Genomic DNA, 62129 nt, shown 5'->3' with positions numbered 1-62129 from the left:
ACACTAACACCTGTGTCTACTAGACGGATGACGGTGACAATGCAAGTGTAAGTTCTATCGGCCCTTATGATTTAGCTCAAGTAGGATAGCCATCGTAGAGCACAGCCTAAAAATCGCATTTCGACAGGGTCTGGCACAGAAGTCTTCTCTCCAAGCTGCCGGCATATGGTCTGCCTGCTCAGCTATGCACCTGGATTGCCAGCTTCCTACACAAGCGTAGCCTTCGTGTTTTAGTTGATGGTTGCGCTTCACAATTCTATGTAGTGAATGGTAGCATTCACTTGCTGGGGTAGCCCAGCATTCACTACATAGATCTGTGCTATCTCCCCAGGGATCTGTGCTATCTCCCACACTCTTTCTTTTGCATATCAATGATATGCTCTCCCTTGGGAACATACATTGCTATGCAGACGATAGTACAGTGCATGGTGGATACCACGGACGCGCAGTGGCTGGGCGAGCGGAAATTGAGGAGAGGCGGAGGGATCTTGTCATTGAACTCGATAGGACGTTAGAGCTCATCGCCAAATGGGGCTCTGATAATCTTGTTGAGTTTAATGCCAAGAAAACACAGGTATGCGCTCTCACGGCGAAAAAGTCAACATTTTCCCCTCTTCCCTCCCTCTGTGGTACTCCGCTGGTGATGCAAAGCAAATTCGCCATGCTGGGGATTGACGTTCGCTGCGACCTTAGTCCAAGGGATTACATCGAGGCTGTTATAAAAACAGCTTCACGGGAACTCGGAGTTCTGAACAAGGTGCGGCGCTTTTTCACGCCACAACAACTGTGCCTGCTGTACAAAACACAGGTATGGTCTTGCGTGGAATATTGCTCGCACCTTTGGGATGGCTCCGCTAAGTACCTACTTGAGGCCTTGGACCGGTTGCAGCGACGTGCCGTACGCATTATTGGCGACGTAAAGGTCACAAACACCCTTGAACCTTTACAATTGCGTCGTGAGATAGCAGTACTGAGCGCTTTCTATCGACTGTATCACGGCGAGTGCTCTGAGGAATTATTCTCTCTAATTCCTGCTTCCCCCTTCCTTCTTAAGTCCACGCGAGCTGGTTCTCGATGTCACCGCCTAACTGTGACATCAATTCCATCGCGAACAAAGAAATTTGGCAACTCCTTTCTTTGTCGCACTTCCAAAAAATGGAATTCCTTACCAGCTCACGTGTTCCCCTCCTCTTACAACCCGGGTTCCTTCAAACGAGGCATCTTGCGGGCCGGCAAGGCGAAGGCGGCTAGTGCAGAACGTTTTTCCCGTCTGTACTGGCCGTCGTCGCGTTTGGACTCTACTACCACTTACCATCAGGTGGAGTAGAGTCATTTGCCCTCCCGGCGAATATAAAAAAAAAAAAATTAAGATTAAAAACAGGTAAGAGATTATAACTAAACTGTAACTAAATAAAATGTAAGATATTGTATTAAAAATGACGTATTAAGATATTGCAAAAGTATGTAGATAAGTATGTACGTTGTATTTATATATATTTTATAATAAGTATTTATTAAAAAAAAAACAATTTCAGTACGGCTCATATCCTCCAGAGGGAAGAGCTTCGGAGATGAAAGAAGATATGCTGTTCTCTTTAATGCTGTAGTAGTTAATATATCTGTAAACGTAGTCTAGTAACTAGTATTACACTCCAAGTTCGCCAATAAAATGTTGAATTAATATACATATTTCATATTCATATATATATTTCACTGGTGGTAGGGCTTTGTGCAAGCTCGTCTGGGTAGGTACCACCCACTCATCAGATATTCTACCGCAAAACAGCAATACTTGATATTGTTGTGTTCCGGTTTGAAGGGTGAGTGAGCCAGTGTAATTACAGGCACAAGGGACATAAAATCTTAGTTCCCAAGGTTGGTAGCGCATTGGCTGTAAGCGATGGTTGACATTTCTTACAATGCCAATGTCTAAGGGCGTTTGGTGACCACTTACCATCAGGTGGCCCATATGCTCGTCCACCTTCCTATTCTATATAAAAAAAAATGTTGTAAATAGTGGATGTACAATTATTAAAAAAAATGTTTTACTTAACTAAGTAATATGGTAACTCTTAACATATCAAACTGGTAATGCTTAAAGTCTATTTGAATTAAAATACTTTGATGCTGACAACCAGCAGTTTTTTATTAAAGTATATTTTTTATATCAGATTACAAAATATCGAGACAAGTGTTTGATAATTCGTTAATCCACACGAATTGATTTATATAAATTACAATTTCAATTTGTTAGTTATTTATATTATTCCATGAAAATTACATTCATATTCATTACAATAGGTGGTAATGACGACTCCACGCCACTTCTGTCCAACCGAAATTGCACTTTTAAATGATATGAAAGGAACATTCCCGCCAGTTTAATAGTAACCGTTGAAGTGTTTAACTGTGAACATAATGATAGTAGTTTCAAATTAAATTTAATTATTTATCCTGACTTCGTGCCTTTGACTTAAATAATAAAAAAAAAGAATGTCTCTTTTCAATATTCGTTCCTGGACATGTGTATTGGTGTGCATTGCTTGTACAAGTGGGCGTAGTGTACATAGTTCGAGTAAGTTTATTTTATACGGTTTACCTAAACAAATTTAAATATGGAATGTTATTCGTATTTTAAATGTATATGACACTGAAACTTGGTTTATAGGTACATATTGTATTAATTCAATGATCAAGGATTTTATTAAGAGCGAGCCTATAAACAGCAAAACTATAGATATCAGCCGCGCGTCCTTTACACGCGCCACTGGGCGCGATCTAATTTGTATGCTTTTTTATCTGCAAAGTCAGACAATGCTGTTTAACTATGTAAACAGATATTTTCTAAATAATTATGATTAATCTTTTAACTTTAATAATAAAAAGAATACATTGTTAAATTTTTTTTTGCGTAGTCTAGCCATCTCAACAACAACGCATGTTTAAAGGCCTTCTGAAAAAAATATAGTGAACGATAAAAGGTTTTTATCGATATAAAAATAAAACGAAAAGTACAACAATCCCTAGCGACAGAAGTAGATTATTTAACAATAAAATTAATTACTTCTTTTTTGTCTTAATAACCGATAGCATAGAGTGTAAATCAAAAAATTCTATAGAGGACGATTCGCGACATTTGTTCATTGAAAAAATTTTATGCTTTCATGCTATTGATCAGACACAATCTTGAATATAGTTTACATACAATATTTTATTTTTAACTTTAAACTGGATTTACGCATTAAAATAATAAAAAACGATAAGCAATTTTGCTTTATACTATATTTTTATATAAATAATAAAGGATACTTGTTATTAAGGAAAATGTATTTGACGTATTTCGCATATTTAATAGCAAAACAAAGTCTAAACTAATTAAATATCATATCTGAAATATATGTATGTATATTTTGTGGTTTACGGTCTATTTAATTAGACATTTGTAGCACCACGTGTACTAGCACTATCAGTGAATTACTGCCATAGATACGAGGAAATAACAATTTATATTTGAACACCATCGTGTTTATATAACAAATATTAAATAAAAAAAAAACCGACCATAAGTTATTACAATAGTACATATGTATGCAGTACACAGTTTGAATCCCTCGTTGGTCTAGTGTTTAGCCATAAAGCCGCAGACTAATATGTAGATCTGATGATATATTATATTATAAAATAATATTATATAACTAGCTGCACTTCCCAATTTCGTACGGGTGTAACAAGAATTTTATTTGTGTTATATTTTTTGTACAAAAACGTATTTTATATTTTTGTATAAAGTCGTGAAACCCGCAGCACACCAATTGGTTTTAATCTGCTTTAGATTCAGATCCAGATACCCAAATAACATACACAAAAAAGAACATCAAAATCGATACATTCGCTTAGTAAGAGATAAATGTATATAAAGATATTACAAAATGAGTGTTAGGTGTAAATATACATAGGATGTCAAAGTCCATTCACCTATAATGAACTTTGTGAGAAAGGTAATTTGTAAGAGGAACGTAACTGATTTTTTCACTGGTTATGAGCGATAAATAGAAGACAAAAAAAGCCTATGCCTATCTAAATTAATGTGTTGAGGTCAAACATATGATAATATTTATAAAACTAAATTCAGTTCAGAAGACGATTGTTAAATGACAAAAAGTGATTATGACGTCACCCCAGTGTGTGCGTGTGTGTGTGTGTGTGTGGGGGGGGGTTAGGTGTTAGGTAAACTTTATCTTTTCTATTACTGACTTTTTAAATACTTTAGATTAATTTATTATGTGGACGAACGGTGCAAATACTCATCCAATATAGTTTCACTCGAAACAAAATGGCCAATTTTTAAACGAATTTTGGACGAATAAACAAATGTATATTTTCCGTATTACTGCAAAAAAATTAAAACGACAAAAGTATATATTATTATAAAATTTGTATAATTAGTATGAGAAGTCTACAGTGTTGTTATTTTGTCAAACATAACTAGTATGTATATTATGTAAAATATTTGAATTGGAATAGGTGAGTTAGCAAAATTATTCAAATCCAACGCGTAACTGGTTCGGCAATAATTGCGGTAGTTTGACGCCGATGTGGCAATCGCTTTATGTAATATATACGTCGGATATAGGATAAAGTAATATCGTCAATATAATGTATCTAGTACGTACCAATAGATATATATGTAATCATTCACAACTTAAACATATATTTAAGTAAATAAATACTTTTGATTTTTACTCTAAGCTTTAAAGCAGATGTATAGAATGAGGATCGAGAACTCAAAAAGTAAAAAAAAAAACAATGAACTAGTACATACATCAATATTAGCCCTTTGCTGGGCACAGTCATGTCTCCCCTAACTTTTCGATTAATGCTGGGTAGGGATTCAAGTTTCTCACGTTGTATTCCTTAGCTGCTAAATTCAAAGTAAAAGAAGCACTAAAATCCAAGTTTCTGATACAAACCCCTAAGGTATGGTACATTTCCTAGCATTTATGCTCTCACCCACGTAAAATTTGAGTGGCATCGAGGGAAGAGTAAATTAGTATTGCATGCGTGCATCAACTTCATAGACCTCATCATGTCTTATGCAAGCCATAGCTTGGAAACAATATCGTTTATAGCTCGGGTCAGTAAGATTTTTTTTGTCAAAGCAAAAAAAATACCTTATTATTGTTATTGTATGAATACGTATTGGCATTGTGAATTGTAATATAAAGAACATTCTTAAAGTGTGAATAACACTTTAATTTCAATTACGACTAAATTTTATATAAGGAAAAAAACAATGACTTGTTTTGAGACTGTATATCCCATTGAATTTCATTCCCAGTATCGAAAATACTTTTCAAAATATCATTATTATACATAATAATGTATAAATGGCAAGGCAACAGAAAAATGAGACACGTTTGAGTGTTATTTCTGAATTATTAGAAAAAAAGAGATAGCGTACTTTTTTTCTTAAATAGACGTCAATCAAGCCTAAATAATAATAAATATACAATCAAAATAAAATTATTTTAGCCTAAATTCACGCAGCACTACGGACGCCTCATCTCCATTCAATCTATCCAATAATATATTCAGCGTTACTAATGCAGCACAAATAAACACATACATACACTCTCTATCTGTACAGGTTCAATTAAACGTGAATAATTACAATTTAAATAAAATCCTGAATAAGAGCGAAACATAATTTGATTTAACTATTTGTGACTTTTGTCAGAACAAATAATATACCTTGAGTAAACAACAAAACAGCAGTACTTGGTATTGTTGTGATCCGGTTTGAAGGGTGAGTGAGTCAGTGTAATTACAGGCACAAGGGACATAAAACGAAGTGGGCTCGAATCCAAGCACCATCACCGCAAGGTGAAAGAAACCTGCATGACGTGACGGATTAAATTATGCCATATATATAATGACCAATATGCATTGAACAGCATGTTGGAATAAGCAAACTTTCTCCTCGAGAGGAGAGAAGGCCCAGCCGTGAGCATTTACAGGCTGTTGTTTTTACCAAATTCTTTTAATGATTAGTCATTTATCGTATTTCCATATTTAATGCTAAGAAAAACATTCGTGTACAATTATTATTACCAAATACTTTCGTGTAACAATAAAATTGTTAACAAAAAGCGAATTCAATTAACCATTGACAGCCGATTCTCAAGAAGGCCAAGGTTCGGTTCCACGGTGCGGTACCTTATTAAACATAAAATGTTAGACGTTTTTATCACATTCATAATAAAATAAGCGACAACTTTAAGTTACTTTACCTCAGTATTGATCTTTATTTAGTTTTATTTTTATTCATTACTACTAATGCTCGGAATGCGTAACAGTTCTTTTTTTTAACAATTATATATTTTTTGTCGATTGTACTCGCCTGAAGTCTTCGCTGAATCACCTCTGAGCCTAAGACCCCTCATAGGTCAAAAGCACCAGTAGCCTACCAGTCAGGAAGTGCTCGGTTAATGGAAAAGATTTAGACGCCCGTACCCGGATCGGCTTAGTTTAAGAATCCCACACGTGTTTGGATAGCGAATTTCACAGTATTTTACAGTCATCTACCACCATGGGAATATTTTTGATAATGACATTTTTTCCCACACAAAAAAATCCTAATCGTCTACACCACTTCTGGTTTCATTCTACATTGCTATAACACATAATATTTAACAATATAATTGTTGCAATTCATTTATGAATCATTGAATCAATATCGGGTTAATATTAGATTTCGTGTTCTTTAGTTTTAAACGATTGAGAGTTTCTATCGGGTCAAGGTAAGTTGGACAACCTCACGTAATAGATAACTGCTTGTTTTGAAATCGTTACATATTTTCTAATTGATTGTAACCTTGCCCTGAGAACTGTGAACCGTGGTGAAATTTTTAGTAATGGTATCCATGTTTTATATACTAAATATTCGCATCGTAACTTAAATGCTTGGCAATATAACCTTTTGTTAAATGTGTGCATATTGGCAGATTGGATTAAAGGAATGGTATAATATTTTTTACAGCGCCAATGGCTATGAGCAGTGGTCGCTATTTACCATCAGTTGTAAGATTTACCAGATCGCCTAAAAAAACAACGGGAATAGGCTTAAAATTTTCGATAAAAATCGAATATCAGAAGTATACTTTTAAATACATTCCCCGTAACCCTCGTGCTAATATTAAAGGTTTTCTCCGCCAATAGTTATTGGCTATATTATCTACTACATAACCCCCGACACAAAAAATATACCTTAAAAGTAGAAAATCAAATGTTTTTGTTAGCCCTTTAACTATTTTTTAAATACCATTTCAAGTAATATTTCAAGTACCGTCGTGTCGCGTTTAAATTCAATCGGATCTAGGAAATGATGGTCTTAAAAAGAACGAACAGATTTTCCTATATTATAGCTATAAAGAAAAAAAACTCCTTTGGGTGCTACGGTCCCATAGACAATAAACTTATAATACCCTTTTTAAGTCGAGATGGCCCAGTGGTAAGAACGCGTGAATCTTAACCGATGAACGTGGGTTCAAACCCGGGCAAGTACCTCTGAATTTACATGTGCTTAATTTCTGTTTATAATTCATCTCGTGCTTTTCGGTGAAGGAAAACATCGTGAGGAAACCTGCATGTGTCTAATTTCATCGAAATTCTGCCACATGTGTATTCTACCAACCCACACTGGAGCAGCGTGGTGGAATAAGCTCCAAACCTTCTCCTCAAAAAAGGGAGAGGAGGCCTTAGCCCAGCAGTGGGACATTTACAGGCTGTTACTGTACCCTTTTTTACCTCGGAGGTTAAAAAAATAGATGTCCTGATAACTATTACATATAAATCTCAATAGATAATAGCTGGTTCAAAACAGAGCAAGCACTTCTAAATATTTATGTGCTTGAGCTGATTTTATAATTTACTTATAATTTACTATTACTGGTGGTAGGGCTTTGTGCAAGCTCGTCTGGGTAGGTACCACCCATTCATCAGATATTCTACCGAAAAACAACAATACTTGATATTGTTGTGTTCCAGTTTGAAGGGTGAGTGAGCCAGTGTAATTACAGGCACAAGGGACATAAAATCTTCGTTCTCAAGGTTTGTGGCGCATTGGCTACGTAAGCGATGGTTGACATTTCTTACAATGCCAATGTCTAAGGGCGTTTGGTGACCGCTTACCAGATCGCCATACTATATGCTTGTCCGCCTTCCTATTCTACAAAAAGAAAAAAACTTCGTTTGCAGCCACTCAGAACCCACCACATAGGTACCATCCACCACCGTAATGGAGTAATCTCCAAAATCTTTTCATCCAGAGAAGTAACATTAAAGATATTATTTTAAAAAATAAACAAGATTATTAGTTGCGTATATTTAAACTTTATTTCATATTTTATCCATCTCAGTTTTGAGAGTGCCTACTAATTTAACATGGCTATTAAATTTTCTATATTGCTATAAAATGTCAATAGTGACTATAAAATTTTGTTGTAATTCAAATTGCATAGAATATTTATTTTATAATTGTAAATTAAATATTTTATATTAACATAATTAAAACATTTTAATTATTGCATATATTTTGAAACATAAACACTAGATATTCGACCCGGTCGTAAAATGTTGCAATCCAACCCACGTTGTTACGCTATTTTGATCTGTGTATCATTTTAATATTATATTTTTTATAATCAATATTGCATGACAAGATTCTTCTGTCAATTAATAATTGAGTTCGAGCGTCGAGCTTCTTAATTTAACCAAGTTATTTAGTGAAATATTGTATTTAAAGTAAAATTCTATTTTTGTTAACTACCTTCATTGTTCAATCAAGAAATTCTTATAAAAAACAATTAAGAAAATATCAATAGAAACCAGGAAATATAAGTTGGTGGTGTAATATTCCTGTAGGATAGCACCACTCCGGTAGTTTCGTGTTGCCAACCAATCAGCTAGCTATGTGAGGTTCAGTATCGTAAACCCCGGTGGTAAAGTGGAAATTAAAGTGTTCGGGTTATTCTGTCAAAAAATTGTAAATGATGGATTATGAAATCAAAAACGTTCAACAACCCGTTTCGGAAAGTAAGTAATGCCGCTACACCTGATCTCTATCTGATCGTGTCGGAATGACGTTATATTGGCCTATGAGAGTGCATCTGTGTTTGCACACAGCGCCTGCAAGGTATAACCATCGTAACCGAAATCAGTCACGAACACAATATCATCGCCAATATCGCTTATTGCATTGTGGATAGTCATTTCATCGGACTATAAGATAAGGAAATGAGGTTGTACCTGTGTTTGAGCACACACTTAAACACAACTTCTGTGAATATTTAAGTAAGAATATCTGATGAGTGGGTGGCACCTACCCAGACGAGCTTGCACAAAGCTCTACCACCAGTACAAAAAATTAATATAATTTTTAGCTGAATTAAAGAAGGAGGTTAGCAAATCCAAACTTATTTTTTTTAGCTTCCTTGATCCGCACGACTGATTTCAATACAATTATTTGGCTTATTATCTGTCATACAGGAAATGCTTTATCGAAATATTTAAACTGCTATGAGATTGTCGGCTGACTTACCAATTGTCTAGGAACGATGTTTTTGAAGAGATTGTGACTTGTATAATATGCCTTACAGATGCAAATAAAAAAAATTTGAATGGTTTTTATTATTATACGAATAATTAATGATAATATTTTTCATAAAACTCTAATTATAGTTGCCGTGATGTCTCATAGTGAGGGAAAGAGAGTTTAACCGGGCTTGCGTGTACTTGTGCACGATATGTCATGCGCTGTCTCCCTTGACATTCTGGGTTAATCTCCTTTGAGATTGGCCGCCGTGGTCGAAATCTGTCAGGAGGACATCATCATACTTATTCATCTTTATTCATCGCTCTTATAAAAATAGATTTGTTTTATTACTTTACAGATTCGCAAACAAGATCATTGTTGGATGAAAAGAATAAAGATCATTGGAGAATACAAGCACAATGGACATTACGTTCAAAGGTAAAATGATTTTTAATACTCAATACAGAGAGTTCAATATTAAAAAAATGTGATACGAAACTTATAATATATAAACAAATAACAAAACCTTAACTATGTCACATGCATGATTATGTTATATTCAAATATGTCCTTTCACTATGGAAATAGTTACTCTTCTGATTCTAAGGGGTTGAAACTATTTAATTAAGTTAGTACATTGTGTTGGTAGATAGAATATGTCTAGAGATGATAAAAAAATTAAAAATTTGATATAAAAAGAATTATCTGATATAACATTGTGCGTAAAATTATTTAAAATAAGCATTTAAGTTGAAGCTGTAAAACAGAGCAACTCGCCACCATATTGCATCAGCAATTTGACTTGTAATATTTTGGACTATATACTTTGAATGTACTTCTTAAATAAATAAATAACAAGAATAAAAGAAATAACGACGTGTAGGTTATTTTAAAGTATTTTCTATGTAATAAAATTTGTAACTTTTATAAATTGTGGGTAATCTCTACCTTAATCTATATCGAATATCTTTCATAAATACTTTGTATTTCTGTTTCGGTTTGAAGAGTGTAAAATTGCACATAGACTATGTATATATATATCTGATTCTATAGTTGATGAAGGTTAACGGAATAGTTAAGTAGCGAATAAGACTGCAGATTCTGGATCCTCGGTTCTGGAAAGTTATTGAGGTTTTCTGTCGAAAATTCTCCGTAGCGGCCCGGAGTCTGGAAGACGGTAGTCAACACTCCCTTGCTTCATAAAGCATGTAAAACAGTTGTTGATCTTACGACTAAACTCTTTGCGGTTGTGTTGGAATATAATAGTATTATTATTCATTTTCCTAAATTTTCGTTTCCAGATAGCTTTGCCTCTCAACACCAACATAGCAAAGAATGTGATCTTTTTCATTGGGGATGGTATGAGCATCACAACGCTGGCTGCCACAAGAGTGTACCTTGGAAGAAAAAATGGGTATTTGGGAGAAGAGGTCAAGTTAAGCTTCGAAACCTTTCCATTTACAGGATTAGCCAAGGTATATTATATAATTATACTTAAATAATCTTTGTATCTCTTTCGCATATTTTCTAATCAGAAATCTGTTCAAACTTGCCTTTTTTTTTTTTTATAGAATAGGAAGGCGGACGAGCATATGGGCCACCTGATGGTAAGTGGTCACCAACGCTCTTAGACATTGGCATTGTAAGAAATGTCAACCATCGCTTACATATCCAATGCGCCACCAACCTTGGGAACTAAGATTTTATGTCCCTTGTGCCTGTAATTACACTGGCTCACTCACCCTTCAAACCGGAACACAACAATATCAAGTATTGCTGTTTTGCGGTAGAATATCTGATGAGTGGGTGGTACCTACCCAGACGAGCTTGCACAAAGCCCTACCACCAGTAAAGGAAAATAAGGATGCATGTTGCCCTATTTAAATAACATCAAGACCAGAATATTTTAATGCTTCATTTTATTTCAATTACCATAATATTATTGACAACTAAAAAGTATCAAACCATAATAATAGCGTTATTTCATCGACTTAAACTTTTTTTTATTTCAGACGTATTGCGTTGATAATAATGTAGCGGATTCAGCTTGCAGTGGAACAGCTTATCTGACAGGAGTTAAAGCCAATAGTGGTACTGTTGGTCTCAGTGGTGCTGTGAAACGTGGAGATTGCGAAGGACAAAGAGACACAACTAACTCAGTCACTGGACTCATGGATTGGGCACAACGAGCTGGCAAATCTACGGGTAATTGCGGAAAATGTGTTGTAAAGGTCACAGATTAAACTCTTGGGCAATTGTCGCACCCATCGTAGGTTTAGGTATACTTAATTGTGGAGGGGGGGGGGGGTCGTGGCCGCAGTTTCACCTACATGTGAGAGGAGTGAGGTCTTAGGTACTCTATGTTATTTTCTGTATCTCAGACAACGTATATGCGAAATTGCATGAAAATCGGTTGATTAGTAGTTAAGATGTGAAAGTATTACAAAGAAATATCAAGCAAAGTCACTTTAGTATTTATAATATTAGTAGGGATAATAATAATATGGTGACATTCCAAATTGTGAAATTAATAATTATGGACCTGTGTTCAAAAACGCTAATCTTTTTGTTAAAGTAATAAGATTAGCGAATAAAGCATCTTAATCAAAATTAATATATATTTTATCCAAATGTATAAATATACTATAAATATGTACATTATAAGTGTACATTATATTAAAAGTAAAAGGCTATTTCACCTTGTAAGTCGTACCCAAACGATAAAAGACCAAATACAGTGTACGTCATAAATTCATGGTTGCTGTGAAAAATAATTTCTTAAGTGTATTCTGCCAACTTTGATTTATACAAATCAAGTTATTATTCAATTCAAGTTATTAGTTTCTAATACCGAAAATTTTGATCACAATTAGTTTTTCCTGTATAAAATATCAAAACATCTATCGTTTCATCATTTCCAGGTATAGTCACAACCACACGAGTAACTCACGCGACTCCGGCTGCAGCCTACGCTCACTCAGCCGATAGGAAATGGGAAGCGGATGTAGACATGCCGAGACATGGCCTTCGCTGCGAGGACATAGCGAGTCAGCTCGTGAGGGGTCGAGTGGGCAGCAGCATTGACGTAAGATTTCCGTAATTTGTTACCATAAAACAACTATCGCCAAACGCATATCAGTATAAACGATGAAATATTAACTCACATAACATTAATGGCAGTTAATAAAATTTAGTATACGTAAGTTTAGAGATCAGTAAATAAAATATATTCTTATTTATCCATTTTTAATATAAAATATAATCCTATTAAGTCGAGTACGGCTTACGCTTATTTTACTATATGTCAATATGAAAAATACTGATACATTAAAAAAACATTGATAACTTCGATGTAACTTCTTCAAAGTTTTTCTGTGAGTGTGTACATAACACCTTTTAAGTACAAGTCACTATATGAAGATAATATTTACTTAATTGCAGGTCGTGTTAGGAGGAGGTAGAAAAAATTTTTACCCAACAACTGAAAAAGATGCTCAAGGTTATTTTGGAATAAGAAAAGATGGAAGAAACCTTATAAGAGAGTGGCTTCTTAAAAAAGAAAGTCAAGGAGATAGGCCAAAATATGTATATAATAAACATGATCTCCAAAACATAGACAGTAAATATAATAGCGTGCTAGGTCTTTTCTCCTCTGACCATATGCCTTATCATCTTGAAGCGGAGGAAGATGATCCAACTTTGAGCGAAATGACCAATAAAGCAATAGAAATTCTATCGAATAACCAGAACGGATATTTCTTATTTGTAGAAGGTATACCTTTTTTAAATATATAAAATTCAATCAATCAAAGATTGGTTCTAGGTATTAGATCGTTTGTAACAATTGGCTTTAGTTCTTTTATTATAAATATACATATTTTGTATAATATGTAAGTCTAGATACGCGGTAGCCACTTTTGACCCCCTCATAACTATTTCACATAAACATGTCAAATTTAGCTCATATGTTGTAACTTACGTACTTACGTAAGTTTTCTGACGTTTTATTATATTTGATTTTTGATTGAAAATCGTCATTTCTATCAATGACTGACCTATGGATCATAAATCTAACCCAGTTCCAGATGATCTATATCTATTTCATATGAACTAACGCCATTTGTTGTAGTTATAAATTATTAGTTTATATTTACTCTTGTAAGTTTTTTCAGTTAAATGTTTGATTAAAAATTCTAAATGCGGTTTTATTTGTACGTACATAATGAATAACAGGGTACGTAGTATTAAAGAACTATCCAGATTTATTACATATGAAAAATTTATATAAAAATTATTTTCATAAAATTATATTAAAAATACCGTAAAACTAATTTCAGGAGGTAGAATAGACACAGCTCATCATGAGACCAAAGCTCGTAAAGCTTTAGACGAAACAGCGGAACTGGCGAAGGCTGTTGAGGCTGCATTAAGGATAGTAAATCTTGAAAACACTCTGATAGTGGTGACGTCAGATCACAGCCATACCATGACCTATAGTGGATACAGCAAACGAGGAACTGACATCTTAGGTCTGGTAAATACAAAGGTATTTATTTTATTTTTATGAAATATATATTATCATCTCCATTATAATTTCTATCTTCTTTCTTATCTTTTTATTTCTATTAGCATAAGTACTTATTACTAGATAATATATTGTAAAAGCTTAAGTCTCTACTATTTACTATAAAATTCAATAAATAACCTAACCCAAGAGGGGAAGTCAGGAGATTCTTAGTAAAGGGCAACCTAGTTTGGGCTCCTGCCTCCTACATACATCTGTATTTATTATTAAGATTTCAAAAAAAATGTAAACATTATTGTGTGTGGGAGAGAATAAATAAATTTATTATTATCATTATTAATATTGAAACTACTTTGAGCAAACCTGTTTGGTGGGTGCAGTAATCAATTACGTAATTCACCTGTTATTCTGTCACCGTTTGACTATGGATCGTGAGTGAGAGTGTAAATAGATCAACAAGAAACAACATCTTTGATTCCATGACGGCGTTAAAACGACGTTAATGGTGGCTTATATGTCTTACAGTACCAATTTATAGGGGCATCGTTAACCACTTAACATCAGATAGATGGTCATTGATATGATAACTTTGCAAATATTTTTTATATAAGGCGTAGCTTACATGTTTTACGTATGTTGTTTTATGTATGTTACAATTACTTTATTTTTATTCTAAGATTCTGTTTTTATAGACTTCATTGTAGTTTTGCTAGAAAACATAAAAATCTTAACACAATATAAATTATATGAAAATATGACCTAAATTCAATGAACTTAAGCATCACCATCCAATTAACAGACTAATTAGCTATTAAAATTCAAACATAATCCTCAACAACGCGGCAACTCAAGCAAAAACTGACTAAAATTTCGATTGAACATTTCAGTCTAATGCGTCCGACAACTTACCGTACAGCACTTTGAGTTACGCAAACGGACCCGGCTATAAGCCTCATGCAGACTTCCAGAGACATAACCTGATGTTGGATGACATGAGTAAGTAAAAATAAATTTTAAGCAAAAAATATATAAATGTTATTATAGAAGCTTGAGATTTTAATATTTAAGTAATCAGTTTTTGTAAATCGTTGAATCCGTTACTTTCTTTGAAGATTATAATCCATTCCTTCCACTGGAAAAAATATAAGATGACTTGTTATCATCCCAAGTCAGTTATTTTTATTTAGTATCTATAGACACAGCTTCAAGAACTTTGACATAAATTGTATCCTACTTAGTTACTTACCAACATTTTTAGTGATCGTATCAATATAAGACATATATTTACTGGTGGTAGGGCTTTGTGCAAGCTCGTCTGGGTAGGTACCACCCACTCATCAGATATTCTACCGCAAAACAGCAATACTTGATATTGTTGTGTTCCGGTTTGAAGGGTGAGTGAGCCAGTGTAATTACAGGCACAAGGGACATAAAATCTTAGTTCCCAAGGTTGGTGGCGCATTGGCTATAAGCGATGGTTGACATTTCTTACAATGCCAATGTCTAAGGGCGTTTGGTGACCACTTACCATCAGGTGGCCCATATGCTCGTCCACCTTCCTATTCTATAAAAATAGAAAATATATATATAATAGAAAATATATATATATATATTTTCTATTTTTATAGAATAGGAAGGTGGACGAGCATATATATATATATATATATATAATACATTATATATATATATATAATGTGCCCATAATTTTATATATAAGATTAGTTCTAGGTACTAGATCTTATATAATAATATTAAATATGTAATATATAAACAAAAGCCATTTGATGTTAAGCGTGTCAGAAATATAGGATACAAAATACATCCTCGAATGATTTTGATCTCAAAAACAAATATAATTCGATACAATAGAAAACATTCTTATATAAAAGTAATATTAATGTATTATTTTCTATACTTAATTTGTCTTGTATAGTTAGAATTGAATTAACTTTTTGATTAAATATTTATATTTATGTGCCCATAGCACCACTGAATTTTCATGTACTTAATTTGTGTTTATAAATCATCTCGTGCTCGGCGGTGATGGAAAACATCGTGATCAAACCTACATGTGACGAATAAAAATCTGCCACGTAAGACCAACCAATATTGGAGCAGCGTCGTGAAATGAACTCCAAATATTTTCAAAAAGGATAGGATGCCTTTGCAGTGGGACCTTGAAAGTACATTAAGTAATTGTTGGTTTTCAGATAACTTAAATTACACTTACCCATCCCTGGTGCCGTTACCTCGAGAGACACATGGGGGGGAAGACGTAGCGGTATTCGCGAAAGGCCCCTGGTCTCACCTGTTCAGCGGAAACTATGAACAAAATTTTATTCCTCACGCTATTGCTTATGCGAGTTGTATAGGTTCAGGACTCACTACTTGTAAATTATGATAGTACACTTATTTTTATTTTATAAGTTAATTGATTATGAACCTTTAAATGGCTCTTATTCGTTAAGTTATCTTATAACATTATATTAATGTCAGTTGAAAAATATAAATATAAATAAGTCAAAATCTAAATATTCCTTATTCAAGTAGGCTCATACGCTTAAGAGAGAGACTTTAAGTAAGTAAACAGTTGAAGTTTTATCTATACCTATAGCATACAATCCGCATTATTAGAGCGTGGTAAATTAAGCTCCAATGATTCTCCTCAAAAGGAAAAGAACCCTGTGGGAAATTAAAGCTTAAAAGCGTTATAACAATTACCCATATATTGTGTGTCCGCAAAAGTCCGTAAAAGTTTTAATCAAGCTTAATAATTAACTTTTAACTTGTCCGTAGAAATTATTGTGTTTATTGTAAAACTTTAAAAAGCGAAACCGTCAAGGATTAATATTCAGAGTGATTAAAAAAAACAATAAAAGACTTGTTGACCAACATAATCGAATTTATTTATAATAATAATTTGAATTACAAGATTATCCGATGTTAGAAAAAGATATTTGTGTTATTTTATTTATACAGTTCAAAGAAATATATTTTCCGTAATGTTTTAAATTAAACCGGATTCGGGAAAATACAAATAATATAAACAATATTTGTAATAATTAATTTTATAATAAAATATTTTTGTGTAATTTATTTTTACAAATGAAATTGCATTTGAGTTATGATTACAATAAATTGAGAATAATTGTTATTTGACAAAATCCCAGTGATATAATTTGATAATTCTATAATTATTAATAACAATACCATTATTATAACATATTTTGCTACAATATTCTATAATGTAAGTTTAAGTTAGAGAGACTGTAAGTAAAACAAAACTCCAAGTTAGTAAAAAGTTGAAGTTTTATTTATACCTTCATGTTTTAAGTACAATGAACTATCTATCTGTAAAATATTCAATAAATACTTTATTTTTCTATCTGTTTGATGATCATAACAATATGTTTTCTAAATGTATTTGTATATCACAATAAAATATATAATATATTTTGTTACACATCTTACTGTGTAATATTGTCAGTTTTATTTTTAATTTTATAGTATAGGTAGGCGGACGAGCACTTGGGCCACCTGATGGCGAGTGTTCACCAACGCCCATATACATTGGCGTTGTAAGAAATTTTAATCATTGCTTACATCGCCAATGCGACACCAACCTTGGAATCTAAGATATTATGTCCCTTGTGCCTGTTATTACACTGGCTCACTCACCCTACAAACCGGAACACAACAATACCAAGTATTGCTGTTTTACGGTAGAATATCTTCATTTAGTAGTATTACATCATATTAATATACAGTACTGAGATGAAGTATATATAAATACGAACAATTAGTATAGTGTGATGGAACAAAAAAAATGAAAATGAAATTTTTTGGATATCTGAAAGTGGATGAACAATTTTTTTTTATTTCGTCTGTATACTTAAAGGGTTATTAGCAATGTTTCAACCTTATTTATGTGTATTTAAATGGCAATAAATATATTAAACTATATTAAGAACTATTTATTTACATGGGTCTCAAAACAATAACTAAAATATTGAAATATAAATTGATACAAAATTAAATATACCAGTATCACCTTAAGTGTCAGTCAGTCATGATAGTCATCTTAAATTTAGTCGGTTTATATATTATAAAAAGTTTGACAAATGCTACGTAGGTATGTGAAAAGATTTATCGATACGATAAACCTTACAACCCTTAGTTTCTTAACGTATATATTAAAAGTAGCTTATTCCTTTCTTGGGGTTGAAGTTAGCTTCATACGAAATTTTATCAAAATCTGATCAGTGGTTAATAATAACCTTAATAATACGACTTTTTATGAAAATAATTAATTTTACAAAATTAAAGTATAGACATATTGCAACGAGAGTTTTCGATAATATACAAAAGTGGAATTCCGATTATTGCCACTAGATGGCACTGTTTTCATTCCATACACGTCGCAGTCATCGAATAAGTAAAAAAACTCGCACTAGACACGGTATATTTTATTGTCTTGTCTAAAATATATATATTTGATAATAGTTAAATTACCATAAGCACAAATAGTTTTAACAAGTAATATTTAAGCTTCAGTTACTGTTTTGAGCATAAGCGTAATCGTTCTTCAAGTTACTCGGTTATAACTTATTAGGTCCGTATCACGAAATTGCCAATTTATAATACTGGCTAGTATGAAAATCGATATCTTATATTCGAATAAAAATTCTTAATTTAAATATATTTTTAAATTATTTAAATTCATGACTCCAGACCCCGTTCTATAGCAGAGGTATTAATTACCTATTTAACTGGCAAAAGTGCATCGAAAATATGACTAATATACTCTAATAAATGAAATGTTGAATCCACAAATGTATGATATAAAACGGCAATTTCAAAGACAGAACCTTATTTAAGCTCTGCACGACCATTTTTCATCTAATCTATCCATAATAATGATTTAATAGTCATTATTGAATACTTCAAAGGAACGACCGCACAAGGTCGCCTAGGTAGGTCAGCAACGCTCTCTTGGATGTCTAGATTCCCTGAAAAAAGAAAGCGAAAATGTTATCATATTATATACATATTTTAACAACAGTATCGAATGTATTCAATTTTTTTATTTTTGATATTAATCATTTAAATTGGTGCGTTTTGGGGGTAATAACAACTCATATGCCGTGACGACAAACAGCATATTAGCAATCTGTTATACCGTCATGCTGCCCGTTGTCACTATAATTTTTTTGTGTTTGCGTGGCTCTTAGACTATATACTTCAGTAGTATGCATTCTTATAATAATAAATATAATATACTTATTCAATTTAAAAATCTTTGTTTCTATTTATTTTACTGCACATTTATTTTTTGTTTTCTTCAATTGTGAAATATTTCAATAGTTGATCTGTTACAACTACAATACATAACTGTAATTTACATCACAGAATTAAATAAATTACAGCAATGCAATCCATTGTTTAATAATATACTAATTTGAAAGGTCATTGAACGCAAATAACAAGTCTATTGGCGCCTCCGGTAAAGATTAAAGCACGATCCCTAAAATAGTTCCTCGTTTTTTTTAAGATTAAATTAAAACAAATGAATAATTATAGCTAAATTTAATTTATAATCTGTTAAGGTTTTGGTTTATAAGCGTTATTTAGAGGATGATTAGTTAAACAAAGCTGTGTCTTCTTCTTTCGAATGTCAAATCAATAATGTCAGAAAGAGTGAAATCAGTGTTTAACTAAATATATATATAATCAAACGTTTAGAATCCAGTTGTCCTCTACGCACAAAAACAGTCACATTAAATTAATATTGCAAAAAATACAATTAACATTTTAAAACGAATCTTATGATTATACTTGAGCAAGTGATTATGTTCTATATATTATTTTAATTTTGTATGTCCGTGGTTCCTTCAGTTTAAAAGACGAATTTAGAAAAAAAAACCTGATTTTTTTAAATTTAATGTAGAACTTTTTATTTTGCTTAATACAAATCAGTTTATTATTTTTTTGTTTTAAAAAGACAATTTACTTAATAGCAATCAAAAATCTATCGCAAATTTAAAAATAGAAGCTAAAAGCGTAAGTATAACCGCAGAATAAAATCGTAAGTGAAACAGGATATATAATGGAGGTAGCCAATACGATGATTCATCTTAAAAGTCACGATAGTTTACCTCGTACAAAGACATTTCACGAGAAGTGAATAAACCTGTGGCGCCTGTATAATTTATCATAACATTATATCGTTTATTAAAAGTATTATTAAGTTAATTGCTTGTATATTTTTATGTTTTACGTTTAATTTTTTATATATTCGGGAAGTTGCTATGCATTTTTAAAAAGGCGTATGAGATCATATCGTTAAGGCATTGAAGACTATATACGTTCGACATGATTAAATATATACTTCTAATAAATAACAACGTATTTATTGACGGTTTTTATATTTTTATTTCGTTTCATACAAATTGACACGAACACATACCTGAGTTTTCTCGGAAAAATCTTGTGTATTTGTTCATACAGTTACTATGTTTGTAGTTTATTTTAAAAAATATGTACATAACATCACTGTCCAGCGACAGTATGAACATCAGCTGTCAATAAGGAGTTTGAGTTGATTTCCATTTATGTATTAAACATATAAGAGCCGAGATGGCCCAGTGGTTAGAACAGTGGTTAGAACGCGTGAATCTTAACCGATGATCGTGGGTTCGAACCCGGGCATAAGAATTTTAATACGAACTCATAATTTTGACCTCTTTATCTGGTAACTATTAAGTTTATATTATAACCTTAAAAACGTTTTGCAAACTTTTTACTAAGGAATAAGTCAATCTATTTATCTAATTTACTACGTAATGAGCTATTGTTTTGAATACGACATATGACATAATATGACATAATTTTTATGTATAAAAGTAGAAATATTAAAAGAAAACCCATATAAATCTAATTTTTGCATAACACCGTAAATGAAATGCGTTAACGAAAGTTACAATCGTTTTTCTTCTTAATATCAGTTCGTAAACATTTGATTAATGATTTTAAATTAAGATACGGTGTTGTTCGGAGATAAATTTGTTTGAACGAGATAAAATGCGCTATACATACGTCAATGAAGACGAGATAAACGATTAAGTGTGAGTGAACGAAAAAGCCGAGATGGCCTAGTGGTTAGAACGCGTGAATCTTAACCGATGATCGTGAGTTCAAACCCGGGCAAGAACCACTGAACTTTCATGTGCTAAATAGTGATTATAATTCATCTCGTGCTTGACGGTGAAGGAAAACATCGTGAGGAAGCCTACATGTGACTAATTTCGTTGAAATTCTGCCACATGTGTATTCTACCAACCCGCATTGGAGCAGCGTGGTGGAATAAGCTCCAAAGCTTCTCCTCAAAAGGGAGAGAAGGCCTTGCCCAGTAGTGGGACATTCACAGGCTGTTACTGTTACTGTTACTGAACGAAGATGTTACAAATTAATTTCGCAAGCAGCCAAAGGTCATTGGGTTCAAATTTTGACAAACATATAATCAAGTCTTAACAATATGATATCAACTTAACAATTCAATAACGGGATTTTTATTTGTTGTTATATAATCACGGTTAAATAGGTACGATAGTTACCAAAGACAAAAACAAAATATTTATTCAATATGCGTGCATTGTACTTGCTTATTATTATTATTTTAATTTTTTTTTCTTTACTTATTTATATAAAAACTCTATGTTTATATGTTTTCTCAATAAATTATTATTATTATTATTGATTGTCAAATATCTATTTGGAAAGAAATACCTCTGATTTTTTAATACAGGACAAGATAATATAAATACTAAAAAATAAAATAAAACAATAGCCGGCGGGTATGATACAATCAAAAAATGAGCAAGAAACTCAATATACGAGACATGAAGCACATATTTCCATCGAAATTGTTTTATTTGTAAACATTTTATTCTATTCTAAAACCAAATACAACATTCATCTCTTAAAATTATAAAAAAAAAATGAACATTACATTGAAATTTTTTTTTTGATGTTTCTTATGCTATGCTAGTACTCTATCTGCGTTAAATTCATCATTAATGTTAGCATAGAATGCGCCATCATTATTTTATCAAAAATATGCCTTAAGCCTGCAGTTATATAGATGGATTACTTTGTCAAAAGTTATCTCGTTTCTCTCGTCTTCATTAAATAAAAGTTTATTGGTGCACAATGATAATAGAAGCAAATGCGTTGTTAGTCTGTTTGATATCAGATCACGTTAAGAAGTTAGAACTAATCCCAAATTAACATCTTGAAAAAGACATTTTCGGTATTTGTATCGCGTAAACACGTAAGTGTGGCAGTAGCATTAAATATTCGTCGTAAATTACCTTGATATATTGTTTAATGTCACGTAAATGTGTAAATGAATTTCGCAATTAATTATTCCTATTTAGAACCTTGTTGCAATAACGCTCAAGAAAATATTTACTTAAATCTTTGTGTTAAAATTTATAGCGTTCTGATGATATGGTTCTATTAATTGGTTAAGGATTATTTTGTATTATGTATTTTTATGTCTAAGCATATCAAAGTAGCGTGACGTGAAGGTTTTACATCTTCGCCACAAGAGGAGCGGAGACGAGATTAAATATAAACGCATATTAAGTAAATGGATGGTTATCCGGACATGAATCTGCGACCTTTGGTAATGATTCACGCAGCCGAGACACCAAATTATAATCAATAGCTTAGCCGTGAAAGCGTAAAAGACTGACAGACTTACTTATACATTTTTTTTTTATAGAATAGGAAGATGTACGAGCATATGGGCCACATGATGGTAAGTGGTCACCAAACGCCCTTAGACATTGGCATTGTAAGAAATGTCAACCATCGCTTACATATCCAATGCGCCACCAACCTTGGGAACTAAGATTTTATGTCCCTTGTGCCTGTAATTACACTGGCTCACTCACCCTTCAAACCGGAACACAACAATATCAAGTATTGCTGTTTTGCGGTAGAATATCTGATGAGTGGGTGGTACCTACCCAGACGAGCTTGCACAAAGACCTACCACCAGTATGTTTGTATATTTAAAATATAACTATATATAATAACGATAATTTAATGTTCTTAGTATATTATTATTAAGCTATAAATAGAGTCGGTATTTAAAATGGTTTTTTTTAAATATATGATTAAACAAAATAAAATATTCCTCTTATTTTGAGGATGAGGTTCAGAGCTTATTCTATCGCGTATCCAATCCACGTACGTATTCATCCAATTCATGAAGATTTCCTATGATATTTACCTTAACCGATTACGAAATAAGCAAATAAAAATTCAGCACAAAAGCCTGGGCTTGGATCCAGAATCTTCAGTTAAAATACATATGTTCTAACGACTATACCATCATCGCCTTCAACAAAGTCAGTCCATTAATCATACACCAGATAAAAATATCCTCGGTTTTACGTAATATATGATTTAACAGAAGTATGGCCGTATCAAATTAAAAATTATAGTCTTACATTTTCTGTTAATATTCTTCTTTATATTTTAAAAGTGTATATTTTTATATTGGCTTTGAAAATAGTGTGAATATTAAACGCTGTTTTATCCAAGATGACACTTTTATATATTTATTTTAAGAAGGCAGTCCTACAAATGGATCTTCATATCGTAAAATATTACTGATCTTACATATTATGTATGTACTACCGTAACCTGTGTTTGCTACTGCTTTTATGTACAACAATAATAACGACACGCAAACGACTAATGTATTATAATAAAAAAGATAAATTCTTGTACATATCAATATATATATTTAGTGTATCACAGAAACTGCTCTAGTGATGTGGTTGAAATTTTGTTTTTAGTTATAGTTTACATTATTATATTGGAATAAGCTCCATACATTCTCATCAAAAGGGAGAGGAGGCCTTAGCCCAGCTGTAGGACATTAATAGGCTGTTATTATTGTTGTTACATTATTATGACATATATAATATTATTAGAGCTGAGCGAAGGTCGATCGTCAAAGTACTATGAAATGAAAGCAGCAATTATTATTTTAAATATTCTAATGATAATAAGAATGTCATTATTCATGAATGATTTTGGTCACGGTGGCCATTCTCAAAGGAAATTATCCAGCTGCCCAGGAGAGTGTAACACATGTGCACACACAGCACAGCTAACCAATACTGCATAGAACCATTTCTGATATGAAAACATCTATTGATTCTTGTGATTCTCTTCACTTCTCTGGTTGTGTGAGTGTTTGTACTGCGCGCAGAACAAAAATATGTTTATTTTATTAACGAAACTGCTCATTATTTGTTTTGCTACATGTTTATTTATTTATTTTCTTTAATAATAAATTATTTCAATGAACATCAATTTAATGTTTTATAACTGCCGGGCGTCCTGTGATTTTATTCTTGCCACATGATTAATCTTTATAATAATAATAATGTTCTCCAGACCGATTTCGGCCACGGTGGCCAATCTCAAGAGAGATTAGAACGACACAGGAGATATTATAGTGCACACACTTGTGTGCGCAAACACAAGTGCACTCTCTATTCCCTAACTCTCATAATCAGATGGGACGGCAATCAGACACGACCGGAACGAGTTCAGGCGCAGGACCAACGGCTTTACATGCTTTCCGAGTCATGGGAGTGTACACACTTCCAACTTCCAGACTCCGGGCTGCTACTGAGAATTTTCTGACAGAAAAACCCAATAACTTTTCATCGGCCTGACCTGGGAATTCCCAGGACCTCTACATACGGCCTTACATTAAGCCACTAGACCAACGAGTCAGTTTTGAATCGAGTTCTTTATAACATTATCACTCCTAATAGATAGCACCTTTATAAATAACGTCTGCATTTAATAACACTAAGTCACTTATGTTTTCAACCTTGAAACCGTAACATAAAGCATTGTTGATAGTGAAATTAATGGTTTCTTACAGCAATGGACTCTGAGACATATCTAGTTAGCTTGTTTTGTAACCATTGGCTGTCATTACTTTTATTATTATTTGCAAGTACCAGTATAATAGGTGATTACAATGTCAAAGTAAGGGCATTCGTATATTTAGATGCGAGCTTTACAAAGCGAAAATTATTATCTTTTAAAAATGTAAAATTAAATATATATCAAGATGGTAGACAGTATTGAAATTTTATATATACAAGACGTTACAAACAGAAACTTTGCACTTATTCCAGTCATCATGTTTTTTTTTCTCGTATGTAGATAGGCAGAATGTCAAGTTTTGACAACGGTGCTGTGAGAAATATTAACCATTCCTTACATCGCCAATGCGCCACCAATCGCTCACTCACCCTTCAAACCGGAACACAACAATACTAAGTCTTGCTGCTTGGTGGTATAATATAGTATAATAAGTGGGTGGTACCAACCCAGACTGTTTCGCACAATGCCCACCAAGTAATCAAGTATAAATTAAATCAAGTATCAAAAAATATAGACTTAATATGATTTTGAATCGTTAAATATAAAACGTTGCACTCACTTCCACCGTCAATTTTCACTTTCAAAAATATAGTTTGTCATCGCTTAATATAGTAAAGCGCGCGCAATAATTAACCAGGGTACATATTGAAAGTAGTTCGGAAACCCGTTAAGCGAACCTGCTTTGACTTCGCTTCTGAGAAAAGATGGCTACCTATTTACTACTCTTTGTAATTAAATGTCATGAAAAGATTCACGTATTCATTACTTTTAAATGTCATATAATGTATATAAATGCTCTTATTATTATGATTATATCGTTAATTCTTTTATCATAAAAGGTCCTACAAGATTTACTGCGGAATATTTTTCCTTGTCAACCATGACAGTAACATCCTGTAAATGTCCCACTGCTGGGCCTCCTGCTCTTTTCTTTAGGAGATGGTTTTAGCTTATTCCACCACGCTGCCGGGTCGGGAATACACGTCGCAGAATCACATCCGCCCCACATTCATAGGTTGAACTCGGAACCATCGGTAAGGTTCATGTCTTCTAATCACTGGGTCATAACGGCTCAACCGTGGTTTTATTAAATTTATTATTCAACTAAGCTAGAAATTATGAAATGAAAGAGTAATTTTTTTTTGACAGGAATTTTGAATAAATTATGGTATGTAACTATTTTGTCACAAGTACCAAAAGTTTCACTTCAATCGATTGGGTGGAACTTGTTTATGTTTAGTTACAATATTTTATTTGGTGGCAGGGTTTTGTGCAAGCTCGCTGGGTCGCTGGGTCATAAGATATTCTATCGCCAAGCTGTAACACTTAGTATTCCACCTTCCGGGTTGAAGGTGAGCCAGGGTCATCTCAGTTACCGAGGTCAATGACGCATTGGCAATGTACGAAATGTATCAGGTGACCTATATGCCAGTCCACCTACCTATTTCATAAAAAAATCTAACAGGTGAAATTGCATGAGAGATAATTTAAACACAGTGTTGTGGTAAGTGTCCAAGCACACAACAAGTTAAAAGCTTTTCACGGTCACGGTATTCTTTGTGCTTAATTTAAACTTAAATTTCGCATATCTATCTATCTATTTAAAATTTTATATATTATTTACTTGAATTCTGAAATCACACATTCATGATAAAAACTTCAACGTTATAAGATTTTATTTATTTATTCTTATTTCAAATATACACCTAATAATTATTCAAATAAAATATATCACGAACAATGCTAGTATTTTTATTATAAAACCACAGAGTAATTTTTTTTTTCCTGAATAACAATTAGTTAATAATCCCATATGACTCAGTATATTGAATCATATATAATTTGTAACGTCATGTGTAAAAAGAAATCACGTTTAAACGCCTTACTAATATTACGTTATAATTACACGTGTCTATTTGGTAGTTATAACTTTATGTCGATAAGCAAGTGAGTCTTACAGCTCTGAATAAATTGTTTGATAAATAGTGTACTATTGTGTGCGCAAACACAGATGCACTCTGGTTCAATATAGAGCAAACCGTCAAAAATGGAGGTTACTCTCCATTTTTGACGTTTTGTTTTAAGACATGGGACTATACGACGCCAACTTCTTAATTCTGTCTCTTTTGATTGGCTCGATTGAGATTTGATCCCAGGATCTCAGATTCCTTTTAAGCCAACTCGACTAGCGATGCTATAGAGAGAGTACTAGGAAAGTAGAAATGCAAAAGAGTTTTTTGAGGTCGAATCAAGGAATCTGATTACTTTGTTGAGAGCATTAGTCATTGTTTATACCACCGAAATCCGTTATGCATGAAGTTACGATGCACTTGTAATTTAACTGACTCATGGCTGACCGTCTTTACTGTAATATGTTCTGAGCTCATGAATAAACGGGTATACCGACCTACCGAAATCTTATAGCGGCATTTCAAGAGAAAATTTGACTATTGATCTGGTTACAGTTTCAATATTTTTATTTTATTTTCATACAATATTATATGATTATTTATAATTTCATCATATTCTTATATTAAAATGGATTGGACTCAACTTTTCTCTTGCTTTTCTATATACAATATCACGAAGACAGATCTACAACTGAATAAAATTAAGTGACAATTACTTGGTTTAAATGAATACAGATATTGTTTGAGTTTTTTAAACATTGCATAATTTACAGTAGTAACTTTAAAGAAAGTAGAATACAATCAATGCCGGTTTTTAAGGAATCACTAATATTCATATTTACTCCACGACGAGCCCAAGGCGTAGGGAGGGGATTGAACCTGTGACTTTGACATTCGCCTAGCGATGTAAAAGTAATCCCTTAATCGATTGCGTTGTTTACTTTCCTTTCATATTGTTAATACTATGTCATATTTTCTTGATCTAATAATGTTATGTTTAAAAAAATTTAAAAGCGCCCTGTGCACAATGCCCCAAAACAATCTTTTACGGCGATTTTTTCTATATTTGTATATCATGGTTATTTAGATTTAAACCTTTTTAAAACTTGTAAAATAAAATATGCTATAATTCTACATTTATTTTGAAACTACTTTCCAGTCGCAGCTTCGTCTGCTTGTGGGAGGAGGGAGTCACCCCTATGTCCTTTTGTGTGCAAAATTTATTTGTTCGGTTAAGTTAAGACCTAAAAGTAAGCTTCTGGTGGGCCTGAACAGGGACCCATGGGGACGCCCGTACCGTGGTGTGCGAGGAAAGTTCCGCACACACGGCGCCCCTGCGACGGAAACGTTGCCGCCGGATCTCCTCCTGCGACTGGTTGGTGAATTATTTCCCCAACCAGGCGAACACGTCCCACCAAGTATCGCTCGCTCTGTAACAGATGACAGTGCGGCTCCACCACACGTTACGGAGCGAGAGATGGAGATGGCCCTCGATCGATTGAGGGCCAAAACCACAGCGCCGGGTCCGGACGGGGTTCCAGGGCGTGTTCTGCGTGACGCTCTGGAACATCTAGGTGGGAGGCTTTGGGAACTGTTTGATGAATGTCTTTCCAGTGGGCAGTTTCCGAAGCTGTGGAAGGAGGGAAAATTGATTCTGTTGCCGAAGGAGGGGCGTCCACTCGATTCTACTTCGGCATATAGGCCAATTGTGCTGCTGAATGAGACGGGCAAGCTCTTCGAGAAGATCCTCGCTGCCCGTCTTATTCAGCACCTCAACGAGGTGGGGCCGGGTCTTTCAGAGGCTCAGTATGGGTTCAGGGAGGGTCGATCAACCATTGACGCCCTGGACGCCCTAAAGACCTGGACCACCGAGGCGGTGGCCCCAGGAGACGTAGTCCTGGCGGTATCGCTGGACGTAGCGAGCGCCTTTAACAGTCTTCCCTTCAAGACTATAAGGGAGTCACTCCGATACCACGGGGTGCCTTCCTACCTCAGAAGGCTGTTGGGGGCATACCTCCGGGACCGAGTGGTCCTCTGGGAGGGGGGCGATGGGCGACTTGTCCGGCGTTGGGTAGGCTGCGGCGTTCCACAGGGGTCGGTACTCGGCCCAATCCTGTGGAACGTCGGATTCGATTGGCTCCTTAGGGACCCATCCTTCCCGGAATGAGGGTGTTGTGCTACGCCGGATGACAACCTCATCACGGTGACGGGGCAGACCTTTCAGGAGGCGGCCCGCCTGGCCGAGGTCGGAGTATCACTCACGATGGATCGGATTAGGATGCTGGGCTTGAGGGTCTCTGTCACAAAAACAGAGGCCCTCCTATTCCACGGTCCACGTCGGGGTCCCCCTCGAGGGGCATCTATCACCATCCAGGGGACGGTGATTAAGGTGCAAGCCCAGATGAGGTATCTGGGCCTGATCCTGGACGGAAGATGGAGCTTCAGGCAGCATTTTGTCCAACTCGGCCCGAAGCTCATAAGCGCTGCTGCTGCTCTGGGCCGCCTCCTACCGAATGTAGGAGGGCCGGAAACACCATGTCGGCGTTTATACGCTGGCGTGGTACGCTCCATGGCGTTGTACGGTGCACCCATTTGGGTGGATGCTGTCACTGCTCGTAACAGAGCTCTTCTGCGGAGGCCGCAAAGAGTCATAGCGGTGAGAGCGATACGTGGGTACCGTACGGTGTCATGGACGGCAGCGACACTTCTCGCGAGCGATCCGCCCTGGGAACTCCAGGCAGAGGTGCTTGTGGAAGTGCACCGGTTCCGGGGGAAACGAGGTCAAGCGGCGTCCGTCCAGGGTCAGCGGAGGTTGAGCGAGTCAGGGCCCTAGCCCAGCGAGCCTTGATTCGTAGGTGGGAGGAGGACCTGAGGTCCCCCTCGGCAGGCCTAGTGACAGTGGAGGCGGTCCGCCCCCACTTGAGTCGCTGGGTGGAACGGAGTCACGGCACACTCACATTCAGGCTGACGCAGGTACTTACCGGACACGGTTGTTTCGGTAACCTGCACTAGATAGCGAGGTGGGAGGTGACACCCTCCTGCCATGAGTGTGGTGCGCCTTCGGACACAGCGTGCCACACTCTGATGGAGTGTGCCGCTTGGGGACCTCAGCGCCTGTCCCTGGTGGCCTTAGTCGGTGAAGACCTCTCGCTGCCGAATGTGATAAATGCCATGCTTGGTAGCGAGAGGTGCTGGTTGGAGACGGTCTCCTTCTGCGAAAATGTCATGTCGCAGAAGGAGACAGCGGAGCGGGAGCGTGAGGAGAGGGCCTCCACTGACTCGCTTCGCTGAAGGAGACCGGGGAGAAGGCGTCGGCGCTATGCGCATCTTCTCCTCCCGCCCTAAGTGTTGCCGGGGTTAGGGGGTCGTTGTACCCTGAGAACCCCCTAGGATTTGGAGGCCTGCAGAGGCGGGCCAACCGTCGGGGCGTCACGGTAGTATGCGCAAGCGATCCCGTGACACCCCTCGAAAAGGCGGTGTGGGTACCGCTGGTTTTTTAGTGGGCACATACTCGGCGCCGGCGAGTCCCACATACCCCCCCACTTCAAGTGGGGGAAACGTGTAAACGCGTTTTTCCAGCGAAAAAAAAAACAAAATAGACCTAAAAGTAACAAATAAAGTCACTTTCGCATTTATTATATTAGTATTTATAAATTAGCAGCCCGTTTTTAATATAGCAGTGACATTTTTTAACGATGACATTTTATTGAATCAGGTGAAAGTTTGTTTGTCCTACGGTTATAATCGATATATGTAGGACACGATGTCAAGCATCGTCTCCAATTGGTCAAAGTGTTTTCTCTTAAATCTTCCTGTTAAATACTTTATATAAATATAATAATAATTGAACTTAATTGTTTTGTTTGTGTTTTTAAGTGTGGCTGTATTTTGTTTGTTATAAAAAAAAAAAAAAACATTAGATGATGAAACGTTCACAGAGCATAATAAAAATAAATGATGTCACTTAAACATGATTTCATTTGTTTTAAATAATAGAAATTCCTGTTTTAAGCATTACTAATATTTTTGTTTTCTGATGGACGGCGTTAGTTCGAAGGGTGAGAATCGATTAACGTCATTGGTAACGCTTGGCAGTCACCGTTATGCTATTAAGACAAAAACAATAATTTAATAATAAGAGTCTTGAGACTTGTTTACTGGTGGGAGGGCTTTATGCAAGTTCATCTGGGCAGGTACCACCCACTGAACAGCTATTCTACCGCAAAACAGCAGTACTTGGTATTGTTGTGTTCTGGTTTGAAGTGTGAATGAGCCAGTGTAATTACAAGCACAAGGGGCATAACATCTTGGTTCCCAAGGTTGGTGGCGCATTGGTGATGTAATCGATGGTTAACATTTCTTAATGTCAATATCTACGAGCGTTGGTGACCACTTATCATCAGGTGGCCCATATACTCGACCACCAACCTATATTATAAAAAAAAGACTTAATAAAGTCAACAAATACAAACAACCACTCAATACTATTATGGAGGAATTTATAGAGATTTAAGTGATAACCATACCATTAATCATTTGAAAAAGGCCTGCAATTTTTTCCTTCTTATTATTTAACTTGTCTAAGCGTTAACTAAGATATAATATAAATACCGTTATCCTTGTAACCATTCTACCGTCTCGTCGATGACTGATCATGGAACTTTTGTCTTAAATTGAATATGAAAATTCGTTTAAAAAGTAGAAAACACTGATAAATATATATTATAATAATTAATTTCCTTGCAGAGCATTTATGGTATTTATTCAAATAAAAATTGATCAGCTTTTTTTTCATAAAAATAATCAATCATATAATTCGAAGAAAGGAGTCAAACACTTTCTTTAATTTATGATCAGTCAATCCTTTAACGTTTTAATAGAACCAACATACTCTCTAAGGTTCATGTTTTAAGCCGGACGATGAGTCAAAGGACATTTGCCTTATATATAACATGCTTATTAACATAGTTGAACAATTTTACTTCGCGCGCTTTAAGTCAAGTTTGTTGACATAGTATATTACGTCACGGCACGACGTCACAACTAATGACGAACATTGTTTTCAATGTGTAATTACTGATACAAATTGCACCTGTATAAATAACTAAGATCGATATCAAAAAGTCTACATTAAGTATAAGCCAGACAACTAATATACTACATATACTACTTTTCTTTTGTAAATACATACTTATATAGATAATTATTACACCCAGACTCAGGACAAACAGACATGTTCATGCACACAAATGTCTGTCCTGGGTGGGAATCGAACCCACAACCTTCGGCGTGAAAGGCAAGTGTTCTACCAACCACGCCAACCGGCTCGTCGTTAAAATATTATGTAAAAGCAAATGTAAGTTTTTTCAGCCTTATCTCGTTACGTTGAATTAATTTAGATACGGTTTTCGAACAAAATGCTATATAATATAGTTCAAACACGCAATACTGCAACGTATTAAGGCTTAATATAACATGTACACACTACGTTAATTTATTTTGTTATTATATTTATACAAATTATAATTAAAAATAGCTACTGCACAAATTTATCGTGTGGAATTGTAGCAAGGATCCTAGCAGCATTCCTCTTTGGATAGCACGTACGATTCTCTGAACGAAAAATGAATCAGCCCTTCAATGTAAATTAAATATATCTAATTTTTTTAATTGGTGTAAAATAACAAATCTTTATTGTGCGTTTCTAAGACATAAATTCGAGTGACTTGATGTACGCCAATCATATTGGATTATCTATTGACCAAACACCATGACTGTTGGCATAAATAATTATGAAATTTTATTGAAATTTCTTAGACCTTCCTCTTTGTAACTAGCCACTAAATAGGAATGTACATTAACTTTATACCGTTCAACTGATATTCATGAAAATTGCAATATATATATATGCAAAACAATGTGTGTTGGATTTGGTCAGTTATTATATAAAATAGATGTGTTTTTGTGTTTGTTAGCTTGAGTTTCATCGTATATTTTTTATGACATTACTCAAGATTGCATTATAACTTGATCAATAAATTTAATCCGAGTTGAATATTGATTAGAAATAAAAATATAAGTGGTTTTTTATTCTTATAATATTATCTGAATAAATATTAAAAGATGTTAAATCGAAATGATATACAAATTGACATCGAAGCTCTTAATGAACCGGTTTTTAATAAAGGTTTTTATTTGTAAATTATTATTGCAATATTTTTACGACTATGGCAAATTAAAAATAATTTAAGATTTTTTTTATATTACGAACGAATGCAAAAAAATATTACTAATAAGTTTATCAATGGCTTCTTCGAGAAGCCGTCGGCGTATGCGCACCTTCTATGTACCCTAGGAACCTCCCTATGTATTGGAATCCCGAGAAGCCCCCCCGAATAGAAAAAGTAGGTATCACTGTTTTTTTGGTATTGTATTGGTAACATAGTGCCATTAAGTAAAAACGATTTTTACGCGATTCTAAGAAGAAGTGGTCCCACACCAGTTGTTGGAAAAAAATCGTTTTTCAAGCGAGAACAAAAGCAAAAGATTGTAGACAGTCCACGATTTGAAATGTGCCCTCAGTGCTGATTTTCTATCCTTATTAAACAATTAGTAATTAGTGATCACCGTACGAAGTGGAAGTATTTGTTTACCTATTTCGTTTTTTTACCATTGTAACAAAAACGATTGTGGGTTGTTTTGGAATGAACCTATTAATCCTTCGCTCGTTACATCGTAACAGCATCTAAATTCTACTGTTTGGTAGAATAGAGCCTTGCTCTTGAGTGAGTGAATATAGATAGAAGAATTATATTATATCGTAATGTTTTCACATTTCGCTTATGCTTTATTTAGCCTAATGGTTAGAAAACGTAAATTTTAACCGATTATTACTTACAATTACTGGCTGTTACTTTTTTGTTATAGATATTAAAAAAAAAACAACGTATTAATACTATAGAGGAGAGGATACCTTACCCCAGCAGTGGGACAATCATGTAACATATCGACATGTAATGTATCGAACTTTAAGATCGATTTGATTGGCATGTCATCTTATATGAAGCTTATTAAATGTTTGTGTTAGAAAATAATCAGATTTAAATTGATATTCTTTGTATAATATTATAAGCTAAACATGAGGATCTGTTTATCTTTGTGTCTGTCTGTGGCCTCATAGTTTCCAAACGAATGGACTGATTTTGATATGGTTTTTTCTGTTCAAACATGATGTGATCGAAATGTTTCTTAGCTATTATTTATGAAGATCTTTTAAAATTATTTTTAATTAAAAGAAGCGTCTAACCAACTTTTATAGGTGCGATTGATTTAAAATTGTGGTCAATTACGCTTAGCTTATAATAAAGTTAAAGAGCCAACAAACACAGGTTTTTTATTTTTATATGTTTGTATAGTGTTGGGAGTTATTTTATTATTTAAGGTTCTATGTTTAAATATAATCATATACAATAACAACCTAATAATATATAAAAAATATTTTAATACACGAAAATATAAAACACAAACTTACTTTTTACAGGGGACACAATATAAGATCGGCAACGGTAGGGCATAATAATTTAACGGGCATTTTCCATTATTTATGATACCACGTTTTGTTCTGTGAACCACAACATTGTTCGCACTGAAAACAGATCGGTCGTCAAACTGATCGCTCGATAAATACGGGAATATCGTTCTACCGTCCACAAATGAGCGAATAACGCACACGAGACATACGAGTAAGAAGTAAACAGCCTTCATTTTGACCATTCGCTACGTAAGTCGCGGCAACACTGAGGTGTGAGTAACATAAGACTCAGTATATATAATAATAACACATTGAGTCATCAGCGCTAAACATTTTAGTCTTAAGATTTAAGAACCTTTCACGAGGCATTTAATTAAGAAAACCTTTTAATATATATTTTTTTCAAGTCCTGGCAGCCCGGATTCTAGAAGTTGGAAGTGTGTACACTCCCGTTCCTCGGAAAGCACGTAAAGCCGTAAAGGCACTGCACGAACTCTTTCTGGTCGTATCGGATTGTTGTTCCATCAGATTATGAGTGTTGGGTAAGAGTGTCCATCTGTGTTTGCGCACACGCTTGTGCACATACGTCCTGTGCAGTTCAATCAAAGGCATTTTTAAAATGATAATTACAAAACGTATCAACTAGCTATTATTACACGAATTATTATTAACAACCAATGCATAAAAAGTTCTATAAATTATTATAAAAACCTTATAATAGTGTATCGTGTACTTTAAGAAGTATGTAAACGAATGGACAAAAAACTTTGTTTTACATTATTAAAGGTAACTACTTAAGTCAGTATTAAAAAAAGATGGTGAATCTGATTAAGACGTCGGAAAGTATGAAAAAAAAGACAAAAATAATTTCTAATAACTAGCAGGTATATATAGATAAATGAAGACTAGTACTATTATACCAAACCTCTATATACAAAGACAAAATATTCAGTAGTTTTTTCTTCTTGTTAGTTTTTATCAATAAAAAAAATAATTATGAGTAAAAAAATTGTTCGAAAAATACTTTTATTCATATAATTCTATTTTCCTCAAATTTTCTATTTGTAATGATTAAATTAGTTTGCAAACATTAGTTTTTATTTATTAGGAAAAATAAAATGATCAAATCATAGGATAAGCAAGAAGTATCGATTTTCAAATCATTATAATAGTAATAATTAATGAGAATACCTCTGTGAAAATTCATTTTCCTTCATCTATCTAACTAACAACTCTGACTCAATCATATCTTTATGTCATATCGGATTTTCCTAAAACTAACTTATAGGAATTAGGTACTGTCTTTTAATATATAATCGGCTTTACAATATGTTGTTATGGGCACATAAGCGATGGATAGCACTTTATTTAGAGAAGTATTATTTTAACTTTATAATATAATATTAAAAAAATTATATCACATGTACAGACAATCAGAGAAGGGACGTGAGAAATTCAATGCAAGTGGAATGTCAGACGCGTTTAATTTTCGTTGCACGTTTGACAAACGTTGCAAGTTTTACTAAAACACCCCCAAATATTGCATATGAAAAATAATAAATAAGCAACCAGAAGTAAAACTGATTTTATAACAACATCGAATAGTTATTTATAAAAATAGAATAAATCATTAAAATTTATGTAAATGACTCACTCAATTACTCTTAAAAATTCAAATAATCCAATTGAACTCATACAACGATAATTAATTAATACCTTAAGCTTTCTGTTTTACATTAGAGATCGTCTTTGTTTTTTTAAATTAGTTTTTATATATATCTCACTCTTTCTCCTCTCTCGAGGAGAAAATAGAAAAAAAAACGAAGACGTAGCGCTTATTTATATACGCTATATGCATATGCGCTACTAACCTTTATTATTGCTGTATGGCGGTACCATCTGATGAGTGGGTGGTACCTACGAACAAATCGACATAACAAAAGAATGTATGTTTTACGAGCGTTATAAAAATATAATTATATTGGTCCAAATTCAGTTTTTGCTATCGTCTTTGATCGTGTTGAATTAGTAACCGTTAAGGTATGCACTGGGGATGACATCATTTCGATCAGAGCTACTTGAAGTATTCAATTTTCCTTAATTGACATATTTGACCTTTTTACTTTAATGAGCAAACTATAACATTTTACTATTTTTACGTTCTAAAAGACAGAAGAACCTAATATCAAATAGAATATAGAAACATTGGGAAAAAACCTTAATTTTTAAACATTATAATTTTAATCGAATTTAGTTTGTAGTTTTAAGTAAGTTTTTATACTATCTCCGGAAAATAAGAAGAGTAAATATATTATAGTTATAGATAAGGTTATACCAATAGAATCTTACTGGATATTCTGCACGGGAATAAGCCTTTAAAATATTCCTTATTTTACTTATAGTTAGTAGTTATTTGGTTAGCCATTTTCTGGGATATTTATTTCTCAACGGAGACTAGCTAACTACGCAGGACGAAGAACTCTCTACTCCGTAACTCTCATAATCCCATTGGACAGAATCTGACATGATAAGAGAGTTCTGGTGCACGGTCAACGGCTTTGCTTGCTTTCCGAAGAATGTTAATACTGCCAAGCACTAAAATACTACTGAGAACTTCTAAATAGAACTTGTACACAGGTTATATAGATATTGTGAACATAGCATAACAAATTTGTGGAATTGTCAATTTGCTTCATCGCGGAAATGTTCTCAATCTTAACTATATTTGTGAATAACTAAAGTGTAAGAATAATCGAAAAAGTTTCATTAAATTGGATTGGAAGGATATGGTTCCCATTTTCTTCATTATAGGTATACAGATATTGATAGCTTTTTTTTAAATTCATTATTGATAATTATGGTAAGTGGTCAGTTATCTGTTGGTGGTGACCCACAACACTCACAAAACATTTATTTTACAAAATGAATAATTTTTACATTTTGAAATATTCAAACAATAAAAATCAAGTATTACCAAGTAGTACTTGGTTGAATTTGGCGAAATATGAAGATAATTGATGGCAAACCGCACTCCAAAAATGGTGAATTTAGTACAATTCTTTAAAACAATTACGTCTTTATTACTAATTGACTGTTTGTAATATCATTACTTATTACATATACAAATTACAAATGCATATGCTGTTCCAATATGAAGTATTGTGCACATTTGAGGAGTAAAAACATTGGTAAATTTTACTAAATATGGTATTTAAATCGTCACAGGTCTTGTAAGACTGCTTGATATTCTAAATTCAGATCGAGCCGATTTTGACCGTATATTCGTATAGTTAGTAGTTAAAATTAGGAAGTTGGGAAGCTTTTGCACTGCTATGTTGTAGAAAGTTTAAATGCCATGTCTGATTATTTTACATCAGGTTTATGAGAACCAGCGAAGAATGTGTGCCCGATTTTATATCACACACAGGACAATTGTGTGCATCTTGGTGGGTTGTTCCCGAGATTGGCACGTATATCCAATAAAATGTACAAATAAAATTGTAGTTATTATAAAAAATTAAAAATTAATTAACGGCCATGTTATACTGACTCGTTGATAATTAGAAATAATTGCACAATAGTGTTCGTGTGATCAAATTGTAAGAGGCTATTCAGACGGGTTGACAAGGAGTTGTACATATTCCTCAGATATTAATCAAGTTAATCAAATAATGCGAGCCAATGCTTTCATTTAATCATGGCGGATGCGATATCGATGGCGCTTATATTTGTCATATTAATTCTGTTACGGTATTTGTGAATCACTGATAAATGATAAAGTAACGTTAAATATGTCTCATAAGCGACAATAATAATATCATAAAAATGAATATAGTTGTATTGTGTATTTTTTTTTTAGAATAGGAAGGCGGACGAGCATATGGGTCACCAAACGCCCTTAGACATTGGCATTGTAAGAAATGTCAACCGTCGCTTATATAGCCAATGCGCCACCAACCTTAAGAACTAAGATTTTATGTCCGGAACACAACAATAACAAGTACTGCTGTTTTGCGGTAGAATATCTGATAAGTGGGTGGTACCAACCCAGACGAGCTTGCACCAGTAAAATTGTTATTGTATAGTTACAGTGTGAAAATGGAAGCTTTTAATTAGTTTTTAACAACAAAAATACCATGTTTAAATAGTAGTATTTATAAATATAATACCTAGGCTTAATAGGATATATAAGGTTAACAGACTAGCTAGGCTACGGTGCCGCTATTTTGCATTTGGTTTGACTCAATTGGTAAAATAGAACACTTGGTACTAGTTTTGTTCCACTTTACGTGAATAATATGTATATATGAAATACCAGTTTGTAAATATATTGAAAAACAGAGAAAATAATTGATCATATACATTATAGTCATATGAATTTTGATCATAAAAATCTTAATATATTAATACACATGAAAATATGTACATATATATGTTATATACGTATAAATAGTAGTATGTCTAAATGTCTTTGTCTGATGATGAAAAACATTATTATATTTTTGATGATTAGCGATTTGATTCAGTATACAGTCAGCGCTTTTGTAAATGTGAATTTGAGTAATACCCAATTTTGAATACTAACTGAGTATTTTTTGAGTATTAATGAGACGATCAAAATATTATCTTTTAAGAAAGTTATTCTCAGTGAAATCACGAGTGATTCATCCGTCGCGTGCTATATGATATTTGTTATCACGGCGGATATGCTATCAATGGTGATTACGATATTGATTTTGTAACCGTCTGTATGAGTATGCCACTGATATCGTCTTCCAAGACTGAAAAATTTATAAAAATAGCTACTGACTCAAGTGACGCATTAAGTAACTAAGTAAATAAGTTAACACTTACCTAATTATATGTATTTATTTATTTATTTTTTTCAGCCTTTTGCCATCCACTGCTGGACGAAAGCCTCCCCCATAAAACTCCAACCATCCCGATCTTGGGCAGTCCGCATCCATCCTGCCATCTTTCGATCGAACCTGCCACCTTTTTTAAATCGTCGGCCCATTTTGTCATAGGGCGTCCTACACTACGTTTGCCTAAGCGTGGTCTCCACTCCAACACGTGTCGGCTCCATCGGCCATCAATGCGCCTGCAGACATGACCAGCCCACTTCCACTTCAGCAAGCTAATCCTAAGCGCGATGTCGGTGACTTTAGTTCTCTGGCGAATGTCCTCATTTCGGATTCTATCTGCCAGAGAAACCCCAGGCATTCCATTGCTCGCTGAGCGACCCTAAATTTGTGGACCAGTCCTACGGTAAGTGTCCACGTTTCGGCACCGTAAGTCATTACAGGTAGGACGCACTAGGATTGAAGACCCTGGTCTTAAGCGACTGTGGGATCGACGATTCAAAAATATGACGTAACCTCACGAATGCCGCCCAGCCCAAACGTATTCTTCTTTTAGCCTCCTTCTCAAAGTTGTGCCGGCCAAGTTGTATAGTTTGGCCCAGATAGATATATTCCTGCACAACTTCAAGTGGAGAGCCATTTACGACCACTGGTCTCGGGGATACATGACGGTTTGCCATAATTTTGGTCTTTTCAATGTTCATCCCGAGACCTACTTGTCTTAAAGAATCGCTCAGGCTGTTTAGCATTTCTTCCAAATCCTGAAGAGTCTCCGCCATGATGACAATGTCGTCGGCAAATCGCAGATGTGTAATGTGTTGGCCATTTATATTAATGCCGCGTCCGTTCCAATCGAGCGTGTTGAAGACGTCCTCCAATGCATTGGTAAAGAGTTTCGGTGATATTAAATCTCCCTGTCTTACCCCGCGATGCAATTGGATTGGTCTTGTGCTCTGATCTTGTACTTGGACGGTCATGGTTGCGGCTTCGTACAAACACTTCACCAAATGGACATACCGACAGTCAATTAGGCATCTCTGCATGTATTCCAGAACAGCCCAGGTCTCGATGGTATCGAAAGCTTTTTCGTAGTCCACAAACGCTAGGCATAGAGGCTGATTATATTCCTCGGTCTTCTATTATTTGCCTTATTGTATGTATGTGGTCTACGGTACTGAAGCCTTTTCGAAACCCAGCCTGTTCCACGGGTTGGAAGTCATGGAATTTTCGGGCAAACGATTCATGATTACCCTCGAAAACAATTTGTAAACATGGCTTAAAAGTGAAATTGGGCGGTAGTTTTTCAGAAGAGCTTTATCGCCCTTCTTGAAAAACAGCACCACCACACTTCTGCTCCATGCCTTCGGTGTTATACCATTGTGGAGGACGGAATTAAAGATGTTAGCCAGCTCTCTCAAAACTGGTGTGCCTCCTGCTTTGAGAAGCTCTGAGGTAATTCCGTCATCTCCTGGAGCCTTGTTGTTTCCAAGTTGCCCGAGAGCAATCCTAATCTCGCCCGAATCGATGTCGGGAAGATCGTCTGATAGGTGGCGTATTAGTCTGGCTCGTGGGTCATCCACACTGTGGGACTCAGGTGGAGGTACTCGTGATGAGTATAAATCGCCATATTACTTTTCGACTTCAGCTAGAATCTCTGGTCTTGAGGTGACGGTTGTGCCTTGTATGGTTCTGAGTTTTGTCAGGTGACAACAGGAGGTATGCGACTTTGCAAGAACCTTTGAGCCCCTATTGAGTGCTATAGCATCTTCAATATTCCGGGTATTCGCTCGTCTTGTGTCACGCCTTAATAGTTTTTTAACCTTCCTGTTAAGTGCCTGACACTCAGATGGCGTCATGTTCTGCTGTTCTCGTCTCCTCGTCATCTCGTTCAGAGTTTCGCCTGAAAGCTTCGACTTACGTTCATTGCTCTTTTGTCGAAAGTAATTTTGGCCTACCTCGCGGATGACACGCACCAGACCATTGGTGGCATCGTCAATGCCCTGCCTGGTTACCAACATGGCAAATCGGTCCTGTAGTTCCAGCTGGAAGCTTTCGCAACCAGCTTCGACCTGAGGCAGAGTTGGTCTAAGAGTCGACTTCATTAACCGCGATCGTTCTATTTTAGTGTTAATATTCAGGGTGCCTCTTACCAGGCGGTGATCACTTCCAGTGTTTACCTTGTTGATCACGGAGACATCCTCAAATATTTGGCGCTTATTGGATAAAATGAAGTCGATCTCATTCATCGCTATGTTATCGGGGCTTCGCCAGGTCCACTTCCTTTGGGGCTTTTTCGGGAAAAATGAATTCATCAGAAATAATCGCTGAGCCTCGAGGAAGTTTACCAGCATTTGTCCCCGATGATTTCTGCGCCCATAGCCGAATTTTCCTACCCTCGATTCACCATCTTCTTGTACTCCCACTTTGGCATTGAAGTCACCCATAACAATTGTGTAGAAGGTATTGGTACGAGATATAGCTTTCACTATGTCTTCGTACATGGCTTCGACCTCTTCGTCAGTGTATGTAGACGTTGGGGCATACACTTGTATAACCTTCAAGGCATACCTCTCGGTTATCTTTAAGACAAGGTATGCCACCCTCGCCGACACACTGCCAACCTCCACGACATTGCATCTGAGTGACTTGTGGATCAAAAAGCCGACGCCACCTTGGGATGGTTGGTGTCCTTCTCGGAAGTAGAGTAAGTGAACGGCATCTAGTGTCATCGTGTCCTCGCCCTGTCTTTGGATTTCTGATAGACCTACTATATCCCAGTTAATACGACTTAACTCTACTTTCAATTCTGTCAGATGATCGTCGTGGCCAGAAACAGTCGCCGTTTGTGGTACCCTGCCATAACCCGGAGATTCTTAGCTTGTGCGATTACCGGGAATTGGGGGCCGTGAATTTTTGTCGTCGCTCATAGGGGGGTATTTGCCTTAGACACCACGCTTGGCAGGCGGGTTGGTGACCGCAGTGGCTGGAAATTTTTCACTAATAGCGCTGCTGCCCGCTATCAGGATTTGCATTTTCGGATTCCAGCATTTGTGTGATTATACCGTCACGATTTCGGTCGCCAGAGCCTCGTTCGTTGATTAGCAGGATGTACCACGAGCAGGTGAGGTTGACGGTAGAGAGCCTAGGTTGTTATCGGCTCCCCTCATATCCCTTATATATATATATATATATATATATATATAACAGTATATATATATATACTTAACAGGATAAATAATGTTGGACTAGCTACAGATTAATAATAATAATATCCTGGGACATTTTTTACACACGGCTTTCTGATCCCAAATTAAGCTTGTACAGAGCTTGTACTATAGAAACCAGACAACTGATATACTACATATACTATTTTTCTTTTGTAAATACATACTTGTATAGATTATACATAAATTGATCTTAAACCACTCATATGATACATTTATAACTTTTTACATAAATTAATTATTGTTAAATATGTATATATAAAAAAACTACTATACAAATCGTGACTCCGTGAAATTGTGCCAATAAAATTTTACCATTTAATTGCATTTTCGATGCTTTGGTCGAAAAGTTAACCAGATCTTATGTGATCGTGGAAGGCAATAAGCAGGTTGTAATATGTTTTACAAAAGTTATTGCACTATTACTCCAAGATGTTTCGACTACAAGGATATAATTTGTAATAAGATTCGAATATTTGAGCGTTTGTTGTTTGTGATACAATTGACATTGCAATCACATTTGTCATTTACATTGGATTAATAGTTCTAATTTGAACAAAATTAGATCTTAGTTTTGTCATAACCAACCCGCACTGGAGCAGCGTGGTGGAATAAGCTCTAAACCTTCTCCTCAAAAAAGGGAGAGGAGGCCTTAGCCCAGCAGTGGGACATTTACAGGCTGTTACTGTTACTGTTACTGTTTGTCATAAAGGTAAGTTAAATTCAGCCTGTAAGTTTTCCACTGCTTGAAAATATCCGACTTGGTTAACCGATTGTCAGTTTACGCACAGAAAAACGACCCCTTGCATAACAGTCAGCAGCTGCACGACAACAGTGAATCGGTTTGTCGGACCTCTTTTTATAAATAAATACTTGTATTTCTTTAATTTATATAAGTGTTATCCCATAAAAGTGATATTGTATCTTTTCATCCTACTAGTAAGTATTTTGTCGTCTTCCTCAAAGGCAAACGCAATACGCAATCCGAGGCTTTGTATTTTAGAAGGATTCTGTAGGAGAGTAGTGCTTCCAATAATATGCCTTACAATTTTGGCTTATTTATTTATTTGGCTCACATAACTAATTACAGTCAATAAAATCAATATATTTTTATACAAAAACAAAACTACACTTTAATAGTTCACACTGTGCGCGATCACAGTAGTAGTAGTAGTAGTGTAAGTATTGTAATTATATACTAGAGGGTAGGGTAGACCCCATTGGGGTGCATGTCAGTCACCTCCACGTGGTGCACCCTGGGCAACGGGGTCGACCAGCAATCCGATGTTTTTTCCGGATTGCTTGTCGACCGCGGCTGAGACTGACGCGGCGGAAGTGTCGCGGGCCGCTCCTGGTACTTCTCTGTTGCGCAGAGTGGACCAGCGAGCGGCTTCGTGGCAAGTAGGAGGACTCCGGGGTCCTTATGGGCCGCCGGAGAGAGAGAGGAGGAGTTGGTCTCCGGGGTCCTTTCGGGCTGCCGGAGACAGGAGGAGATGTAGAGGGAGGAAGGAGAGGCGGGTTCGCCCAGTTTCGGTGTCGACGCTGGGTGGACAGACTTCGGTCTCCGCCTTCTCAAACTCGTTTCCCCATCCAGGCGCCAGCCTGTGGTGAGACCGAGGGCCTTGCCTTCACCGGCCGGGCCAAGAGGAGAAAACCTCAATAAAAAACAACCGGTGGGTCGCTCACCCAAAGCGACGGCCGCGGGCGGGGTCGCAGTTGTGTGCTAACGCGTTCCCGTAACTCCGCCACCATGCGGTGAGGCGGAAACGAGGAGGTTTTAGTGGGTAGGACGGTGGCCTTCTGCCCCGTGAGTCCCACATACCCGTCCCGGTCGTGTCCGGGCGGGAGGCGTAAATGCCTTTCCTCTTCGAAAAAAAAAAAAGGTTAGGCCCCATTAATAAAAAAAAATAACATATAAATAAATAAAGATTGAGTTATTAATTCGGAAAACAAAAAAATTAACTATATTTTTAAGTATATAGTAAAAAAATGCATCAACGTCTTTTTTAAACTGATGGCCAAAACCCGAAAAGAAATAAAGATTTATTTTTAAGAAATAAATACTATGACAGTATATAACCCATCCTCGCAACCAATTTATAATTTTTATATTATAAATAAATGTATAAGAATTATGTCATACAAAGTAAGTCAAGATGGCCCAGTGGCGTGAATCAACCAAAGATAACGGGTTCAAGCCCGGTCAAGCAATACTGAATTTTCATTTGCGTTTATAATTTATCTCGTGCTCGGCGGTGAAGGAAACCATCACTAGAGGGAGCTTGCATGTGTCTGATGAACATCTACCACATCGGTATTGGAGTATAATAATATTTTTTATTTTTTAATTGCTTGGATTGCTCCACAGTACTTATATATAAAATTGCAATATGTTCACTGAAATCTCTTTAAAAGCGCTTACTCACCGAATGCATTCGCGTGTCATGTAATAAATAGGAGTGCGACGGGATAGGTATTCGCGTCATAGAATATATTGGATTGCCATTTTTGAATGTTTCAAAATATGTAAAATGTAAGAAGGTATTTAATTGAAAATTTGATTTGTATGAATCTATTTACGAATAAAAAAAAGGGATTGAAAAAAACAATAAAAAATCGAAAGAGAATACAAACAGTACGAAATGACGCTTCTTTTTGTCAAATATGAAAAAAGGAAAAATAATGTTCACATTCTGTTGAATAGTTTTACTGGTGGTAGGGTTTTTTACAAGCTCATCTGGGTAGGTACCATCCACTCATCCAAAGTGTGCCTAGTACGAGTTTTTTTACTTATTCCTTCTATTCTTCTCGTTAATTAGAGTGACGCCTTCCGATATTATACAACACAGCTAAATTTGATTGAGTTATACATTTATAACTATTCAACATTTTCTAATATTTATTCTGCTGTTACGTAATCTTATAAAATAAATTTCTCACATATTACCTTGTAGTTTTTACATTAGCGACACGAACACTCACACACAGATATATATACCATTACATCAGTAAGGGTATATATATCTGTGCATATGAACGCAATTAAAACGTATCATCTTAAGAAACAACTTTAGTTCTAAACAAATTAAAATGTACAATCTAAGAAGTTTATTAAATCACGTAACCTTAATTTTCATTTAAAACGATATCCGACATACTACAATTTGGTATAACTATGTTGATACGGGAACCTATATAAACAAAGGACGATGGAAAGTGTGTCAATAGGGGTCACTCATCTGACATCAATTAACTTCTTAATTTGCCGTAAACAAATAGGCTTAGGGAATGATTACGAAATGGGTACCATTGGACTTCCTCGTTTACTTACGCTAGTTCGTTGTGAAAACAAATCTAGCAAATAACGCACTCTTGAATTAACACTATATGTCTTATCTAAGCTGCAATTAGATCTTTGAAATGGCTTTTTTTGTTTGTTGAACAAGAATAAAAGGTTTTATATTTATATATTAAAGCTAAGCCTACCTAAGCTCGTACTACACTCTCCCAAGTACATATATACAAAATATGACTCGAAGGTCTAATTGTTAAACGATATCTTCAATAGCCTCGTATGTCTATTAGTTAGCTCATAAGGCTGCAGTTCCTGAGATCCTAAATTCATACAAAATATTGCTGTCCAGTACACCGGCATTTCTAAGTTACCAGAGCTAACATATCTACGTCAGAAATCACATAAAGCCGTAGGCCCTGCAACTGATGGTAGAACTTCACTGGTGGTAGAGCTTTGTGCAAGCTCATCTGGGTATGTACCACACACTCATCAGATATTCTACCGCAAAACAGCAGTACTTGATATTGTTTTTTTCTGGTTTGAAGGGTGAGTGAACCAGTTATATAGGCACAAGGGACATAACATCTTAGTTCCCAAGGTTGGTGGCGCATTGATGATGTTAGCGATGGTTAACATTACTTTCAATGCCAATGTCTATAGGCATTGGTGACCACTTACCATCAGGTGGCCCATGTGCTCGTCCGCCTTCCTATTCTATAAAAAAAAACTGAGCACTCACTTTTCGTATCAGATTGCAATGCCATTGTATTATGATATTGAGGGACTTTATTTACTGTACAATGTACCTGTGTTTATTATACCTATAATATATTCTTCGTAACTCACTAGACTCCATTGAGAATGGCCAGCGTGACCGAAATCACTCAAAAAGACATCACGACCTTAACAATTCACAACTAATACTACTTCTTCTTCTTCTTCTTCGTCGTGACACTTGTCAGAGTGGTAGTGGTCGCCATGTAGTGTGAATTGTTCAGCGCAGATGTTGACCACTATTACATCAATTATAAAATTAAACTCAAAATTTTTGGTTCACATATGGATATAATGGGGTTTCAAGGTACAAGCCCGGAGCTTCAATTAAATTACATTTAGCTCTCGAGAGAGACATAGCTTTTGCCTTTGAGATAATAATAATTGTACGTTAAAAGTTTTTAAATTGAAATAATTTAAATATTATAACCTCCTATCTTAATTACGTTTGACATTAAAACGTTCACAGGTCGACTGAAATAATTAGCTGTTGGATATAAATTAATAATTTTATTGAAGGTTTCACATAATTTCTCCTCAACAAAATTTCACTTTACATTTTTTATACAAAATATGACATAAGATTCAGACGAAAGCATTCTAGTACTCTCCTCCATAATAACGAAAGTGACTATGTCCAACTGCTGGGCTGAAGCTTCCTGAACGGTTTCCTCGCAATGATTTACTCGCAATGATTTACTTCGCCGGGCTGCGGAGCACGAGATGAATTATAAACACTAATTAAGCACGTGAAAATTCAACTGTGCTTGTATTGGGTTTGAACCCGCTATCATCGGCTATAACTTACGTGTTCTAACCACTGAACTTTTTTTATATATAATATAGGTAGGCAGACTGACAGATGGGCCACCACTGCCCATAAACAACAGCGCTGTTAGAAATATAAACCATTCCTTATATTACCACTGCGCCACAAACCATTGATAACCAAGAAGTTATGTCCTTTGTACCTGAAGTTACACTAGCTCACTCACCCTATCAACCGAAACCCAATATAACTAAGTATTGCTGCTTGGCACTGATTTATTTATATGTAGTAATTTGTTATGATTTGATTTAACTTATAAGTTTATACTATCGGATGTTTACAGCTGTTTTCCTTTACTAATTGAATTGCAATAAGGTGTTTACAGTAATTTTTTCCAGTAAGTTGTGTTTGCATTTAAATAATATTGTAATCAAAAAAATGGCAAAAATCAATTCAATTGAACAAAAAAGAGGGTGGTAAGTACTCGCTTGCACAAAGCCCTGCCACCAAGTAAGTACTTACGTAGTATTTTAGTTCTTAAATTAGAACTTTTTATAAATAATGAAAATATTAGAGTCGTATGTCATTTCTGAAATTAGTAACATTATTAAAAATGAATAAATAAATAACATGCTATGAATGAAGTATATTTCATATCTCCCGGAACGAAGGTGTTACTCAACACTTATTGAAAATATGTGCACGGTCGCTGTACGGACGAACATAGCGAAGTAAATATGAATTTGACATATCAGACAGCGTTTCTTTATTAGAAAACAACTTTAATAAAAATCCATTATATTATATCTTACAATACAAATCAAATACATATTAATTTTTCTGTTAGCCTGGTAGGTTCGATCAGAAACATGGCATATGAAATCAATAGGCAGACCGCCTGCCTATATAAAAAAAAATATTTACCACGTATTCGTAACGGATATAATTTTTTATAAGGTATTTTTAATAATACATTAATCTTATTACTTTCAAATGTTTTTAAAAGGCAAGTTGTAATGTAAAACGATAAACCGCCATATAGAAGTAGCTATTTTAAGCATCAAATTCAATTGAATATTTAATAAGTGGACAAGAAATGGAGTATTTTACTATGAATAAAATTTTAATTGAAGCAGTTCACGCTTATAAGGAATCGATTATTAAAATGCCTGAAATTAATTTTCTATTTATCGTAGCCAGCTTATAGTTATAGTAATTTATCTTATATAAGTATCTATAAAAGGCATATCCTTGATAAAATTTCCAGTACACTCAAGAACGAAACATACACATGTATACACGATAAATGTATATGAGGTAGATATATTACAATTAATAAAAAACATCCTGTAAATGTCCCACTGCTGGACTAAGGCCTCCTCTCCTTTTTTGAGGAGAAGATTTGGAGCTTATTCCACTACGCTGCTCCTATGCGGATAGGTGGAATACACATGTGGCAGAATTTCAGTGAAATTAGACACATGCAGGTTTCTTCACGATGTTATCCTTTACCGTCAAGTACGAGATGAATTATAAACACAAATTAAGCACATGAAAATTCAGTGGTGCTTGTCCGGGATTGGACCCTCGAGCTTCGGTTAAGATCACGTAAGTTCTAACCACTAGACCAACTCGGCTTTTAATTAATAAAAACTAAATTACAATATATAGATTGACACTATATATTTGTAATTTAGTTTTTATTAATTATATATATCCTCAGTTATGTACATATTACATACAACATACTTATAGATATAATAAATATAAAAACATACATGGCTTACCGTATAAACGAAATGATAAAAAAATACATATAAAATAATTGTGATTTAATTTGATTTGAGTTATCCCGTAATATGTGGCAGCTTTTTTCTATTGGCTGCTATTAGGGCGCTATGCATATTAAAATCGATACATTTTTAGTATTTCTCAATAAAAAATAAACATGAAACTGCTGCATATTAATAGCGTATTGTGTTTTCAGTAACAAATAAAATTTCTCCCTCAATGGAGCGATGAGTTTTCATTCAGTATTATTTCATCCCCCGTGGAGGGTGCACGGTTACTCACTAAGTAGAAAAAGTTAGAGTATTATTGTGTGCGAAAATTTCAAATGGGTACGTATTAAATTAATTTAATGTAATAAAAACACGTTATTAGAAATTCTAACATATTTTAATGAATCTTACCATTATTACCCAAATATAAATTATTTTGAAGTTCAATTAAGCTTAAACATTTTTCTTTGTTTGTAACAGTTAGTAATATTGTATTTTATAATTGAATTATTTTATCCCTGCATTAATACGATCATATACAATATTATATGCGATAACAAAAGTATGTAATTAGTATTCGTTGTTTTTAACTAAAAGCTTAAATTATTTATTAATTAATATTTATATATTTTAAATTGAAAATGTTAATATTTGTGTATCTTGCCAGTTTTACAGTCATTTAACTTATTACTAATAATTTAAGATTACATTTAACTAACAATAAGCATTTTGCAGTTACAATAATTTTTACGTACTTTAAGTGTATAAGGTTACATCCTGTGAGTGTCCCACTGTTGGGTTAAGGTTTCCTCTTCCTTTTGAGGAGAAAGTTTGTAGTTTTCACCATACTACTCCAATGTGGGTACAATTTCATGTGATAGATCACATCACTATATTCTGACTTGGCTTTTAATAAATATAAATCTTAGGTTAATAACACTTTAATTAATATGCTTGTTACACAATACAAGAATGTATATTTATATGATTGAAAAGAGTTCGAAGTTATTATACATATTAATTTAGTATATAGTTGACTATATATTTTATTTGATAAAAAAATCTATATAGTATATAATATATTGCCGGTTCTTTTTAGTAGAATATACATTCTGATCCGTTGGTAGGTTAACTTTTTAATTTACATGGCGATTCAAAGCTGCTTTTAGGAGTCGAATAAACTAACTTTTTTTTCTATAAATTTGTAATGCGTATTTTGTTTTTTTTTTTATTTTTTTATTTCATTATATTTGTTTATAATTTTATGTAGATATGATATTGTTAATATCTGTAATAAACCTAAAGAATGATTATCCTTGAAAAATATATATATTAATATTAAATCCTTAAATATATACAATCAAAAGCTAATGTACAAAATCATGACTGGGTTGAATGGTGACAAGAATGCTAGCAGCATTTCCCCTTTGAATCGCAATTCCGATCCTCTGGGCGAAAAATGGACCAGCCCACTGTCACCAGTAGAGGCAATAGGTCGAGTTGTTATATTTTTAATGAAAGTGTTTGCACCATTACTTCAAGTACGTTTTATTTGCAAACAGACAGATGCATAAATTGGAATGGAAGACAAATATTTGTACGTATAACTACAAGGGATATAACATCTTAGTTCCCAAGGTTGGTGGCGCATTGGCGATGTATGATTAATATTTATTGCAATATCAATGTTTTTAGGCGGAGGTGAGTCCTTACCATCTAGCCTATTTGCCTGTCAGCCTTTTTTTTATGCGTTTCCCTAATGGTGGGGCGGTTTGTGGGGCTCGCCGGTGTCCTAGGCACCGAGTGCGCCCCGAACATCGGAATACCAACTAAAATACCAGCGGTAACCTTTCCGTCTTAACGGGGAGCGCCACGGGATCGCTTGCGCATGCTACCGTGAAGTTTGCTGTCCGCCAACCTATCTATATAAAAAACAACAAAATTTTGATTACTTCATCTTTTTTGCGGCAGCTCCAGTAAACAACAACACATATAGATCTTAGGTTAGCGTTCTACACTAGGGCGAAAATAAATTTTATAACAAGCAATTATTAAGGGTTTGTGAAATATTCCTATTAATATTCATACTATTATTGTTTCAACATGAGCGATGAAATTGAATTTGAATTTCTATATTATATATAAGCTAGAATACGGATTCAAAATTAATTTCTAATATTTGTTATAAATACATTAAAATAAATTTAAAGCAATTTAATTAAAAAATACCTTGAGCTTATGACAAACAAACATTGATATCGTACAGCCGTAGTAGTAATAGTAATTACGATCCTCCACGACCACGGCGGCGAATTTCAAAAGAGATTAGCCAACTGCGCAGGACATATTATAGTGCACAAGTGTGTGCGCAAATACAGGTGCACTCTCTATTCTTTATCATAATCATAATCCGATGGGACGGCAATCCGACACGACTGGAAAGAGTTAAGTTGCAGGACCAACGGCTTTACGTGCTTTCCGAGCCACGGGAATATACACACTTCCAACTTCCAGACCCCGGGCTGCTACTGAGATTTTTCTGAAAGAAAAACCCAATAACTTTTTATCGACCCAACCTAGGAACTGAACCCAAGACCTCCGGGTCATGAACATGGCAGAGTAATAATAGTACTTTCCATTAAAAGAGAAGAGAATAAGAAGAGTAAATAGCTTATTCTAATACGCTGCTTCAATTTTATTTTCACAGAATTTTATCCAGGAATATTATTCACATATCTTGTCAAAATCAAGCGTCTCACTGGCGCTATCTTTTAGTATCTTCAAGAATAAACATGGCGAAAATATCATTATTTCTAAAGAACATAATAATGAAACTAAGTCGTTGTATGTCGTTGGCGGCGCCTTAACGGTGCTAGAAATCAAAACTAAAAATGAGGACGCTTTCTTGTTATGCCTAAACGAAAAAGCTACTCAACCAACATACATAAATATTATACGAGAAGATGCAAAGCATTTCGGCAAAGGCTTTAGTATATAATTTTATTATATAATTAGCTTCACTTGGCAGGCTTCCCCCCCTTTAAATTTAGACTATTAACATGATGAGCAAGAAATTCATGTTCTTGTACGTAATATATATTCCTATTACCTTTTCACAAAGACTGTCGTAAGAAAGTTGCATTAAATTAATATGCTGTCTATAATATTAAATATAAAAAATATAACAATCGTTCTATATTTATAGTTTTAGACGAATTTTTCATTCGAGCAGCCAAAGTCTACCAGTACTCTAAATAGTTTTTTTATATCAGCGAGGCAAATAAATAGGTTATCAATCTGGCAACTCACTGGCATGTAAGACTAAATGTTTCACGATAAATGTCATAAGAAAAAATACTTAATACGAGATGAAAAGCGTTAATTTGTAAATGATAATATTGTTCTCCTAACCAATGCTCGAATAATCGTACATTTCTTCTTAAAAATAAAGGAGACACTATTAATCGGTCCAGTGCTTACGATAAAAGTTAACTAGATAAAACCGAGTACCATTACTGAATTTGTTATGTATTTATCTCATTTTTTACGCTTCAAATTACAGCAAACCACATTAGAACAGTGACATATATTTTCAAGCCTTCTTTTTAAGGCATTTGTCAAGGCATGAGATAGTTACCTGATAATACTATAAATAAAAAAACACCGATGTAATAAACAAAAATCAAAAGCTGTCCTACAATACCATATAAGCACTATTAAAGGATAAACCAAATTCAAAAGTATTATGGATTCCGACAGTAGATTCTACCGACAAAAACCGGTATGAAACTTGATGAATTCAGATGCTTAATTGCACGATACACTAAATCGATCTTTTTACTATATATATGAAACCTTTACTTTACATATACAAACTAAGGACATAGGTAGTATAATAATAGCAACTAACTCTCCAACCGAGAAATCATTGTTATGAGGTACACACTATTACAACGGTATTTACGTTAGCTCTAGAAAGGAGATAGATTTTGATTTTCTTCAGAAAAGTTCATTATTCGGAAAAAAAATTATATCAGAGTATACTGGTGGTAGAGCTTTGTGCAAGCTCGTGCAAGCAAGGGTACCACCCACTCATCAGTTTTTTTTTTTTTTTTTATAGAATAGGAAGGTGGACGAGCATATGGGCCACCTGATGGTAAGTGGTCGCCAAACGCCCTTAGACATTGGCATTGTAAGAAATGTCAACCATCGCTTATAGCCAATGCGCCACCAACCTTGGGAACTAAGATTTTATGTCCCTTGTGCCTGTAATTACACTGGCTCACTCACCCTTCAAACCGGAACACAACAATATCAAGTATTGCTGTTTTGCGGTAGAATATCTGATGAGTGGGTGGTACCTACCCAGACGAGCTTGCACAAAGCCCTACCACCAGTAAATATTCTACTGCAAAACAGCAGTTGGTATTATTGTGTTCCGGTTTGAAAAGTGAGTGAGCCAGTGTAATTATAGGCAGAAGGGACATAATATCTTGGTTCCCAGGGTTGGTGGCGCATTCGTAATGTTAGCGATGGTTAACATTTCTTACAGTGCCAACGTCTATGGGCGTTGTTGACCACTTACCAACAGGTGGCCCACCTGCTCGTCCCCCTTCCTTTTCTATATAAAAAAAATATGCTTTTACTTATTAATATATAGTGGTTAGAACGCGTGAAGCTTAGCCGATGATCGTGGGTTCGAACCCGGGCAAGCACCAATGAATTTTCATGTGCTTAGTTTGTGCTTATAATTAATCTCGTGCTTGACGGTGAAGGTAAACATCGTGAGGAAATCTGCATGTGTCAAATTTCAATGAAATTCGGCCACATGTGTATTCCATCAACCCACATTGGAGCAGCGTGGTGGAATAAGCTCCAAGCCTTGTCCGCAAAAAAAGGAAAGGAGGCCTTTGCTTAGCAGTTAGACATTTACAGGCTGTTACTGAAGGCTTTACGTATATATTTATTCCATGTGTATCCATATAATACAAACATGAATAAAACCAAGGAACGAAGCTATTTTTATAATAAAACCAAAATGGTGTTCAGCGTAATTTAATCCACGTTAAACGTAAACTGCTCTGCTATAATAGGTTAGAGACATTTTTTTTCAAATCGAAGCATAAATTCTAAGACAAAATCATTAGATTTATAATATTGGTAAAGATGTAATATTTGGTTTCTTCAGGTGGTTCTTTCAGGCGGTTCGAGTAGTTGTATGCATATTATACCTAAGGATACAAACATTTTGTACTTATGTTATTAAATTTCATATTTTTATATTTAATTTAAGTATAAAATTACTACTTACAGTTTTAAACATATTAACTTACTACTTTTAATAAAGTTTTTGAAGTGGATAGTTAAATCTTTAACGCAATAAAAAGAATATCAACGGATGAATCTACATCCGTTTATATTATCTTTATTGCGTTACGTCTACGTCACAGAGCAAACTTAGTTATTTGATATTGCCTTACTAGATGTGTTTTGATTTATGATATTATTTCTATCATATGCATATTAAATTTGATAGCCTAAGTGGATCTTTAGTATTTTTTTAATAGTTTATTTTGACATTTTTTAATATTTAAAGGAAGTCTGTTGTATGTAATAAGCTGTTATAATAAAATTCTTGGTCGGCGGTGAAGAAAAACACCGTGACGCGATATGTTGGATCAAAATGTACATGTATCACTTCTCAAAAAGATTTAGTCCAGCTATTTAGGCTATGACATATGTTTTGTGATTCCAGTATCGTAACGCATGCATTACGTGGTAATAGAGCCTTCATTGCATAAGGCAATCTGCAACGGTCCGCTTAACATATTTATAGTGGGACCGACGATTGGCTTAACGCCAAAAATGTACTGCATTGTATGTTTCACATATACATTTTCTTCACATCAAATGAATGCACGATAACAATTAATTGTTCAAAACATTTTTTTTTATAGAATAGGAAGGCGGACGAGCATATGGGCCACCTGATGGTAAGTGGTCACCAAACGCCCTTAGACATTGGCATTGCAAGAAATGTCAACCATCGCTTACATAGCCAATGCGCCTATGCGCCCAATAAATATTTCATTCATAAATTCCTTTTAATGATACTCGGTTTTAGTTGCTTGCGGTTTGTGGTTAAAACGGAAATGCTGAATATTGAAAATGAATAATATATATTATTTATATTTTTACCTTTATAACAATTACAATAAATAACAGTTAGTATTCTCGTAATTGCATTGTATTATACCACACGGTGACAGTGCATTTTTTCATAAATTTATACATATTGTATATATTTTATTATATAGTATTGTAGTAATTTTTATTATATGCATTTAAATATATTATTATATAGTATTCGACACAAATAATAATAATAATATAATATATTAATATTGGGACTGCGTGTTTGATTTATTTTAATTTAATTTCAATGTTATTACCGACTGTTTGAATACAAAATCTATATATAGGACAATCATGGGGATAAGTTTATATGAAAAATTAGAAATATTAAAATAAATTCGAGAATAATATCACGCTAGTTAGTTATAATAGAAAAGAACAGAGCTGGATCAATGGCTAGTATTAGTGAATCTTAAACGTTCCAAGTAAATTTTTTTTTACTTCTTTAGGAAAATGCATTCATGTTTTTCCCACATGTGAAGTGGGAATGTGGGACTCGTCAGCTGTCACCCACTTCGTTTCTCAGGGAGGCGTCACGTGATCACTGGCGTATATTTGGAAGAATTGCAGATAAATCTGTCCATGAATTTGTGTGTGCCAAATTTATATCGTGTTAACATAACGCAGTTATTGTATATATTAACTAAATATGGAAAAATAATGAAAGGCAAAATTCTATTATATGTACATCGAAATATGGTAAACGATTACATTTAATTACAAATAATACATAATTAAGTTTAATATTATATTATATACCTGATGGTAAGTGGTCGTCAACACCCTGATTGACTTATAGACATTGGCATTGTGAGAAAAGTTAACCATCGCTTACATCACCAATACGCCACCAACCTTGGAAACTAAGATGTTATGTTTTCACTGGTGGTAGGGCTTTGTGCAAGCTCGTCTGGGTAGGTACCACCCACTCATCAGATATTCTACCGCAAAACAGCAATACTTGATATTGTTGTGTTCCGGTTTGAAGGGTGAGTGAGCCAGTGTAATTACAGGCACAAGGGACATAAAATCTTAGTTCCCAAGGTTGGTGGCGCATTGGATATGTAAGCGATGGTTGACATTTCTTACAATGCCAATGTCTAAGAGCGTTGGTGACCACTTACCATCAGGTGGCCCATATGCTCGTCCGCCTTCCTATTCTATAAAAAAAAAAAAAATGTCCCTTGTGTCTGTGATTACACTGGCTCATTCACCCTTAAAACCGGAACACGACAATATCGAGTACTTCTGTTTTGCGGTAGAATATCTGATGAGTGGGTGGTACCTACCCAAACGAGCTTGCACAAAGCTGTACCACTAATTATTACTACGAACTAAATATTACATACAAAATTAAAAGAAGAATGGAAGTACGAATTGTATATAAATTTATGATGCTTAATTATTAAAACGTTTCCTCAATAAAGTCATTCTTAAATCATTCATAAGCTCTAACGGCGCATTTGAATTATTCTACAGGAAATTCACTTAAAACTCCCGCTTGTTCGGAATAAATATTATTATATATTTAACACTATTATACGTACTAGATATAAAATAGATACAATTAAAATTACAAAAGAGAAATTAAGTAAAATGTTCATGCATGAAAAAAAAAATAGACTTTTTATTTAGAATATCGATAATTAAGAATACATACGAACAATTTTACATTTTCACGATTAAATCACTTCATCAAATATATTTACAATTAAATTTATTAAAATCTTAGCTCGTTCACATTACATATATGTAACGTAATATTGTAAGTTGTAACTTACTATATCGTGTCGTGTCGGATTGCCGTCCCACAAGATTATGCGACTGAGGGAATAAATAGTTTTCTTTTGCACACACTTGTGCACTTAAATTTGTGCTGCGCAGTTAGCTAATCTCTATTGAGATTGGCTGCCGTAGCTGAAATCTTTCTGAAGGATGTACACAAGGGCGTGCGCAATACAATTGCAGACTCTTTTATTTCACTTTTATAATCCAATGAAACAGTAATTTGATTCGACTTGAACCAGTTCAGGTGCAAAGGCTTTTATGTGCCCAAGGCTTTTATGTGCCATCCGAGGCACCGGTCCCGTGCTTAACACAAAAACTTTTTAACGACACGACCCAGGGTATGAATCAAGGACTTCAGTAATTTCAGCGTTAAAAGATAAACATGAGGTGTTATGATCATAATACTGAAATGTATGTATGTAGTATTAAGAGAAAACAAATACTCGTATAAAAAGAATGTCATTTTTGTGTATAAGGAAAAGACAGGAAAAAATACGGTTCGGTAAACAAACAAAAGTTAAATATTATATCATGTCGTTTTTATCTGACGATATTTTACATGATACAGGACTATTGACCCGTTATGAACAAGTAAATAGGACAAAGCCATCAGTGCGCCTAAAGATATCAAAATTTCTTACTTCACGTCCCTTGCGGTCCCTCTCGGTATTCGATATTATTTTTATACTGTTACAATTGAGAATGTCATATTTCACAAATTGTCCTGAAGAATATTTTATAATATGTCAATTATTAAAAAGCGCAGTCACAATTTTTCACTTTTCCTCTCGTCTCAAGGGAGTAATAACGACCGATTTATGAAAAAAATATATGTTTGAAGTATCCGTGACATTTGTTAGGAAACATTTTCTTTCGTGAATATAAAATGTAGTAAGTGCCAAACTATTAATTAAAATACATATAAATTGAAAGGGATTAAAAAAGTCGCTTAGCAGCCTTCGATTTAGTGTAAATATAAGTAAATATTCATTTTTAATAACTAATTATTCTTTAATGTGTCGATTAAAAATACAAAAAATTACAATAACATTTTTCTATCGAGAAATAATATTATTTTATAATTTGATCAATGTCCACTTTGTAGTATTAAAGTAGTTGTAGTTTTACCTAAAATATGTAATTGATTTCAGTCACGGGGGCCAATCTTAATTGAGTTTAGCGAACTCCGCAAGATATTTTATAGTTGAGGCGAATGGACTCGTTATTTCACAATCAAATTTTTATATTCTTATTTAATGTTGAAGCTTAAAATATTATAATCATCCATAGAGACTTTACACGATTCATCAAAAACGTTACAACGATTTAAGAGAAATTTTACTCCATCTACGAGTATGTTGACCAACATGCTAAGCGGGATTAAGCTTCCTTCCTTATTTTATGTTTCCGCAACTAGAATTAAATTCGGCAAAAAATCGTTACGAAGTTGTGCCCAGTATAGTAAAATGTTTGTAAATAATTACATAATTCATCTCCTAATAAATTTAATATTATGCATATTTTGATTACTAATAATTGATATTATTATTTGTTAATTAATAATTTATAAGCTTATAGTCTCTCTGTTTTTATTATTTTATTCGCTAATGATTAATATATTTACACTTATATTTTTGTAATATTGGAAACTGATATTGGTTTTAGTAATGTTTCTTATTTTATTAATTATAATAATACCGTTTGTATCTAAAACAAATGAATATAATAGAAGTTAAATCAGTTTTCATCCGTTTATATATAAAAACAATCTTACCTTACCACCCACTCGACATTTATTTTATAAGATATTGCAAATATGCTAATAACATCAGAGATTACTTAAATAGAAAATAACTCCCGGTTAACAAACTCATAAAACAAATAATGATTTTTTTTATATATAATCAAAATATTTAAAAACCAAAATAAATATAAAATGATATCTATAATAAGTGGTATATCTTTCTTACGTGACCGGTGTCTGTGGCGAAGATGTTAATTCGCTATCAATAATCTCACTTGTCTGTCTTCCTGTAATAATAAATAATAAAAAAGCTAATATATAATGTATCCTATCCAATATTATAAATACAAATTTTGAATACGTCTTACATACTCAAACGATTACCATAAAAAATTGCATACATATGGGCACAGAAAAGGACATATGGTACCTAACACGTACCCCGCCCTTCTCTCATTAAAGCGAAGCCAAGGGTGGAAACTAGTATTAATATAAATAAATAAAGGGTTTCTCTAACAAACCTGAGCGTGATTATCTATATTTTTAACAGAAATATGACATAAAATTTCTTCCACAGCGACCCCAAAGCGCCTCAAACCAGTAGAAAATAGAAGCTGTGGCTTCAAGGTTCGTCGTTGGTGCCGTAGCAGACGCTGTCAACTCTGGAGACTCCTCCTATTGCCCTTCATACCCATTCTGGCTCTGATAGTACAGACAACACTATCCTTGAGGAACAGTCTTACCAATGGGATGGAGGTTGCTGATGTTGAAGAACAGGTAAGTGATAACTGCCAACTTTAATATACAACTTATATGAATACTGACAATTTTTTTTAGAGTTTGTAAATAAACCGAGCTGACCCAATGGTTGGAACAGGTCTATTTACTGAAGATTGTGAGTTCAAGTTCGAGTTAGCAGTGAGACTTAATTGGCATAATTTTTGTTTATAATTCGTTTTGAGCTCGATGGTGAAACGTTCATTACATTTACGTACGTATACTCAACATTCCCCATTGGGAGTTGCGTGGCGGAATAGACAATGAGACAGTACTTGTTTTTCAAATTATATTATATTTTATTCTGGAGAAGTAATTATTTGTTTCTTTGTTTGGTAATCCAATAGTTAACACACATACTTTATTGAATTAAGTGTTATGTAACATGTAACAAACCAAAATAAGATTACACAATTCAATATATTTTTAACATATAATGAATTATTGACTAAAAAAGACTGTGAGAATCTAACGAAGGAGTCTGCGTGAGTGTGTGTCGGTGTGAGAGTGTGTTTTTGTGTAAAAGTTTTTTTTTATATAATACCATACCTTTAATTCTAAGATTAAAAAGGTTATTCGAAATCGAATCGAATTGAATGTAAACAGACTCACCTCCTTGCTCCACGTGAAAATCGTTTCTTACAAAATGCATTTTTGTATTCTTGAATGGTTCTGTAATCTATGGACGTTGAACCTTATAAGCTAAGAGCTATTCTGCATCTCGCCTGTTTACGCTTTTATTCGCTCGACTGCTTCGTAAACAAAACGGAATTGTTAATCAATGTACTACTAGAGTCACAATTTAAGTCTAGTTTTGCGTGCTGATACGTTTTGAGCGTGTACACTCTTTTGTTTTCGAAGCAAGATTATTTATTTTTTTTATATTTAGAACAAAGTTAAGTATCATATTTTAAAAGAACAATTCTTCAATACAGATTTTTTTTTATAGAATAGGAAGGCGGACGAGCATATGGGCCACCTGATGGAAAGTGGTCACTAACGCCCATAGACTTTGGCGTTGTAAGAAATGTTAACCATCGCTTACATCACCAATGGGCCACCTTGTGAACTAAGATATTATGTCCCTAGTGCCTGTAATTACACTGTCTCCCTCACTCTTCAAACCGGAACACAATACTAAGTACTACTGTTTTGCGGTAGAATATCCGATGAGTGGGTGGTACCTACCCTGACGAGCTTGCACAATGCTCTACCACCAGTAATTTTTTTTGAACGTTATCTGAAGAAGATTTACAAAAAAAGGTTCTATAATATAAAAACCCGTTAGGTGACAACAAAAAATGGTAACTAGTTGAGCTGACATTAAATACGGACAGCGTACCTAGATCTTACATGATTCCTCGCTTGATAAATAGCTTAGATAACAAAACAAGACAAGAAATAATTAATAAGAATAGTAAATATAAGTTAACAGCCTGTTAATGTCTCACAGCTGGGCTAAGGCCTCCTCTCCCTTTTGAGAAGAAGTTTTGGAGCTTATTCCACCACGCTGCTCCAATGCAACCTGCATTGGGTTGGTGGAATACTCATGTGGCATAATGTCAATGAAATTAGACACATGCAGGTTTCCTCACGAAATTTCCCTCACCGTCAAGCACGAGACGCATTATAAACACACAAATTAAGCACATGAAAATTCAGTGGTGCTTGCCCGGGTTTGAACCCACGATCATCGGTTAAGGTTCACGCGTTCTAACCACTAGTAATGTTATAATGTATTATTTAAAACAACTATAGCTTATATTGTATGTAAATACATAGAGTGAAAGGCACTCAAGATATACTTTCGTGGTATTTGTAGTGCCATAATTTAATTGTTATTTAGTTGTTTTTATTTATAAATAAATAATATAGCTAGGTCGACGGGATAACGGGCCATTGGATTGTAAATGGTCGATCTTTTACAATCAGGTCCATTTGCACCTTCGCCTATATTACAAAAAAAAACTAAAATATTTTATTGATTAAACCGCTTTATGAACGTGTATTTTAAAAAAAGGTCGCTACCGAACCTAAATAGCTGTATTTTCCTTCACAGTTCATTTCGGATAGGAAAGGAATATCATATACTAAGCTGCATGTGTCTGAGAAAAGGCTTATAGAAATGTTATTAGAAAATGTTTCATTTTTCTTAATATAAGGCTGTCATCCAATAGAAGAAACTGTAATTTTGTTTAGTATTTTCTCAATGTCGATTTCAAAGTTAAAATTAATAGTATTTTTCTTTTAATTAAAAACTGCCCAAAATAATATTCATATACATAAGTCTGAACTTATGTATATGAATATTATTTTGTATATTATATTGATTGAGTTTAGTACTCTAACACATTCGCATGCTTAATTCCAGACAACTTA

At 34.5% G+C, this 62129-nt stretch overlaps 1 protein-coding gene and 1 long non-coding RNA gene across 2 annotated transcripts; one reads left to right on the top strand and one right to left on the bottom strand.

Moving 5' to 3' along the window:
* The first annotated feature begins 2434 nt into the window (after nucleotides 1-2434).
* On the top strand, nucleotides 2435-17105 carry LOC126773596 (membrane-bound alkaline phosphatase-like). Its single transcript, XM_050494572.1, has 9 exons — nucleotides 2435-2575; nucleotides 9951-10030; nucleotides 10894-11067; nucleotides 11605-11797; nucleotides 12514-12677; nucleotides 13034-13364; nucleotides 13930-14138; nucleotides 15005-15113; nucleotides 16328-17105. Exons 1-9 carry the CDS (start codon nucleotides 2494-2496, stop codon nucleotides 16516-16518), a joined length of 1533 nt encoding a protein of 510 aa, XP_050350529.1. The 5' UTR covers nucleotides 2435-2493; the 3' UTR covers nucleotides 16519-17105.
* Nucleotides 17106-17604: 499 nt separating this feature from the next.
* On the bottom strand, nucleotides 17605-34794 carry LOC126773609 (uncharacterized). The gene is made up of 2 exons (XR_007669749.1): nucleotides 34542-34794; nucleotides 17605-19126 (listed from the first exon to the last, which is right to left on the bottom strand). It is a non-coding gene; the product is annotated as an uncharacterized LOC126773609 (long non-coding RNA).
* Between the last annotated feature and the right edge of the window lie 27335 nt (nucleotides 34795-62129).

This window comes from Nymphalis io, chromosome 15 (assembly GCF_905147045.1).
Source record: "Nymphalis io chromosome 15, ilAglIoxx1.1, whole genome shotgun sequence".
In the NCBI taxonomy this organism is placed as follows: Eukaryota; Metazoa; Arthropoda; class Insecta; order Lepidoptera; family Nymphalidae; genus Nymphalis; species Nymphalis io.
Note: the sequence above shows the minus strand (reverse complement) of the source record. Positions and strands in the feature narration are given on the sequence as shown.

What these genes read in the sequence shown, in the direction of transcription:
- LOC126773596 (XM_050494572.1), top strand. Translation starts at nt 2,494, where the DNA reads ATGTCTCTTTTCAATATTCGTTCCTGGACATGTGTATTGGTGTGCATT. An exon ending in AATGGACATTACGTTCAAAG is followed by an intron (nt 10,031 to 10,893) that starts GTAAAATGATTT and finishes TTTCGTTTCCAG; the next exon opens with ATAGCTTTGCCTCTCAACAC. An exon ending in CCTGATGTTGGATGACATGA is followed by an intron (nt 15,114 to 16,327) that starts GTAAGTAAAAAT and finishes GTTGGTTTTCAG; the next exon opens with ATAACTTAAATTACACTTAC.